At 47.6% G+C, this 66,782-nt stretch overlaps 3 protein-coding genes across 3 annotated transcripts; 2 read left to right on the plus strand and 1 right to left on the minus strand.

The window, feature by feature from the left end:
• The first annotated feature begins 3,956 nt into the window (after nt 1–3,956).
• Nucleotides 3,957–4,892, plus strand: LOC119948777 (vomeronasal type-1 receptor 48-like). Its single transcript, XM_038770272.1, has one exon. The coding sequence runs from the start codon at nt 3,957–3,959 to the stop codon at nt 4,890–4,892; it is 936 nt and encodes a 311-aa protein (XP_038626200.1).
• A 33,164-nt stretch (nt 4,893–38,056) lies between these two features.
• LOC119948778 (vomeronasal type-2 receptor 26-like) lies at nt 38,057–42,985 on the plus strand. The gene is given in 5 exon segments (XM_038770273.1): nt 38,057–38,083; nt 40,244–40,680; nt 41,929–42,223; nt 42,640–42,866; nt 42,868–42,985. Coding segments are annotated over 5 exon segments (1,104 nt in total).
• A 3,561-nt stretch (nt 42,986–46,546) lies between these two features.
• On the minus strand, nt 46,547–60,633 carry LOC119948779 (olfactory receptor 2T8-like). The gene is made up of 5 exons (XM_038770275.1): nt 60,178–60,633; nt 54,695–55,165; nt 49,375–49,389; nt 48,488–48,634; nt 46,547–46,567 (listed from the first exon to the last, which is right to left on the minus strand). Exons 1-5 carry the CDS (start codon nt 60,631–60,633, stop codon nt 46,547–46,549), a joined length of 1,110 nt encoding a protein of 369 aa, XP_038626203.1.
• Nucleotides 60,634–66,782: the final 6,149 nt, after the last annotated feature.

Consider the following 66,782-nt stretch of genomic DNA (forward strand, 5'->3'; position numbering starts at 1 on the left):
TATACAAGTGCTGTGGGGAGGGCAAGGAGGTAGGCGGGGGGGAAGGGGAGGAGGAGAGGAAAAAGGAGGCTCAGTCTGGGAAAGCCTCCTCGAGGAAATGAGCTCTCAGTAGGGCTTTGAAGGGAGGAAGAGAGCCAGTTTAGTGGATGTGTGGAGGGAGGGCACTGCAGGCCAGGGGAATGACGTGGACCAGGTCTCGATGGCGGGACAGGTGAGAACGAGGCACAGTGAGAGGCTAGTGGCAGAGGCGAGGAGGGTGCAGGCTGGTCTATAGAAGGAGAGAAGGGAGGTGAGGTAGGAGGGGGAGAGGTGATGGAGAGCCTTGAAGCCGAGTGTGAGGAGTTTTTCCTTGATTTGTAGGTTGACAGGCAACCACTGGAGATTTTTGAGGAGGGGAGTGACATGCCCAGAGCGTTTCTGTACAAAGATATTCCTTGCAGCAGAGTGAAGTACAGACTGAACTGGGGAGAGACAGGGGGAAGGGAGATCAGAGAGGAGGCTGATGCAGTAATCCAGTCGTAAAAGGATGAGAGATTGAACCAGCAAGGTTCAATGGATGGAGAGCAAAGGGCGGATCTCGGCGATGTTGTGGAGGTGAGATAGGCAGGTTCTGGTGACAGATTGGATGTGTGGTGAATGAGAGCGAGGAGTCGAGGATGACACCAATTTTGCGGGCTTGTGAGATGGGAAGGATGGTAGTGCCATCTACAGTGACGAGAAAGTCAGGGAGAGGACAGGGGTTGGGAGGGAAGATAAGGAGCTCGGTTTTGGGCATGTTGAGTTTTGGATGTCGGGCAGGCATCCAGATGGAGATTTCCTGAAGGCAAGAGGAGATATGAGCCTGGAAGGAGGGAGAGAGAGCAGGGTTGGAGATGTAGATTTGGGTGCCACCAGTGTAGAGATGATAGTTGAAGCCGTGTGAGCGAATGAGTTCACCAAGGGAGTGAGTGTAGATAGAGTTCCAGGCCATGTTTTTGCTGCCAAAATACAACTCCTCCATTTCTTTCTACAAATAAAATAACTTATATGATTTCTATATAGTCCGTGTGTACAGTCGTCATTTAGGTTGGTTAAAGAAGGTGTTTGCAATTAAAAAGTCATTTGAGTCACAGAAATCAATCGGTCTCCAGCTTGATTCCAATTTCCAAGGCTTTACTTTCCAACAGCCTTCATTCCGTTCCATTCCATTATCAACTTTTGCATTCCAGTCCCCAGTGATAATCACCACATCTTGTTCACAGCTTTTATCCATCTTTCTCTGTACTTCATTGTAAAATCTATCTATTTCTTCTTGCTCTGCATCTATTGCTGGGGCCTACATCTGAAATGTTATCATATTGAATGCGTTTCCTCTGAATATGATATCAATCGCTCATTGACGGCATTCTATCCGTTAACTGTCTTAGCAATTTTCTTGGTCACAATTACCGCTTTGCCATTTCTTCTTTTTTTTGGCGTGAGCAGAGTGGTAGATTGTATGCTAGATTGGAAATGCCAAATACCAGTTCATTTTATTTCACTTATTCCTGGGATGTCGATCTTCGATCTGTCCATTTCATTCTTGATTATTTCCAGCTTTCCCTGGTTCATACTATGCACATTACAAGTTCCAGTAATAGAGGTACCTTTAAAGCTTTGGATAATCATTTCTTGCATGGCAACATCAGCAACCAGAGGTCCCGAAAGCTTCATTCCAGCCACATCATAAATACCCATGATACTCTGACATGTTATCTGCCCATCTCTAGTGGCTCGTTGAGTGCCTTCTGACCTGAGAGGCTCATCTTTCAGCACCATATCTGTAGTAATTCTGGTATGTGCATCCATAGAGTTTTCTTGGTAAAAATATGGTAGTGGTTTACCATCGCATTCTTCCATGCAGTGAAAACTCGAGTCTCTGCTGCTTTCTTTAATCAACATTTTGATCACTTGATCATCTGCCTCTGACTCTTTCCCATGCCGCTGCTGCCCAGCACAGGTGAATCAACTTTGTCTGATGCTTCCTTTTACACCTTTCCATTATGGGTAACCCTAGTGAGAGAGTACCTCTCAATGGATAGCTCTAAACTTCACTGGCATACCCAAACACTCCTGCCATGCCAAGGTAAGGCATAGAAGAGATCTATATCCTAAGTATTTGATATTCACCCCACAGCACTAATGTCTATATCCGCAATTTATTTACATCAATGTCTGCCCCGACCCTAGACCATAAGCTCACTGTGGACAGGGACCATGTCTTCCAACTCTACTGCACTGAACTCTCCACACAATAAGCACGCAATATATAACATCAAAGGATGAATAACTATTGCTTCGTCCCAAGTACTTAGTACAGTATTTTGCACACTATAAGTGCTCATCAAACACCATTGATGTACCCCTCACTGTACAGTATTTTCCAAGAAAAGGAGGTGTGTGTGTGCGCGCGTGTGTGTGTGTGTGTGTGTGTGTGTGTGTGTGTGTGTGTTCGTGGGGAGAGAGAAATGGGGTTACTAGTCACAGTGGAATTTCCACAGTCCCACAGTACTTATGTACATACTTGTGATATATTTATTTACTTTAATGTCTGCCCCTGCCCCAGACTGTAAGCTCGATGTGAATAGGGAATGTGTCTGCTATATTGTTATATTGTACTGTCTCAAGCACCTAGTCCAGTGCTCTGCACACAGAAAACGGACAGTAAATGTTATTCCTGTTCCTCCCCTCCCCATCGCCCACCTCCCCCCCTCTTTCCTACCCCCTCCCCCTCCCCACAGCACTTCTATATATTTGTACATATTTATTACTCTATTTATTTTATTTGTACATATTTATTACTCTATTTATTTTATTATTGATGTGTATAAAACTATAATTCTATTTATTCCGATGGTATTGACGCCTGTCTACTTGTTTTGTTTTGTTGTCTGTCTCCCCATTCTAGACTGTGAGCCCATTGTTGGATAGGGACCGTCTCTATATGTTGTTGATTTGTACTTCCCAAGCGCTTAGTACAGTGCTCTGCACTCTATTACAGTGCTAGAGTCTAGTCTAGTACAGTGATCTGTACTAGAGAAGCAACGTGGCTTAGTGGAAAGAGTACTGTCTTGGAAGTCAGAGGTCGTGGGTTCTAATCTTGGCTCCACCACTTGTCAGCTGTGTGACTTTGGGCAAGTCACTTAACTTCTCTGTGTCTCAGGTACCTCAACTGTAAAATGGGGATTAGGATTGTGAGCCCCACGTGGGACAACCTAATTACCTTGTATCCCCCAGCGCTTAGAAGAGTGTTTGGCACATAGTAAGTGCTTAACAAATAAAATCATCATCATCACACAGTAAGCACTCAATAAATATGATTGAACGAATGAATAAATGAATGGAGTTAGAAAGACCTGAGTTCTAATGCCAGTTCCCCGATTTGCCTGCTGTGTGACCTTGGGCAAGTCACTTCACTTTTCTTGGCCTCATTAAAATGGGAATGAAAGCTGTGAGCCCCATGTGGGACAGGGACTGTGTCCAACGTGGTTAGCTTGTATCTACCCCAGCACTTGGTACCGTGCCTGGTACATACTAAAGGCTTAACAAATGCCATAAAAAGAAACACTTAATACAGTGCCTGGCAGATAGTAAGCACTAAAAAATTCCATGTAAAAACCTTTAGTACAGTGCCTGGCACATAGTAAGCACTAACAAATTCAATAAAAAGCACTCAGAACAGCAGCTGGCACATAGTAAGTGCTTACCAAATGCCATAGAAAAATGTCATCATCAGTGGTATTTATCAAATGTCTGCAGTGTGCCAAGTACTGTACAAAATGCTTTAGAGAGTCCAATCGAACAGAGTTGGTAGACACACAATGAGCTGACAGGTCAGAGGAACTTGTTTTCAGTCCCTCTCACTCTCTCCCAAATTCCATTTTCTCCTCAGACCCTGTTGTGTCCTTCCTACCACTTCTCACCCCGTCTTGTCTGAGATGGTCTCCAGAGACCTCATTCAGGGCATCTGCTTTCTCTTCCAGACAGCAGTGGGACTCGTTGGGAGCACCTTCCTGCTCATGGTCCATGTCTTCCTACTCCATGAGCCCAAGTCCATGGACCTAGTCATCAACTACCTGGCCTTAGTACACATCATGATGCTCCTCACCAGGTTGGTCATAGTGACGGTATCAGCTCATGGTCTGCGGCAGCTCCAGACCGACGTCCGGTGTAAGTGGTTTGCATTTTTGTACCGCAGTTCACGTGGTGCCTCCATGGGCACCACCAGCCTCCTGAGCTCAATCCAGGCCATCACGGTGAGCCCCAGACACCCCTCTTGGGCCCGGCTCAAAGCCTTGATGTCCAGGCGCATCTTCCCAGCTTGCATCTCCATCTGGTTCATCAACCTTCTTGTGGAAGCCAACCTCCTCGTGAAGATGGTTTCATTCCCCAGTGCGACCAGCAGAGAGAACAGTTTCCATGACAACTATTGCATGTTGTCCAGGATCAGCACGCCCATCAGCTCTCTGCTCCAGGTGCTGTTCCTGACCCTTATGACAGCCCGTGACATCCTCTCCTCTCCACTGGGGCTCATGGGAAGCTCCAGTGTCTACATGGTCCTCCTCCTCCTACACCATGGCCAGAGGGTCTACCATCTCCATGGCCACTGCCCGATGCCCAGGACCTCACTGGAGACCCGGGCCACCCAAACCATCCTGCTCCTGGTGAGCTGTTTCGTAGTCTTTCATTCTGGAGACTTTGTCCTCTCCCTCTTCCTCGGGACAATGCTGAGAAACAATCTCTTCCTCTTGGTCATTTCACAGTTTGTGGTCAGTAGTTATGCCACCATCAGCCCCTTCGTGCTGCTCAACAGTCACTGCCAGGTCACCAAACTCCTGGATTCCTTTTTAGGGAAAAAAGACCCCATCCCTTAAAAGACTCCATTGCTGTGATGGAGAATTATCCCCTCCCTTGGGAAGTTTCAGCATGAAAGTGGAAATGAATGAAATATCCTGTCCAATTATTACCATAATAAGAATAATAATTATGGTATTTGTTAAGTTTTTACTATATATACCAGGCACTGTTCTAAGCTCTGGGATGGACACAAGTAAATCAGAATGGAGACAGTCCCTGTCAAATTTGGGGCTCACAGTCTCAATCCACATTTTACAGATGAGGTAACTGAGGCACAGAGAAGTGAAGTGAATTGCCCAAGGTCACACAGCAGACAAGTGGTGGAGCCGGGATTAAAACCCATGACCTTCTGACTCCCAGGTCCACTATTAATAGAGGAACATCGTGGCCTCATGACCCGGGGCAAGGGCCTTAAACTTTCTGTGCCTCAGTTTCCTCACCTGTAAAATAGGCCTCAATCCCTGTTCTCCCTCTTACTTAGATTGTGAGCTCTATTGGAGAAAGTCCAGGGCCAGGCATCAGGAGACAAGGGTTTTAATTTCAGCTCTGCCATTGGCCTGCTGCATGACCTCTGACAAGTCACACAACTCTCCTGGACCTCAGTTTCCTCAACTGTAAAATTGGAAGAATGTGCTCTGTGTCTACCTAGCTCACAGGGACGTTGGAAGGAGAATATGAGATCATGGATGCGTTTAGAAAAATTAAAAAGAAAAAGCAGCACTCTAATACCTGAAATGCACCTCTGGAACTGACATAGCAGCGGCAAGCATCTCAAACAGGAACAATTAATTAATTAAATCAATAATGTTCTTTTGTTAGCCCCATGCAACGATCGCAGCTCTGTATATACGCTGGGGTGAGTAATGGATTGTATTTTTTGAGCACTTACTATGTGCAGAGCACTGTACTGAGCACTTGGGAGAAGATAACACAACAATCACATTCTCTGCCCACAGCGAGCTTACAGTCTAGAGGAGAATACATAGACACTGAGTTTTGGACCTAGCTCTAGGCCCTCTAATCTTGTATCTAGAGTGTGGGGAAAGATGAGAAAACAAGCAGCCAGGGAAAGAGAGATTTCAGTGATGGAAAACTCTCTTTTCTGTAACCCCCAGCATGCGAGTGGGTTGGCCTCCTTCTCCCTCTCCCTCCTCATCTCAGTCCCCCTCCCAATCAGTCAATTGTATTTATTGAGTGCCTACTGTGTGTGGAGCCCTGTATCAAGCACTTGGGAGAGTACAACATACCAGAGTTGGTACACATGTTCCCGGCCCACAACAAGCTATCTCGAACGGGGAGACGTTAATAGAAATAAATTACAGATACATAAGGCTTTGAAGTGGGGGAGAGCAATTATCTGTCTGATATGAGGAGAGAGGATGTTCCAGGTCAGAGGTAGGATGTGGGCTATAGGTCGGTGGTGAGATAGACAAGATCGAGGTACAGTAGGAAGGTGAGCATTAGAGGAACGAAGTGTGCAGGCTGGGTTGTAGTAGGAGAGTAGCAAGGTGAGGTAGGAGAAGGCAAGGTGTTCGAGTGCTTTAAAGCAAATGGTGAGGAGTTTTTGTTTGATGCATAGGTGGTTGGACAAACACTGGAGTTTCTTGAGTGGGGATATGTGGTCTGAAGGTTTCTGAAGGAAAATGATCCGGGAAGCAGAATGGAGTATGGACTGCAGGCAGGTAGGTCAGCAAGGAGGCTGATTCAATAATCAAGGTGAGATGGGATAAGTGCTTGCATTAATGTGGAAGCAATTTGGATGAAAAGGAAGGGGCTGATGTTAAGATGTTGTGAAGGTGGGACTGACAAGATTTAATGATGGCTTGAATATGTGGGTGGAACAAGAGAGAGGAGTCAAGGATAATGCCAAGGTTATAGGATTGTGAGACAGGAAGGATGGTGGTGGTGTCAACAGTGATGGGAAAGTTATAGGGAGGACAGGATTTGGGTGGAGAGATAAAAAGTTCAGTTTTAGCCATATTAAGTTTGAGGTGATGGGAGGACATCCAAGTCGAGACGTCTTAAAGGCAGGAGGAAATGTGAGCCCACTGTTGGGTAGGGACCGTCTCTATATGTTGCCAACTTGTACTTCCCAAGCGCTTAGTACAGTGCTCTGCACACAGTAAGCGCTCAATAAATATGATTGAATGAATGAATGTAAGACTTCAGAGACGTAGAGAGATCAAAACTGGAGAGGTAGATTTGGGTGTCATCAGCATAGAGGTGGTAGTTGAAGCCGTATGAGTGAATGAGTTTTCCAAGGGGCTTGGTGTAGATGGAGAATAGAAGGGGACCCAGAACTGAATCTTGAGGGACAAAAACAGTAGGGGATTGGACGCAGAGGAAGATCCCGAAAAAAAAGACTGAGAATGAGCGCTCAGAGAGACAGAAAAAGAAGCAGGAGAGGACATTGTCAGTGAAGCCAAGGTTGGATAATGTTTCTAGGAGAAGAGGGTGGTCGACAGTGTCAAAGGCAGCTGTGAGTTTGAGGAGGAGTAGGTTGGAGTAAAGGCCATTGGATTTAGCAAGAAGGAGATCATTGGTGACCTTCGAGAAGGTGGTTTCTGTGGAGTGAAGGGGACAGAAGCCAGATTGGAGAGGGTCAAGGAGAGAATTGGAGGAGAGGAACTTGAGACAGTGGGTGGAGAGGGATCGCTCAAGGAGTTTGGAGATGAATGGTGGGAGGGACATAGGGCGATAACTGGAGGGAGCCATGGGGTCAAGGGAGGTTTTTATTTGGAAGGAGGAGATATGGGCATGTTTGAGAGCAATGGGGAAGAAGCCACTGAAGAGTGAACAGTTGAAAATGGCAGGTAGGGAGGGAAGAAGGGAGGCCACACACTCCTACTATTCTTATGTTCCATTGGACTAACAGCAGGTCACTTATCACAGTGTTCTATACACAGTAGGTAATAAAATTCTCTGCACACCATTACACCCTGAATACTTTGCTCTGAACCTAGTAGGTAACTTGTTTCTACCCTAGTGCTTAGTACAGTGCCTTGCACAAAGGGAGCACCTACAAATACCATTATCCTTACTATTATTAACATTATTATTATTAATGATGATAGTAATAATGAAAAAATGATTTTATGAGTACAACCCATAACTCTGTCCTGGGCAGTTCATTCCTAAAGTGCGTCCTGTTCAGAGGACTCATGTAGCTATCTGGAATAGCTACAGCCAACGTCCCCACGACATCTGTCTAGTATGTGGAAGTCAAGAGGTTGGAAAAGTCCTGAAGTGGACACAGAATAATCAGGTCGGACACAGTCCTGTCTCACATGAAGCTCCAAGTCTAAGGGAGAGGGAGAACAGACCTTTAATCTCTATCTGATAGATGAGGAAACTGAGGACCAGAGAAGTAAAGCGATGTGCCCAAGATCTCCAGTCCTGATCTCTCTCCCTCTCTTCAGTCTTGTATTTCCCCCTGCTTTCAAGACCTCTCTACTTGGATGTCCTCCTGTCACCTCAAACTCAATACGTCTGAAACAGAACTTCTTATCTTCCCACCCAAACCCTGTCCACCCCATGACTTTCCCATGACTGTAGATAACACCATCATCCTTTCTCTCTCACAAGCATAATAACCTTGGTGTTATCCTTGAATCCTCTCATTCAACCCACATATTCAATCTATCACTAAATACTCTAGGTTCCACCTTCACAACATCATTAGAATCCACCCTTTCTTCTCCATCCAAACGGGTACTATGTTAATCCAAGCATTAATCCTATCCTGCCTTGATTACTGGATCAGCCTCCTCGCTTACCTCTGTCTCTGTCTCTCTCCACTCCAGTCCATACATTATTTGGCTGCCTGGAACATTTTCCTACAAAAATGTTCAGGCCATGATTCCCCACTCCTTAGGAATCTCCAGTGGTTGCCCATCCACCTCCGCATCCAATAGAAACTCCTCACCATTGGCCTCAAAGGACTCAACCACCTTGACCCCTTCTACCTCACCTCGCTACTCTCATGCCCATACACTTCGCTCCCCTAATGATAACCTTCTCACTGTACCTCGATCTCGTCTATCTAACCACTGACCTCTCGCCGATGTCCTGCCTCTGGTCTGAAATGCTGTCCCTCCTCCTAGCCAAAAGACAGTGACTCTCCCCTCCTTCAAAGCCTTGCAGAAGGCTCATCTCTTCCTAAAGGCCTTCCCTGACTAAGGTCTCCTTTCCACTTCTCCTACTCTATTTTGCATTGCCCTGACTTGCTCCCTTCATTCATCCCCCCTCACAGGTCCAAAGCACTTATGTACGGATCTGTAATTTATTTGTGGTAATGTCTGTCTCCCCTTCTAGACTATGCTTGTTGTGGGCAGGAAACGTGTCTCTATATTGTTCTATTGTACTCTCCCAAGTGTTTCATACAGTGCTCTGAACAAAGCAAGTGTTCAAAAATACGATTGAATGAATGAATGAAAGAATAACAACACCTAGTTGCAGTAATGGAGATCACACCTATCAAAACTGTGAGGAAACACTGGGGAGTCAGAGAGAAGTGCTCAAGGAATACACATCTCTTGGAGTTAATCTCTGAACTTCCAGGTACTCTTAAAGATTTCTATAACTTTCCCCACGCTTTAGGTGATATTATTTTCTCCACACTTATCTGATTCCCAGGAAAGAAGACTCTCAGCTGCTCCCTCCCTCGATGCCCCAGGTCTTCGATGCTCACTGTCAGAGCTGGGCCTAAGGGGGCCCAAAGGTTGGGGCCCACCTGCTCCTGGCGTCTTGTAACAGAAGGGCACCGGTGCTTTCTCTTTGTCTCCCAACTCTCTACAGCAGTGCCAGGTTCCTGACAGTGACAGGATAACAGCAGTTCTGCGGGGAGATGAGCTCCTGAAATCCTGTCTTGTAACTGAAGACCTGCCAGCCTCCTGCCTGGTTTCAGATCGCCAAACCAGGTCAGCTTTAGAAGTCTTCCTGGTAAGTGTATCCTTTTATTAGTGGTATCTGATAGAGAAGTAGCATGGTTTAGTGGAAAGAGCCCGAGTTTGGGAGTCATGGGTTCAAATCCCGGCTCTGCCACCAATTATCTATGTGACTTTGGGCAAGTTACTTGACTTCTCTGTGCCTCAATTACCTCATCTGTAAAATGGGGATTAAGACTGTGAGCCCCACATGTGACAACCTGATTTCCTTGTATCTTCCCCAGTGCTTAGAACAGTGCTTGGCACATAGTAAGCACTTAACAAATGCCATTATTATTATTTTCTCATCAACCAATCATATCTATTGAGCACTTACTGTGTGCAGAGCACTATATTCAGCACTTGGGAGAGTACTGCATATATAATAATATTATGATATTTGTTAAGCTCTTACTAGATACCAAGCATTGGATTAAGCACTGGGATAGACACAAGGTAGTCAGGTTAAACCCAGTCCCTGTCCCACACGGGGCTCAGTCTAAATAAGAGGGAGTAGGATTTAATCCCAATTTTACATAGGAGGAACCAGAGGCACAGAGATATGTGCCAGGCACTGTAATATGAACCGGGTCTGAGAAAAGATAATCAGATTGGCTCACAGTCTTAATACCCATTTTACAGATGAACTAACTGAGGAACAGAGAAGTTAAGTGACTTGCCCAAGGTTACACAGCAGTCATGTGGCAGAGGTGGGATTGGAATCCAGGCCTGTGCTCTAACCACTAGGAACACTGCTTCTCATGTGCTTTATTGCAGTTGGTTGATTTCAAGTGCTTAGCATAGTGCTCTGTAAACAGTAAGCATTCAGTAACTACCATTGATTGATTCCAAGTGCTTAGCACAATGCTCTGCATACAGTAAGTGCTCAGTAAATAGCATTGAGTGATTCCAAGCACATAGAGCCCTTAGTACAAGGCTCTGCACAGTAAACATTCAGTAACTACCACTGATTCATTGATACCAAATGCTTAGCATAGTGCTTTGCACATAGTAAGTGCTCAATAAATAGCACTGAGTGATTGCGGTTCTGTTCGGTGCGATCAGAAAGGAATGTCAGGGGCATGGGCTGATGATTGGGGGTCTGAACACAATATGGGGAGAACTGGGATCTTTTCCAAATAGAGTAGGAGGGAAACCATCACTTTTTCCCTCCTGCCCGCATCTCTTTTTCCCAAATCCCAGATCCTGGTAACATCAGCCTCCCATTCCCCCAAGACCCTCCCTAGACCGACCAGACTGAGCAGCCTGCAGTATGGACAATCTGTGTCAGCGATGCCTCCTGAAACCTCCAGCCAGTTGGCTGTCAGCTGAGATTGTGGTGGCGAAGGGACTGGGTTCATTTTTCTGAAACAAACAAAGAAACAAACAAACAAAAAAACCATTTAGTCCATGTTCTCCCATCCTCAAAAACCTCCATGGGTTGCCCATCCCCTTTCACCTCTCAAACAGAAACTCCTTACCATCAGCTTTTAAAGCATTCAGTTTCCTTGCCCCCTCCTATCTTACCTTGATGCTTTCCCACTACAACCCAGCCCACACACTTCTTACCCCTAATGCTCAACATTAACACTGTACTTCTTTCTCATAAATCAAGCCACTGACCCCATGCTCATCACCTTGTCTCCTGAACTCCTTATCTTCCCACCCAAACCCTGTCCTCCCCCTGACTTTCCCATCAGTGTAGATGGCACCACCATCCTTCCTGTCTCACAAGCCTATAACCTTGGCGTTATCCTTGACTCCTCCGTGTCATTCAACTCACATATTCATTCCATCACTAAATCCTGTTGGTCCCACCTGCATAACATCGCTAAAATCCATCCTTTCCTCTCCATTCAAACTATCATATTAATACAGTGTGAAGCAGCGTGACTCAGTGGAAAGAGCACCGGCTTTAGAGGCAGAGGTCATGGGTTCAAATCCCAGCTCCACCAAGTTTCAGCTGTGTGACTTTGGACAAGTCACTTCACTTCTCTGGGCCTCAGTTACCTCATCTGGAAAATGGGGATTAAGACTGTGAGCCCCCCGTGGGATAACCTGATCACCTTGCAACCTCCCCAGAGCTTAAAACAGTGCTTTGCACATAGTAAGCATTTAATAAATGTCATCATTATTATATAATTACTCATCCTATCCTGCCTGGATTACTACATCAGATTCCTTGCTGACCTCCCAGCCTCCTGTCTCTCCCCTCTCCAGTCCATACTTCACTTGGCTGCCGAGATCTTTTTTTCTACAAAAACGTTCAGGACATGTCATCCCACTCCTCAAGAAACTCCAATCGTTGCCCATCCACCTCGACATCAAAAGAAACTGCTCACCATTGGCTTTAAAGCACTCCACCACCTTGCCCCCTCCTACTTCAACTTGCTACTTTCCTTCTACAACCCAGCCCACACACTTCACTCCTCTAGTGCTAACCTTCTCACTGTGCTGTGCTCTCTCCCCTCTCTCACCACTGACCCCTTCACCCATGTCCTGTCTCTGGTCTAGAATGCCCTGCTTCTAAAATTTGACAGACAATTACTCTCCCCCACTTCAAAGCCTTATTGAAGTTACATACGCTCCAAGAGATCTTCCCAGACTAGGCTGCCTTTTCTTCTTCTCCCACCACCTTTTGTCTCACCCTGACTTGCTCCCCTTGTTCTTCCCCCACTCCCAGCCCCACAGCACTTATGTACATATCTGTAATTTATTTATGTATATTAATGTCTATTTCCCCCCTCTCGACAATGAACTCATTGTGGGCAGGGAATGTGTCTATTTATTGTTGTATTGTACTTTCCCAAGCACTTACTGCACACAGTTAGTAGTCAGTAAGTATGATTAAATGCCTAAATGAATGACTGACTTCCCTCTGGTATGGATCTCCTTCCCCCTTCATCAATCATATTTATTGGTTAATTTGTGCAGCTTACGGTACAAAGCACTTGGGAGAGGGTAATATAACAGATTTAGTAAACATGTTCCCTTCCCTCTCAGAGTCGCACCTGCAGAGTTTCCAGTACTCTACCAGTCTTGGCTATGGGAGGGAGAGTCAAGCAGAGACATACCCATTCTGTTCCTATCTTGGGCAGTAGCTAGCAAGAGGAAGGCAATCTACAACAAGTCAAAACTCACCTGTGCTGGGCAGCAGTGACATGGGAAGGAGTCGAGGGTGGAGACTCAAGTTTACTGCGCAGAACGAGACAATGGTAAACCTCTTCCATATTTTTATCAAGAAATCTCTATGGATACACTACCAGAACGATTGCAGATGAAGGTGGAGCGTTCTGGGTGAGATGTGTCGATGACATCGCTTTGGGTCAGAGAAGACTCGACAGCATTAGACAAACATGTGCCCTGTCCACACAAACATACAGTCTCGAGGGGGCAGCTACCTGAGAGCCCACCACTCTCTCCATCGTCAGAGCCTTATTCAAATGACATCTCCTTCAAAAGGTCTTCCCTGACTAAGCCCTCATTTCCCTTACTCCCTCACCCTTCTGTATCATATATCCACCTGGCTCTGTACCCTTAGTACCTACTATTCACACCACAGTACCTATCTCCATATTCATCATTTGTTTATATTTATATCTGTCCCCCACTCCAGACTGTGAGCTCCCTGTGGGCAGGGTATATGTCCACAGTACTAAACTCTCCTCTTGGCTCTGCACATAATAAGCACTCAATGAATGCCATTAATTGTACCCCTCACTGTACAGTGGTTTCCCAAGGAAAGGAGGTGTGTGTGTGTGTGTGTGTGTGTACATGTGTGTGTGTTTGTGTTTGTGTGTTCACTGTTCCTGTGGTCCATGAGGCTACTGGACCCATTGGAATTTCCTCCATATTCCACCTGTGAGGGACTAGGGGCAGCAGAGAAGTATTGATGTCCCGTCTTTAGCCAAAATTCACTTGGTTTCCAGGACCCCAATCCCAGCGCTCCCCCTCCAACTTTTTTTTAATGGTATTTGTTAAATGCTTATTATGTGTCTGGCACTGTACTAAGAAGTCAGGGCCCCCAGCATTCTCTCTGTACTCACCAAGCAGAACACTAATCAGTGGTGTTTATTAAGTGTTTACTGTGTGAACAGCACTGTAACAAGATGATCAGGTTGGACACAGTCTGAGCCACTCATGGGGCTCACCATCTTTATCCCCATTTTACAGATGAGGAAAGTGAGGCACGAAAGGTATAGTGACTGGCCCAATGTCACACAGCAGAAAAGTGGCAGAACTGGATTAGAAGCCATGTCCTCTGACTCCTGGGCCCAGGCTCTATCCACTAATAATAATTATGGTATTTGTTAAGTGCTTCATTAACTCATTCAATCGTATTTATTGAGAGCTTACTGTGTGCAGAGCACTGTACTAAACGCTTGGAAAGTACAATTTGGCAACAGAGACAATTCCTACCCAACAATGGGTTTATGGTCTAGAATGGGGGAAACAGACAACAAAACAAAACAAGTAGACAAGTGCTTAGTATGTGCCAGGCACTGTACTAAGTGCCGGGGTGGGTAAAAGCAAATCAGGTTGGATGCAGTCCCTGTGAACTCCTTTGAGCTCACAGTCTCAATCCTCATTTTACAGATGAGGTAACTGAGGCACAGAGAAGTGAAGTGACTTGCACAAGGACACACAGCAGATAAAGCTGGGATTAGGACCCATGATCTTCTGACTTCTGACATCTGTTTCTACATGCTGCTACACTACTTCTGGAATCACTGCCCAGTCCACACCCACCTGGAGCAGGGGCAGGGACTGGGCAAGGGCATTGCTAAGATGGAGGGGTCAGCAGCTTCTGTAGTGGCAGACAAATTCTTGATAGGAATGTCTTTCCTGTTATGACTGATTGCTATGGGGCCAAGAGCCAGGAAGCAGGTAAGTAGGAAAGATTCCTGTAGGGAATCCTGCATGGAGAAAGAGATTGCTTGGGATTGGGAGTAGGGGCAGACCTGCCTACCCCTGTGATGTCATGCTTTGGTACCTTTGGGAATCATACACCTGAGAGTCAGAGGCAGCATGGCCTAGTGGAAAGAGTCTGGGCCTGGGAGTCAGAAGGACTTGTAATCGAATCCCAGCTCTGTCACTTGTCTGCTGTGTGACCTTGGGCAAGTCACTTGATTGTGCCTCAATTGCCTCATCTGGGAAGCAGCATGACATAGTGGAGAGAGCACAGGTTTGGGAGTTAGAAGGATCTGAGTTCCAATTCCTGCTCCACCACTTATTTGCTGGGTGACCTTGGACAAGTCACTTCACTTCTCCATGTCTCAGTTCCCACATCAGTAAAATGGGGATTAAAGCTGTGAGTCCCAAGTGGGACAGGGGCTTTGTCCAACCTGATTAGCTTGTATTCATTCATTCATTTAATCGTATTTATTGAGCGCTTACTGTGTGCAGAGCACTGTACTAAGCGCTTGGGAAGTACAATTTGGCAACATATAGAGACAGTCCCTATCCAACAACGGGCTCACCTTCTAGTGTATGTACCCCAGAAATGAGAACCATGGTTAGGGATTGTCTCTATTTGTTGCCGAATTGTACTTTCAAAGTGCTTAGTACAATGCTCTGCACACAGTAAGTGCTCAATAAATGCAATTGAATGAATGAATGAATGAATGGGACATAGTAAGCACTTAGCAAAAACCGTTTATTTAAAAAAAAACTCAGTACAGTACCTGGCACATTGTAGGTTCTTAAATACCATGAAAAACCCAATGTCATTTATCCAGTGCTTACAGTGAGCAAAGCACTGCACTAAATGCTCGGGAGAGTACAATCCAACAGAGTTGGTAAAACCGATCTTTGCTGAAACGAGCTGACAGTCCAGAGAAACTGGTGGCCATTGTCTCCCTTAAACTTCCATTTTTCCCTCAAACCCTCTTGAGGGAAACCCTTCCCAGCTCTCCTCGCTCCATATCGTCTGAGATGGTCTCCAGGGACATCATCCAGGGCATCTGCAGCGGCACTGGTTGGGAACTCCCTCCTCCTCATGGTTCATGTCTTCCTGATCCCCCTGGGCCACGAGCCTAAGCCCACAGACTTAATTTTTACCCTCCTAGCCCTCATCCACACCGTGATGCTCCTCACCAGGGTGGTCACGGACACAGTGTCAGCCCTCTGCCTGTGACAGCTCCAGACCAACGTCGGGTGTAAATTGTTCGCATTTGTGTACCGCACTACACGTAGCTGTTGTCTTTGGTGTACTGTGCTACGCATGGAGGCTCCATGGACACCATCAGCCTCCAGGGTGTGTTTCAGGTCATCACCATTGGCCCTTGTCACCCCTCCGGGGCCTGGCTCAAAGCCCAGATGTCCAAGTGAGTCTTACTGGCCTGGTGTCACCATCTGGTTCATCAACCTGATGGTAGAGGTCAACCTCTTCGTGAAGATCATTTCATCTCCCAATGTGACCAGCAGAGAGAATAGGTTCCACGGCAACTGCTGTGTTGTGTTCTGGATCAGCACATCCATCAGTGCTCTGATCCAGGGGCTCTTCCTGACCCTGATGATGGTCCATGAAGTCCTCTCCCTGTGGTTCACGGGAAGCTCCAGTTGCTACCTGGTCCTCCTCCTCCTCTGGTCCTCCTCCTCCTCCTCCACCATAGCTGGTGGGTCCACCATCTTCACACCCACTGCCCAACCCCCAGGACCTCGCCAGAGACCCGGGCTACCCAAACCATCCTGTTCCTGGTGAACTGCTTCATGGCATTTTACTCTGGAGACTTTGTCCTTTCCCTCTTCCTTGGGACAACCCAGGGAAATGATGCCTTTCTCTTGGCAGTTTCAAACTCTGTGGTCAGTGGTTACCTGACCATCAGCCCTTTCGTGCTGCTCAACTGTGACCACCAGATCAACAAACTCCTGGGTTCATTTCTAGGGAAAAAAAGATCGCCATTCTTAAAAGGACTCCATTGCTGTGAAGAATTATCCCCTCTCTTGGGAAGAGGCTTAAACTTTCTGTGTCTCAGTTTCCTCATCTGTAAAATGGGGATGCAATACCTATGCTCCCTCCAACTTGAATTGTGAGCCCCATGTGGGACAGGGACCTTACCTGATCTGATTATGCCAGCACATAGAACAATGCTTGACAAAGTGCTTATTCAGTCATATTTATTTAGCCCTTGCAATGTGCAGAACACCGTCCTAAGCAGTTGGGAGAGTATGATACAACAGAATTAGCAGATATGTTCCCTTACAATAACAAGCTTACTGTGTATTGGGAAAATTAACAAATACTGCAATCATTACTATTATTGTTCAGTTATCTTTCAATCAATCAATGGGATTTATTGAGTGCTTACTGTGCGCAGAGCAGTGTACTAAGCATATGGGAGAATCTGACATAGCAAAATTGGTAGACAAATTCCCTGCCCTCAAGGAAGACTGACTGACTGAGTTAGCCCTGTCACTTTTCAAACCAATCAATTAATCTTATTTATGGAGCACTTACTGCTATCACTGAGTATTTAGCTGAGTATTATTAAATACTGAGTATTTAGCGCATTGGAGAGGATAACACAACAATATCACAGACACATTCCCTGCCCACAATGAGCTTACAGTGTAGAGGAGAATACACAGAACTCAGTGACAGATGGTTTTCCTTACTGAAACCCCCATCATAGGAGGGGGGCAGTCTCCCTCTCTCTCTCCCGTCCCCGCTCACTCTCCCTCCCAACCAATCATTCCTATTTATTGAGTGCTTACTGGGTGTCGAGCTCTGTACTAAGCACCTGGAAACGTGCTCCTCCCTCCACTCTCCCCTTGCTCACTGTGGGCAGGGGAGTGTCTGTTGACTCTGTGTCTGTGTCTGTTGACAGTATTGTACTCTCCCAAGCACTTAGTACAGTGATCTGCACACAGTAAGCACTCAATAAATACGACTGAATGGATATAAATGAATGAATGAATGAATTGAGTACAGCACAACAGAGTTGGTAGACATGTTCTGTGCCCACAACGACCTTACAGACTAGAGGGGGAGACAGAAATCAGTAGACATAAACCAATTACAGATATGTATATAAGTGCTTTCTGGTTCAGAGAGAGGGTGAATAAAGGGAGCAAATCCAGGTGCAAGGGTGACACAAAAGGGAGAGAGAAAAGAGGAAGTGAGTGTTTAGACTGGGAAGACCTCTTGGTGGGGATGTGTTTTCAATAAGGCCATGAAGCAGGGGGAGAGTGATTGTCTGGTTGGATGTAAAGAGGGAGAGAGTTCCAGACCACAGGCAGGGCATGGGCGAGAAGTTGGTGGCAAAATAGATGAGATCAAGGTACAGTGAGGAGGTTGGCATTAGAGGAGCAAACTGTTCAGGTTGGGTTGTAGAAAGGAAGCAGCAAGGGAAGGTAAGAGGGGACAAGGTGATTGAGTGTTTTAAAGCTGATGGTGAGTAGCGTCTGTTTGATGGAGAGGTGGATAGGCAACCACTGGAGGTTCTTGAGGAGTGAGGAAATATCAACCGAATGGTTATGTGGAAAAACGATCTGGGCAGCAGAAAGATGTGTGGACTGAAGTAGGGAGAGACAGAAGGCAGGGAGGTCAGTAAAGAGGCCAGTGCAGTAATGAGGGTGAAAAGACTCAGTGCCCAAGACTGAACTCTTTATCTACCCTCCAAAACCCTGCCCTCTACCTGACTTTCCCATCACTGGAGATGACACTACCATCCTTCCTGTCTCACAAGCCTGCAACCTTAGTGTCATCCGCGACTCGGCTCTCTCGTTCACCCCTCACATCCAATCTGTCACCAAAACTTGCTGGTCTCACCTCCGCAACATCACCAAGACCTGCCCTTTCCTCTCCATCAAAACCGCTACCTTGCTGGTTCAATCTCTCATCTTATCCCAACTGGATTACTGCATCAGCCTCCTCTCTGATCTCCCATCCTCCCGACTCTCCCCACTTCAGTCTATACTTCATGCTGCAGACCGGATCATCTCTGTGCAGAAACGCTCTGGGCATGTTACTCCCCTCCTCAAAGATCTCCAGTGGTTACCTATCAACCTTCAAATCAAGAAAAACTCCTCACTCTCGGCTTCAAGGCTCTCCAGCATCTTGCCCCCCACACCTCACCTCCTTTCTCTCCTTGTACAGCCCAGCCCACACACTCTGCTCCTCTGCTGCTAACCTCCTCACTGTGCCTCGTTCTTGCCTGTTCTGCTGTCGACCCCTGGCCCACGTCCTTCCCCTGGCCTGGAATGCCCTCCCTCCACACATCCACCAAACTAGCTCTCTTCCTCCCTTCAAAGTCCTACTGAGAGCTCACCTCCTCCAGGAGGCCTTCCCAGTCCGAGCCCCCTCTTTCCTCTCCTCCTCCCCTCCCCATCGCTACCCCCGCTCTACCCTCTTCCCCTCCCCACAGCACTTGTATATATTTGTACATATTTATTACTCTATTTTACTTGTACATATTTACTACTCTATTTTATTAATGCTGTGCATATAGCTATAATTCTATTCATTCTAACGGTTTCGACACCTGTCTACATATGTTCTTTTGTTGTCTGTCTCCCTCTTCTAGACTGTGAGCCCATTGTTGGGTAGGGACTGTCTCCATATGTTGCTGACTTGTACTTCCCAAGCGCTTAGTACAGTGCTTTGCACACAGTAAGTGCTCAAGAAATATGATGGAATGAAAGAATGAATGTCCTTCACTGGCAAGTATTCCTGGTACTTCCTAAATTGCCTCCTTTACCCAAAATTCATTTCACTTCATAACGTATTTCCCACTAAATTGTCAACCTTTTGAGGGCAGGAATTGTGTCTCTCTAATCTGTGGTACTCTCCCAAGTGCTTTGCATATTGCTCCACACACAGTAATCCCTCAGTAAATGCCATCGGTGGACAAATTAATGTGCTGTTGGAAAGAATAATAATCATGGCATTCGTTAAGGGCTACTCTGTGCCAAGCCCTGTACTAAGAACTGGAGCAGATACAAGAGAATCAGGTCCCACCTGGGGCTCACAGTCTAAGTAGGAGGGAGTACAAGTGTTAAATCCCCACTTTGCAGATGAGAGAACAGAGTCAGAGTCCCCTGAACAGAAAGAGCTCTCATTCCTAGAAGAATCACTGCCCTCAGGATATGCAAGTGAGTCCATCCAGCTAAGACGTTTTTACATCTGTCTCATCCCTTAAGGGAGACCTGGATCAGAAGAATTAGGAGCAGGTCATTGGTTGGGGTTGCGGGGGTGGGGTGCGTGGGGAGAAAATGCATCTCTCACCAGTTCAAGCCCAGAGGTTGCTCTGAAATTCCTTCCCTTGGCAACAAGCCAAATCGGTCCCTTGACTCCTTAGAGAAACAGAGTGGCCTAGTGGGTAGAGCATGGGCCTGAGAGTGAGATGTCCTGAGTCGTAATCCCTGCTCTGCCACTTATCCTCTATGTGACCAGGGCAAACCACTTCACTTCTCTGTGCCTCAGTTTCCTCATCTATCAAATAGTAATTAAGAATATGAGCCCATTATGGGACATGGACTGTGCCCAACCTGATGATCTTGGATTTACCCCTGTCAATGGTATCTTATGTAACTATGAAAATCATGATACATATACATATATATATGTACACATATGCACACACACACACACACACATACATATATATATATATATATATATATGTATATATACAGCGTGGCTTAGTGGAAAGAGCATGGGCTTAGGAGTCAGAGGTTGTGGGTTCTAATCCCTGTTCTGCCACTTGACAGCTGTGTGGCTTTGGGCAAGTAATTTAACTTCTCTGAGCCTCAGTTACCTCATCTGTAAAATGGGTATTGACTGTAAGCCCCACCTGGGTGTCACCCGTCGTCCGGAGACGGGTTCGTTCAGTGGTCAGCGAGGCAAGAGAAAGAGAGAGAGGCTGGGGATGGAAAGCCTGAGTTTTATATAAAATTTATTCCGCGAGGCGAATTGAATTTATGTAATTGTTTAGGCTCAATGGATTGAACTTCCCTTTCGGGAGGAATATAATCAATTAGCAATATTAGAGCTTCCCTACACGGGAGGAACACAATCATTTGTTAATCGCGCGTGGGTGAGGCGGCTAGCTCTCTCCCATGTGCACTTCCCTCTCGGGAAGAATCCACTTACTTTCCCACATGGGAAGAATTCATTACATTACCCGCCCACGCGGTGGGCGGCTAGCTCTCACAATGTGCTCTCCCTACATGGGAGAAATCCACTCATGATTCCCATCAACAGCAGGGTACCTGGGTCCCACCCACGAGACACTCACCCGTCCCGCGGCCCTTGCCTCAGTGTGTTGGCCTCAGTGTATAGAGTGGGCATCTGGCCTTCGGGGCAGGGAGAGACACGTGGGCTGCTGCTGCTTCTGCTGCTGCTGCTGCTGCTGCTACTGCGGCTGCTCCTGCTGCTGCGTGTCCTGTTGTTCTGACCCCGAAGGTCAGAGGCGACAGGTATTTATTGCCTGTGCCCCTAGGCCATTCCAGCTTCCGGCCTCAGTCTATCCAATCTCTGCCCTCCCCCTTCTTCCATACCTAATTTAATTGGCACGGGGGCGAGGGACACCTTCTGTATTCCCAGTTTGGGCTGTCAATCTAGCAGATTTGGTCGTGGGGGCGGTATCCCACCCTCACTTCCGAGTTCCACCTGCTGGCTCAGGTGGTCACGAGATAACTTTTGACCTTGAGATGGCCGGTACCCAAGGGTCACCTCGGGACACTGGGACAACCTGATTATTTTGTATCTATCCCAGTGCTTAGAACAGTGTTTGGCACATGTGCTTAGAACAGTACTTGGCACATAGTAAGTGCTTAACCAATTCCATTATTATTATTATACCAATATCACTAATCATATATACCAGTACATATAGTAGGCACTTAACAAGTACCATGATCATATATATCTTCATATATCATTGCCCTTCATGCAGTGATATATGATAGTGACATATAGTGACAGTGACATATTATTGATATATGAATATATATACAATATATCTGAATAAGTAGAGGGATAGATGAGATAGATCGATAGATAGATCGATCGATAGATAGAGAGGATTAGTGATGCTAACAAAGTAAAACGAGAGGAGAACAAACAGCAGATAAAAAATCTGGCATGAAATGAATTAGATGACACAGACAAAATTGCCAAATATCTGTCTGAACAGTCTTAGGCTGGGTAAGCAGAGAGGGGAGTAGAGATTCCTGCCCAGTTCTGAACCAGGAGAGGACAGTTTCAGAGACTCCCTGGTGACTGAGGACTTAGTCAGGGAAGTCCTCTTGGAGGAGATGTGCCTTCAATAAGGCTTTGAAAACAGGGAGAGTAATTGTCTGTCAGATAGGAAGAGGGAGAGCATTCCAGGGCAGAGGCAGGATGTGGATGAGAGGTCTACGGCAATGTGTAGGTTGACATTATCGGAGAAACGTGTGCAGGCTGAGTTGGACTAAAAGAGTAGTGAGGTGATGTAGGAGGGGGTAAGGAATTGAGTGCTTTAAAGCCGATGGTGTGGAGTTTCCGTTTGTTGCGGAGGTGCATGGGCAACCACTGGAGGTTCTTGAGGATGGGGGAAACGTGGATTGAACTTTTCGTAGGAAAACGATCTGGGCAGCAGAGTGCAGTATGGAGTTGAATGGAGAGAGGCAGGAGGTAGGGAGGTCAGCAAGGATTCTGATTTGATAATCAAGGGAGGATAAGGTGAGTGGCTGGTTTAACATGGTAGCAGTTTGGATGAACAGGAAAAGGTGGATTTTAATAACGGCAATTAATAATTATTATGGTATTTTTAAGTGCTTATTATGTGCCGGGAACTGTACTAAGCTCTGGGGTAGATAATCGGGTTGGACATACTTCCTATACCACATGGGGCTCACAGTTTTAATCCCCATTTTTTAGATGAGGGAACTGAGGCAAAGAGAAGTGAAGTGACTGCCCAAGGTTACAGAGCAGACAAGTGGCAGAGCCAGGATTAGAACCTGGATTAACAATGTTATATCCATAGCTCCACTGATGGATCAGTCAAATGACTGATTGATTGCTCTTGAAAGTGCTTAGTGCAGTACTCCCCACACAGTTACTGCTCAATAGATCCCACTGATGAGGAAGAATGTTCCAAGCTCTGATTGAAGTCACAGTCTACTACCCCTTTGTAGTGATTTCTATATCCTTTCTTGTCTTCCCCCATGCCCCCGAGTCCCAGGGAGGAAAGCCTGAATGCTCTGCCCGTTTCCCCCTTCCTCCTCCTTGCACAGACACCCCGCTCCGTGTGTAGCAAGAGCTGCCAGCCAGGATTCAGGAAAACAGCTCAGGAAGGGAAAGCCGCCTGCAACTAAGACTGCCTGCCCTGTGCCAAGGAAGAGATCAGCAGTCAGACTGGTAAAGTGTCAACGAAGAATTCTGCTTCCCAGTCAAACAGTGGGGAGCCGGGCAGGGCATTCCAGGAGAGTTTTCTGGGAGCAGGAAATAATAAGGATAACAACGACAATGATTGTGATACTTTGTCAAGTGTTTACTAGGTGTCTAGAGAAGTGGCATGGCCTAGTAGATAGAGCATGGGCCTGAATGTCAGAAGGACCTGGGTTCTAATCCTGAGCTCCTCTACTTGTCTACTTGGGCAGGTCCCTTCACTTCTCTTGGCCTCAGTTCCCTCATTTTCCAAATAGGGATTAAATACTCGTTCTCCCTCCCATTTAGATTGTGAGCCCCATTCGGGACCTAATGAGCTTGTAACTACCCCAGAGCTTAGCTCAGTGCTTGGCACCTTGTAACACTTTAACCAATACCACAATTATTCTTACCTGAGCCTCGGTATCCGACAAAGGCACCAAGATGCTTGGACAATGTTTTTTATGGTTTCTGTGAGTACTTACTATGTGACAGGTAGTGTATTAAGAGGTAGGGTAGACAGAAGCTAATCAGTTGGACACAGTCCATGTACCAAATGGGGCTCCCATTCTTCATCCCCATTTTGCAGATGAGGTTAACTGGGGTGAAGAGAAGTGAAGTGACTTGCACAAGTTCACAAAGCAGAAAACTGACAGAGATGCGTTTAGAACCCAGGTCCTTCTGACTCCCAGGCCCAGGCTCTGTACACTAGGCCAGGCTAGAGGTGGAGGGTGTGGGATGGTTGGGACCCCAGCCTCCTCTATCCTCTACCCTAATGCCCTAATGTCTCCTTGGGGTTGGACTCAGTCCTGATCCACAGCCTTTGCAACAGGGGAGGCTTCTCTCATTCCCCTGTCAATCAATCAACCTATGCTGTCAATTGAGCATCTATCGTGTGGGGAGCAGTGTAGTAAACAGTTGGGAGAATACAGTATGGCAGAGTGGATAGACACGTTTCCGTCATTTGAAAGCAGCTTCTCAATACTTGTGAGTCTCCTGGTTGCCCTTCTCTGCATTCCTTTGCACCTGTATTGTGAACTTCCCTTACCCAGGGAGCGGAACTTCATGTCTCAGCCCAGGTGAGATGGGAAATCCCATTTATCCCTTTCAGATATGGTGAAGTGAATGAAGTGTCCCCAAGATGAATTCCCAAATCCTCAAAGAGATCAGTGTATCCCAAAAGCGGTGGTCTTCCTTTCCTAGGAGAAGTCTTTGGGAATGGTTCGGCTATCCTTAGCCCTCTGTTTCTCTCTCCTCACCGCCCTGGTTTGGTGGGTATTAATCCACCACCGCAGCACCCCCATAGTGAAAGCTAACAACTGCAGTCTCAGTTACATACTCCTCACAGCCCTCCTTCTCTGCTTCCTGTCCTCCTTGACCTTCATCGGTCTCCCCGGCATGGCCACTTGCCTCCTCCGACAGATGGCCTTTGGAGTCGTCTTTTCCGTGGCCATTTCCTCTGTGTTGGCCAAGATGGTCAACGTGGTCCTAGCTTTCAGGGCAACTGGGTGCGGGAGCAGAATGAAGACATGGCTGGGGTCCAGGATGCCTTCCTCCATCGTTGGCATCCAGGATGCCTTCCTCCATCGTTGGCATCCAAGTGGGCATCTGCACGGTCTGGCTGGGGACCTCCCCTCCATTCCCTGACGTGGACTTGGCATCCGAGGCCGGGGTCATCATTGTCCAGTGTACTGAGGGCTCCACCACTGCCTTCTACTGCTTCCTGGGCTACATGGGGCTCCTGGCCCTGTTTAGCCTCACAGTGGCCTTTCAGACCCGGAAGCTGCCAGACAGCTTCTATGATGCCGAGTTCATCGCATTCAGCATGCCGGTGTTCTGCAGTGTCTGGGTCTCCTTCCTGCCCACCTACCTGAGCACCAAGGGGAAGGCCATGGTGACCAGGGAGGTCTTCTCCATCCTAGCTTCTGGCACGGGCTCCTCGGCTGCATCTCTGGGCCCAAGGTCTATGTGATCCTGCTGAGGCTGGACTGGACAGGAATACCAGAGGGCAGCTCCTGGGGTAGCAGGGGAATCCTTAAATCGGGCAAGGTCAAGCGAGTCTCCCGAGGTCAGGCTCGGGGAGATGGGCTCTCAATGACACGGGTTCTAATGCAGCCCTGTCTCACCTACACACGACTCCGCGGGAAACCCCTAGAGGGCACCATTTCACCTGAGGTGATATCCTGCTTTGCCTCCCAAATCCTCCACTTTCCTTCCTCCCCTTCAGCCCCCGACCTTACATCCATGGTCGCTCCCGAGGGCCTGAGTTCTGCTGAGCAGAAAGTCAGTCTCCATCCCCAGGAGGAGACCTAGGGCAGTGCCTCCAACAGGCAGAGGGAGAAAGAGGCAGATCCTGGCAGGTCTGCCCTTAGTCTGCAGGAGAGCCCTAGTTGGGTGGGATGGGGCACATCAGTCCTGAATCAGTCCCCACTCTTGGCCTCATCCTTCCAGCTCTTCCCACCTTCCTCGTTCAACCAATCAGTCAGTTCAACGATCATTGATTGAGCAGTTATGGTGTGCAAAGCACTTTACTAAGCAGCTGAAGGAGTATGATATAACAATATGACGGATACATTCCCTTCCCACAACGAGCTAATAGTCTAGAGGGGGAGGCAGAAATTCATTTAAATAAATCATGACTATGGACATAAGTTCTGTATGTCTCTCTTCTTTATACTCTCTCCACCCACTACTGCAGCCTGCAGTCCACTCCTCTCCGCTTCTTTACTGGGTTCCCCACTTCCCTCAGGCCCTGACCTGATCTATTAATCAATCAATCGTAAGGACTGTGCACTTGCTGTATTCAGAGCACAGTAGCGAGCACTTGGAAGTGGAGCTTCCTGTCCCAGTCCTCTCTTTCCCACAACTCCTAGCCAGAGCCCAGAGGTCCTAAGGCAAAGTTCCATCAATGCAAGCAGTGGGCATTGGACTCAGAACCCTGGGGCCGGGGCTGGGGTCCTAACTCCCCCCTCACTTCCCACTGGGGGAGCCCACACCATAAAAAGCAGTGTGACCTAATCAGAAGCATTGTGTTTCCAGCGGAAAGTGCACAGGCCTGGGAGCCACAAATTTGGGTTCTAATCCTGGCTCCACCCCTTGCCCATCATGTGAATTTGGGCAAGCCACTTAACTTCTTTGGGTCTCGTTTTCCTCACCTGTATTATGGGGATTAAGATTGTGAGCCCTAGATGGGACAGGGACTGGGCCCCACTGATGATCTTGTTTAAATCTCAGCCCTTAGAACAGTTTCTGAGACAGAGTAAGCACCTAGGAGCTACAAAGACAAAATAAAGAGAACCAGGGCCTATAGAGACACGTTTCCCCTCTGCCACATAGGTGCCTCCCTGCCTCAGTCTCCCCACCTTTCACAACCCTGGACACCGGGACCAGACTACATATCCACCGCCCCCTCCCTGGCTGCCTATTCTCCTGTTTCTGTGCCCTTGTGGAGCCCAGGTTTGTCGTGGCCCTTTTTCCCATGTAGTTTGTCCCTGAGACTCTGGATCTACCACCCGGCTGCCTTCCCTGGGTGAGCAAAGTCTGCCCTGGACCCCCTCATCCGGGACAGGGAGAACAGGGGGGTAGAAGGGCAGAGGACAACAATACCACGACTCTCCAGAACTTAAAAAAAGTCAGAAAATAAGTCATGTCATTTATTATCTTTTAGTTTGGTGGGGAAATCAGGGAGTGGTTGTCCTGGGATTGTGGGGAAGTGGAAGTTCCCTGTCAAAAAACTCAAAACTGAAGGTCCTCTAGACTCTAAGCTTATTCGGGACAGGGAATGTGTATACCTACTCTGTGGACTGTACTCGCCTGAGCACTGAGTACAGTGTTCTGCACAAATTAAGCGCTCACTAAATATGATTGATAGATTTTAGTTGAAGAGAAACTTAGCACTGAAGCAGAGAGAGGACAATTATTATTACATAATTTCTTAAGTGCTTACTTTGGCTCACTGTTCAAAGCACTGAGGAAGATGCAAGTTCATCAGGTTCAATGCAATCCTGTATCACAGTCTACATAGGAGGGAAAACAGGCTGTGAATCCCCATTTTACAGATGAGGAAACTGAAGCACAGAGAGGTGAAGTGACTTGTCCAAGGTCACACGGCAGGCATCTGGCAGAGTTGGGATTAGAGCCCAGGTCCTCAGAGTCCTAGGCTCCTGCTTTTTTTGACTAGGCCATGCTGCACCTCAGGGCAATCAAATCAGATAAGATTTAGTCGAATTTAATGAGTGCTGACCATGTCCAGAGCATTGAACTAAGCATTTGGGAAAGTGTAATACAGTACTACTGGACAATCTGGGGCAAAGATCATGTATATCTAACCTACTGTACTGTATTTCTCCAAGGGCTTAGTACAGTGCTTGATAAATGCTATTAATTGCATCCTTGAAAGATGTAAGCCAATAACGTCCTAGGTTCAGAGGATGTATCAATCCGAGGTATTTATTGAGCACTTCCCATATGCAGAGCACTGTTCACTGACCTCTTGGGAAAGTGCAATACAACAGAATTAATAGATACATTCCCTCCTCATAATGGGCTTACAGTCCAGAGGGGGAGATAGACGTTAATGTGAATAAATGTCTAGTGTCTAATTTAAAGATATGTACATGAATGCTGTGGGGCAGTGGGGTGGGCTGAATATTAAATGCTCAAAGTGTAATATTGGTCTACACACCAATAACAAGCGTGACAACTGATAATGTTCAGGAATCAGAGGACTTATCAGAGTGAGACTGGTCACTTCACTTGATAACCAGAGTGTCTAAGCTGATAATGTCTATGGATCACCAGAGGTACTGGGGTGTAGGACCGATCAAAACATCAATCCTTAATCTAATCCCTGTTCTACCACTTTTCAGTGGTGCGACCTTGGGTGGTTTACTTCACTGCTCTGTGCCTCAGTTACCTCATCCATAAAATGGGCATTCAGTACCTGCTGTTCCTCCCCTCTTGGACTGTGAGCCCCATGTGGAATATGGACCCTATCCAAACTGATTAGTTGGTCTGCCTCAGCACTTGATGAAGTGCCTGACACATAGTAAGCGTATAATAGATACCTTTAAAATATCACTGTGATCCAAAACTCGCAGACAGAAAGGGAGCAATAAGAATGGGGTTGGAACTGAAAACATGACTTAATACATGAGATGTGCCGAGGAAAGTTGAGGAGAGTAATGAGTTCAGAAGGTAGGAACTTTTTCAAGCCGGTTTCAGGCAGTTAGCATTATAGGCCCAAATAGAAAGAGCAATGTGGTCTGGTGGCTAGAGCACAGGCCTGGCAGTGAGAAGACCTAGGTACTAATCCATGCTCTTCCACGTCTATTGAATGACCTTGGGCAAGTCACTTCACTGTTCTGTGCCTCAGTTTCCTTATCTGTAAAATGGAGATTCAATGCCTTTTCTCCCTTAGTTTGAATGGGATCTCCGTGTGGGACAGGGACTTTGTCTGACCCATTAAACCTTTTCTGCTTACATCTCTGCCCCTGCTCTCTCTCCCTCCCTCCAGGCCCATGTCTCCTCCTGCCTTCAGGACATCTCCATCTGGATGTTTGCCTACCATCTAAAACTCAATATGTTCAAGACTGAACTCCTTATCTTCCCTCCCAAACCCTGCCCTCTCCCTGACTTTCCCATCACTGGAGATGGCACTACCATCCTTCCCATCTCACAAGCCCACAACTTTGGTGTCATCCTTGACTCCGCTTTCTCGTTCACCCCTCACATCCAATCCGTCAGCAAAACATGCCGGTCTCACCTCCACAACATCGCCAAGATACGCCCTTTCCTTTCCATCCAAACTGCTACCTTGCTGGTTCAATAGCTCATCTTATCCTGTCTGGATTACTGCATCAGACTCTGATCTCCCATCCTCCTGTCTCTCCCCATTTCAGTCTATACTTCACGCTGCTGCCCGGATCTTCTTTGTGCAGAAACGTTCTGGGCATATTACTCCCCTCCTCAAACATCTCCAGTCGCTGCCTGTCAACCTACGCATCAAACAAAAACTCCGTACTCTCGACTTCAAGGCTCTCCATCACCTCGCCCCCTCCTACCTCACCTACCTTCTCTCCTTCTACAGACCAGTCCGTACCCTCCACTCATCTGCCGCTAACCCCCTCACTGTACCTCATTCCCGCCATCAACCCATGGCCCATGTCCTCCCCCTGGCCTGGAATGCCCTCCCTCCACACATCCGCCAAGCTAGCTCTCTTCCTCCCTTCAAAGCCCTACTGAGAGCTCACCTCCTCCCACAGGCCTTCCCAGACAGAGCCCTCTTTTTCCTCTCCTCCTCCCCATCCCCCCTCCATACCTCCTTCCCCTCCCCACAGCACCTGTATATATTTTTGTACAGATTTATTACTCTATTTATTTTACTTGTACATATTTACTATTCTATTTATTTTGTTAATGATGTGCATTTAGCTTTAATTCTATTTATTCTGACGACTTGATACCTGTCCACATGTTTTGTTTTGTTGTCTGTCTCCCCCTTCCAGACTGAGAGCCCGTTTTTAGGTAGGGACCGTCTCTATACGTTGCCAACTTGTACTTCCCAAGCGCTTATTACAGTGCTCTGCACGCAGTAAGCACTCAATAAATATGATTGAATGAATGAAAGAAATTCACTGCTGAGAAGGTGAATCCCAATGTCGTGTGGCTGTTCACCAGAAGAGGATAATTCTCCTTTGTGTTCATTATAACACTGAGCATGATTGTCTGCTGCCCTTAGAGGAGGATATGGAGAGTGACCAGAACCACGACCCTCTTGGCTGCCCTCACCTCGGGCATCACACCAGGGGACCGTCCAGGCACGTGGAGGTGTTGGACCTACCGGTGGTGTCTGTGCAAGATGAACACCATGTAGCCACTGGCTCATGAGAACCACAAAGATGAAGCTGTGGAAGGAGAACACCACGGTGAAGAAAGAGTGATGGCCTCTTTGTCACTAACTTTAGTGCAATATTTGAGGTCCAATATAATGTGAACACTACTGCCGTTCTGAGGGAATGTTGTGTTCATCAGCGTATGGAACTCCCTCAGTATACTGAGGACTCAGGACAGGAGGCAGGAGTGGATGATGCCCCTGAGTAACCTGGCTTTGATCCAGGCCCTCCTGGGGGTCTCGAGGCTGATGATGACAGCCTGGAACATGCTCGGGAGGGAGGTCCTGCAGATAGTGAGGCCCCGGGTCACCTGGTACAGCTACATGAGGATTTTGCATCCGACATCATCCAGAAAGTTTATCAGGCCCCAAGCAACAGGGTCTCCATGAGATCAAAGGTGAGGAGGATGATGGTGTTGGCTAAGGCCAGCTGGGGAAGGACTAAAGCAGACGGGCTCAGTTTGTGAGTGGCAGAGACCATGTGGACATAAAATAAGAGGAGAAATACATTTACCAAGACACTGATGATGATCTGGGACAGAATCATGATCCCAAAAGAAAGCCAGGTAACATTCATTGTCTTGAAACGGGAGCTAGAATAAGAGAAGACTTCCTCCTGAGGAGCATCCTGGGAAGGAGGGAGGGAGAGAGAGAGAGAGAGAGAGAGAGAGAGAGAGAGAGAGAGAGAGAGAGAGAAAGAGAGAAAAGGAGAGAGACGTAGGAGGAGGGAGCACACGAGCACACTTTGCAATTTACAATTATTAAGTTTTTATGCCTTGTATCACTTCTCTCAAACCGTTTTTTAAATTGTATTTGTTAAACGTTTAATGTGTCAGACACCGGCCTAAACCAATGAGTTTGAAATGAAAGGTAATGAAGAAAATGATTCTGTTAAGGTCCAGAGTCTAGTGGACCCATCAATCAATCGGTGATATTTATGCATTTATTTATTCATTTCATTGGTATTTGTTATGTGCTTACTAAGTTCTAAGCCCTGGAGTAGAATCAAATCAATCAGGGAGGATAAAGCCCCCATCCCACATGCGGCTCAGAGTCTAAGGTGGAGGGAGAACTAGAAGCAGCATGGCTTAGTGAAAAGAGTTTGGGGCCGGAAGTTAGAGGACCTGGGTTCTAATTCTGGAGCCACCATTTATTTGCTGTATAAACTCGGGCAAGTCATTTCACTTCTCTGATCCTCAGTTACTTCATCTGTAAAATGGGGATTATTATTCTTAGTAATAATAATTATTATTCTTATTAACAGTAATACAGTAATGAAAATACAATAATAACAGTAATAATAATAATAATAATAATTGTACTTGTTAAGTGCTTATTGTGTGCCAAGCACTGTTTTATCTGGGGGGGATACAAGCAAATCAGGTTGGACACAGTCTCTGTCCCACGTGGTCTCACAGTCTCAATCCCCATTTTACAGATGAGGCAACTGAGGCACAGAGAAGTGAAGTGACTTGCCCAAGGTCACGCAGCATATAAATGACAGAGCCGGAATTAGAACCCATGACCTTATGACTCCCAGGCCCATGCTCTATCCACTACATCATTCATTCATTCATTCATTCAATCAGTCGTATTTATTGAGCACTTACTGTGTGCACTTGGAAAGTACAATTCAGCAACAAATAGAGACAATCCTTGTGCACAACAGGCTCATTGTCTAGAAGGGGGAGACAGACAGCAAAACGAAACAAGCAGACAGGCATCAATAGCATCAAAATAGATAAATAGAATCATAGAAATATACAAAATATACACATCATTAATAAAGCAAATAGAATAATAAATATGTACAAATATGCACAAGTGATTTGGAGAGGGGAAGGGGGTAGGGAAGAGGGAGGGAGACGGGGCGATGGGGAGGGAAGATGATCTGGGACAGAATCATGATCCCAAAAGAAAGCCAGGTAGCATTCATTGTCTTGAAATGGGAGCTAGAATAAGAGAAGACTTACTCCTGAGGAGCATCCTGGGAAGGAGGGAGAGAGAGAGAGAGAGAGAGAGAGAGAGAGAGAGAGAGAGAGAGAGAGAGAGAGAGAGAGAGAGAGAGAGAGAGAGAGAGAGAGAGAGAGAGAGAGAAAAGGAGAGAGATGTAGGAGGAGGGAGCACACGAGCACACTTTGCAATTTACAATTATTAAGTTTTTATGCCTTGTATCACTTCTCTCGAACCTACACTCACTCCCTTGGTGACCTCATTCGCTCCCACGGCTTCAACTATCATCTCTACGCTGATGACACCCAGATCTACATCTCTGCCCCTGCTCTTTCCCCCTCTCTCCAGGCTCGCATCTCCTCCTGCCTTCAGGACATCTCCATCTGGATGTCTGCCCGCAACCTAAAACTCAACATGTCCAAGACTGAACTCCATGTCTTCCCTCCCAAACCCTGCCCTCTCCCCGACTTTCCCATCTCTGTTGACGGTACTACCATCCTTCCCGTCTCACAAGCCCGCAACCTTGCTGTCATCCTCGACTCCACTCTCTCGTTCACCCCTCATATCCAAGCCATCACCAAAACCCACCGGTCTCAGCTCCTTAACATAGCCAAGATCCGCCCTTTCCCCTCCATCCAAACAGCTACCCTGCTCATTCAAGGTCTCATCCTGTCCCGTCTGGACTACTGCATCAGCCTTCTATCTGATCTCCCATCCTCGTGTCTCTCCCCACTTCAATCCATAATTCATGCTGCTGCTCGGATTGTCTTTGTCCAGAAACGCTCTGGGCGTGTTACTCCCCTCCTCAAAAATCTCCAGTGGCTACCAATCAATCTGCGCATCAGGCAGAAACTCCTCACCCTCGGCTTCAAGGCTCTCCATCACCTCGCCCCCTCCTACCTCACCTCCCTTCTCTCCTTCTACAGCCCATCCCGCACCCTCCGCTCCTCTGCCACTAATCTCTTCACCGTGTCTCGTTCTCTCCTTTCCCACCATCGACCCCCGGCCCACGTCATCCCCCGGGCCTGGAATGCCCTCCCTCTGCCCATCCACCAAGCTAGCTCTCTTCCTCCCTTCAAGGCACTACTGAGAGCTCACCTCCTCCAGGAGGCCTTCCCAGACTGAGCCCCTTCCTTCCTCTCCCCCTCCCTCTCTATCCCCCCGCCTTACCTCCTTCCCTTCCCCACAGCACCTGTATATATGTATATATGTTTGTACATATTTATTACTCTATTTATTTATCTTACTCGTACATATCTATTCTATTCTATTTATTTTATTTTGTTAGTATGTTTGGTTTTGTTCTCTGTCTTCCCCTTCTAGACTGTGAGCCCGCTGTTGGGTAGGGACTGTCTCTATGTGTTGTCGACTTGTAATTCCCAAGCGCTTAGTACAGTGCTCTGCACACAGTAAGCGCTCAATAAATGCAATTGATTGATTGATTGATTGAGGGAAGGAGGAGCAGAGGAAAAGGGGAGGTTCAGTCTAGGAAGGCCTTCTGGAGGAGGTGAGCTCACTGTAATAAGCCCTTGGAAAGTCCAATTCTGCAACAGAGACAATTAAGTGGCTCCGGGTGCATCCTTGGGGTTACTCCACGTTCTGTCTGGTCCCTGGCCAGGCAGGCCTCTTCCCTGCGGTCCCCTGCCCTGCCCTCTGCTCCCCCCGGAGGGGCGTAGGCACCTACGGGTTCTTGGTGCTGTGCACGATGTGTGGCTGGAAGTGGAAGTAGTGGAAGGACTGGGGGATGCTGGCCAGGTGGAGGTACTTGGGGCCATTGGTGTAGGCCTGGAGCTCAGGCCAGCAGCACGGCAGCTCTTGGCTACTCAGGCAGCACTTCACCTTTCCTCAGGCGGGGTCCAGCTCCAGGCTGGGATGCTGCAGCAGGAAGGCCCGAAGCTTGCCAGGCAGGGAGGGCTCGGCCATGGGTCTGGTTCGATGGTTCTTGAGCTGTCCTTGGGCCCGGCCCACATGGATGTCGGGGCTAAGTATGGTCACCCTGAAGTAGAAGCTCCCATGTTGCTTCTCTGTGAGTGCCATATGGGATAGGTACTGTGTCCAATATGATTAGCTCGCATCTATCCCAGCGCTTAGTACAGTGTCTGGCATATAGTAAGCCCTTACCAAATGCCACAGTCATTATTATTATCATTACTAGTCCAGGGTCTCTCAATTCCCGGGGTCAAGTTCTTTCCCCCAGATTGACAGCAGGGTTTGACTGAAGCCACTCTAATCAATTAACAAATACCTTTAAAAACACAGGTACTAAGTGCTTAGTGGGTGCAGAACACTGTGCTAAGTGTTTGGGAGAATACAATAGACTACAAGACAATAACATGTAAAAACAATAAATTACAAGTACCTTGTGGGAACGTGTCTGCTAATTCTGTTGTACTCTCCCATGTACTTAGTACACTGCTCAGTAAGCACTCAATAAATGCTATCGATTGAATGACTGATTTAGAGTTTAGAAACTTCAGATGGAAGGTGATGCAGTTTGCTCTAAAGGACTGAGGAAGAGGGAGATGGACGAGTGATAGAGAAATGTTCTGAGTTTCAGTTAAAGTCAGAAATTCCCTCTGAGCAGAGTAACTCTGAACCCTGGAATCCAATCGATGGACAGATGGCTCGATCCTACTTACCCATCTCTGACATTCCAGGCAATGAAAAGGGATCTTGCCTGCAGCCACTCTTGGGGAAAGCAAGACTGAGGCAGCCTTTTTCAGTGGCCTTCCTCCTTTCTTCCCTGTCTCACGGGGTGATTAAGATGTGTGTAGCTGAGTGGATCATTTAACATTTATTCCCTCTGACACGCTACTTTAGGACATATCTGGCTCCCTTCCCTGATCTCTAAATCCTTGGACTAGAATGAGCCTAGTAGTCTCCCCTCCATTATCTCTTTCTAACTGAACCCTGTGAGACAGCCCTGGAGAGATCTACCCATGTCAATTCCGAGTCCTGCAAGTTGAAAGGGGATTCCAACTCCATTCCAATGCCTAGCTCTGTCAGGAGGCAAGCCTATGCCTTTAATGCATGCTTGACTCTCTCTCTCTCTCTCTCTCTCTCTCTCTCTCTCCCTCCCTCCCTCTCTCTTTTATGGCGTTTGTTAAATGCTTACTAGGTGTCAGGCACTATACTAAATGTTGGGGTTACATACAAGCTAATCTAATTGGACACAGTCCCTGTCCCACATGGGGCTCACAGTCTTAATCCCTATTTTACAGATGAGGGAACTGATGCACAGAGGAGTTAAATGACTTGCCCAAGGTCACACAGCAGAATGAAGTGGAGCTGGGATGAGAACTCAGGTCCTCCTGAGTCCTAAGCCCTGTGTTTATCCACTAAGCCATGCTGTGCTTTAGGCAATGACCAATCAATCTGCACATCAGGCAGAAACTCCTCACCCTCGGCTTCAAGGCTCTCCATCACCTCGCCCCCTCCTACTTCACCTCCCTTCTCTCCTTCTACAGCCCAGCCCGCACCCTCCACTCCTCTGCCACTAATCTCCTCACCGTGCCTCGTTCTCGCCTGTCCCGCCATCGACCCCTGGCCCACGTCATCCCCCTGGCCTGGAATGCCCTCCCTCCACACATCCACCAAGCTAGCTCTCTTCCTCCCTTCAAGGCCCTACTGAGTGCTCACCTCTTCCAGGAGGCCTTCCCAGACTGAGCCCCTTCCTTCCTCTCCCCCTCGTCCCCCTCTCCATCCCCCCGATCTTACCTCCTTCCCTTCCCCACAGCACCTGTATATATGTGTATATGTTTGTACATATTTATTACTCTATTTATTTATTTATTTTACTTGTACATATCTATTCTATTTATTTTATTTTGTTAGTATGTTTGGTTCTGTTCTCTGTCTCCCCCTCTTGGACTGTGAGACCACTGTTGGGTAGGGACTGTCTCTATATGTTGCCAACTTGTACTTCCCAAGCGCTTAGTACAGTGCTCTGCACACAGTAAGAGCTCAATAAATACGATTGATTGATTGATTGGAATGCCCTCCCTCTGCCCATCCACCAAGCTAGCTCTCTTCCTCCCTTCAAGGCCCTACTGAGAGCTCACCTCCTCCAGGAGGCCTTCCCAGACTGAGCCCCCTCCTTCCTCTCCCCCTCCCTCTCCATCCCCCCGCCTTACCTCCTTCCCTTCCCCACAGCACCTGTATATATGTATATATGTTTGTACATATTTATTACTCTATTTATTCATTTTACTTGTACATATCTATTCTATTTATTTTATTTTGTTAATATGTTTGGTTTTGTTCACTGTCTCCTCCTTCTAGACTGTGAGCCCACTGTTGGGTAGGGACTGTCTCTATATGTTGCCAACTTGTACTTCCCAAGCGCTTAGTACAGTGCTCTGCACACAGTAAACGCTCAATAAATACGATTGATTGATTGATTGATTGATTGACCATCCTTCTTGTAGTTTGTATGTTAAGCCACATTCCGTTTCGAGTCGAAGTCACCTCTTGAGGGTGGAGCTATGGACAAGTCTTCCCTTTTGTGGTTTGTATGTTGTGCCATGCTACATGTCCAGATGAGGACACCTCTTGAGCATGGTGCTATAGGCTACAGTCCTTGATTTATGTGTCATGTTAAAGTCACTTATTGATGGTGGAGCTATGCGAGACCTTTGTCCTATTTTCTCTACTGCATTTGCTCTCACTCTCATAACAACCCCTTAGTATGCTTGTTAGCTGTTTATTTCTACCTTAGCCTATTTCCACCCCTCCTCACATACCTCTACCATTTCCCATCCTAGCCTAGCTTCCCTATCTTGTTTCATTGTCCATCACTCACTCAGTGAGTTAATCAATCACTTAATTGTATTAATTGACTTCTTACTGTGTGCTGAGCACTGTGGGAATAAGACAGAAGGTGACAAAGCAGGCAGGTGGGCACCTAGCAGAGGCCAGTGTCCTAATCAATTTGGGCATGGTTGTCATTGAACCTGAAGACTCAGTAACCTTGCCGTCCATCTTTCTCTATGGGAGAAACCAATCGTCGCCAGTGACTCCCATGTGACCGATCCCAGGGGGTGGGACCCAGCATTCCCTGGGCTAGAAGGGCCCATGACCGCAAGGAGAAGAAGGTTCTACGGCCATTTTAGAAGGGCCCATGACCGCATGGAAAAGAAGGTTCTACCGCCATTTTAGAGGCATTTCCCCACTATCATTCCCCTCAGGGTGGTCTTCATGTCTCAATTCCTCAGGCTATAGATGAGAAGGTTTAGGGTGGGGGGCACCATGGTGTAGCACATGAACACTAGTCGATCCAGGGTCGAGGGGGAATCAGAAACAGTCTTGAGATGAGCAAGGTACCATTTGCTACAAATAAAGTCAAGATGGTGGAGTGGAGCAGGCAGGTGGAGAAGACTTGGGCCCTGCCCTCAGTGAGCATCCTCAGCAGGTCCCAGAAGATGTGGACATAAGACACAAGGAGGGATACGAAGCATCTCGGAACCAAAGTGACACTCACTGCCAGAACACAGACCTCTGCCTGGGTCTCTCCCGGGGACAAGAGTTTGAGCAACTGACGGAGATCACAGAAGAGCTGGTGGATGACACGAGGACTACAGAAGTATTAGTAGAAAGTGACAGCCATATGCATCAGGGTGGAGAGTCCACTGATAAGTCAGGATGCGGCCACCATCTTCTTACAGGCCACCGGTCCATGATGATGTCATAGAGCAGGGGGCAGCAGGTGACCATGTAGTGGTCATAGGACATCGCCATGAGGAAGGCCAGGTCTGCAGGACCAATTATCATGAAGGAAAACACTTGCGAAATGCAGCCCAGGCAAGAGATGGATTGACCATTGCTCAGGGCATTAAAGATGGATTTGGGGACAGGGACAGAGATGAAGCAGAGGTTGAGGACAGATAGGCACCTGAGGAAGAAGTACATGGGGGTGTGGAGGTACCAGGTAGTGGGTGGTAATGACAATGATGAGGTCATTTGAGACCTCTTCTGAAAGATTCAAAGATAATAATACCAAGGTACTTGTCCAGGTTTTCCAAAAATTGCACAGCCAAACCAGATATGCTTCCTGGCACCATGGACATTACGGTCTCCAGTGTGTTGGTGGGACAAAGACTGCAACAATTGTCCTTCAGTTAATAAATCCTACACAAGATCTAAAATGGGATATTAGGAATGGCAGACTGGGAGTTCCCTGTTTGAATGACTGAGTCAAAAAGTAGAATTGTCAGAGTAGTGGTAGTAGTAGAATAATAGTACTAATAGTAGTATAAACTCATCCTCTAGATTGTAAACTCATTCTCTAGACTGTAAGCTCGTTGTGGGAGGGAATGTACCTGTTTATTGCCTTGTACTCTCCCAAGAACTTAGTACAGTGCTCTGCACACAGTATGTGCTCAATAAATATGATTGAATAGTAGTGGTATTAGTAATAGTAGTAGTAGTAGTAGTCGTTGCAGAGCAGTAGTTGTAGTAATAACAATGCTTGTTAAGTGCTTTCTATGTGCCAAGCACTGTTCTAAGCACTGGGGTAGATACAGGATATTTGGGTTGGACAAAGTCTCTGTCCCACATAGGGCTCATAGTCTTATTCTCCATTTTACAAATCAGGTAACTGAGGTACAGAGAAGTGAAGTGACTTAAACATGGTCACACAGCGGACAAGAGGTGGGGCAGAATTAGAACCCACATCATCTGACTCCCAAGCCCGTGCTCTCACCGCTAGGCCACGCTGCTTCCAGTAGTAGTAGTATTTATAAAGTGCATCCCGTGAAGAAAACTATGCTAACACTGGGTACACAGGTGAGATATGCAATCTAAAAATTAAAAAGTCTAGAACTTGAACTCTTCATTCCTCTGAAGCTCACCCTTTATCTGCACCTCCTTCTCAAAGCTCCTGGTTCCTGTTTCTCCTGCCTCGAACTCTCTTCCCACACAAATCTGCTCAGAGCCTTCCTTAAGTCACCCTTTTTAATGTTATTTGATAAGCATTTACCTTGTGTCAAACATCGTTCTAAATGTTGAGGGAGTTACAAGTTAATTATTTGTAGTAGGTTCTCTGACGAACAGGCTCATGCTCTCTCCACTAGGCCACCCTTATCTGTCCCCGACACTGGAGATTCTCCAGAGAGCACAAGAGTTTGTTGGCAAAGGGACACGCAGCCTGAGGACATTTTGTTGTTATGTGTTTGAAGAAGTGCCTGGCTCCTTTCAGAGACCTGGTTCCTCTGAGATCCCAGTGTCCTAGGCTCCTTCTGGATTCTTTACACATCATTGAATCAATGGTATTTATAGAGAGCTAAATATGTGGAGATTACTATACTAAGCATGTGGGAGAGTCCAATACAATAGACTAGGTAAACACGTTCCCTGCCCACAATGAATCCATGGAGTTTATTGAGTGCTTACTGTGTGCAGAGCACTGTATTAAGCACTGGGGAGAGTACAATATAACAGAGTTAGTAGGTCCGTTACATGCCCACAATCAATCCGTAGTATTTATCGAACCTTATGGCACTAAGCACCTGGGAGAATCCAGTACAACATAGTTGATAGACATGTTCCCTACACATTATCAACCAGCGATATTAATTGATTGCTTCTTGTGTGCTGAGCACAGTACTAAGCATTTGGGTGAGAACTATACAACAGAGTTGGTAGACACATTCCCTCCCCACAAGGAGTTTACGGTCTAGAGGAATTAGTCAATGAATGGTATTTATTGAAAGTTTACTCTGTGCAGAGCACTGTAGCAAATGTTCGGGAGAGTACATTGTAACAGAGTTGGGAGACACGTTTCCAACACTTGTTTGTCCAGTTGTCATGTGTATGCAGGTGCAGCAAACAAGGCCGTTATTTCTCAGTGATTGTGATCAAACCCTCTCTGGGAACAAGGCGGGGCCAGGAAAGAGATGAGGAAGAGGACTCTTAGGGCACTTATGCCTCCAAAAACGGAGACCATCAGGTGGAACCAGTAACTCTTGCATCAGGAAAAAGCACCCCTATAAATCTCCCCCGTCGTCCGGCCCCACTGCTGTCCTGGAGTGAGGACCGCCTCCATCCAGGTGCTGCACCACTGTGTGGAATGAATCCTCAGGGGAGCCTGAAACGCTGAACAGCTCTCTCATCTCAACCTGTCAGCCTCTGGATCAGCCTGTCCCTCCAGTGAGTAGTTTTTTCTTTGTGTTTTAGGGCTGTGGCCAGGAGGCCTAGTCTTCTGTGGACCACCCCATTCTTCCACTGGCCTTGGTATTTGTTGTGGAGGAGATCAACAAGGATCCCAGCCTGTTACCCAATATTTCTCTGGGCTTCCACCTCTTCAACATCCACTTCCTGGGGCCGATGGTGTCCAAGAGCTCCTTGGCTCTGATCTCGGGGAGATACAGGATGGTTCCCAACTACAGATATAAGGCAGAGCAGCAGGACAAACTGCTGACTGTCACAGGAGGAATGTCATCAACACTGTCCATGACTAGCTCTTGGCTTCTGGGACTTTATAAGCTCCCCCAAGTGAGGAATCCTGACGACAAGGGTGTCCAGTGCAGGATAGTCAACTGTCCCTGCACCTTAGAGAGAAATCATTCCAGTGGCTACTATCAGCATGGAGAAGTGGTGATCGGAGGACTCTTCTCTCTGGATGTGATTATGAGTCACTTTCGTTCCTTCGAGAACTTCATGGAACGGTCATTTTTCTTTTCCGAGTCCACAGAGGAAGTGTTTATGTTTCCCAGGATGTAGGACAGCAAGGATAGGAGGGGGAGGTGGCACCATTGGATGGGGGAGAAAGGACGGGCAGCCGGCACGAGTGCTGGGACACGGATAGCATTGACGTCTATGGGCAAGGACCAGGGAGCAGACTCCGGATACAGCTGTTCAGGGAACTTCCACCAGTCAGTGGTGTTTATTAAGGCCTTAATGTGTAGCAGAGCACTGAAATGAGCACTCGGAAGACTACGATGTAATTAAAGTAGTGGACACTTTCCCTGCCCTAAGCATTTAATACTAACCGCTTAGTTTAGTGCTCTGCAAACAGTAAGTCCTCAATAAATACCACTGATTGATTGATTGATTACTACGTGTAAGTGATGGAAGAATACAATATATCAGAGTTTGGGAAAGCATTCTGTTCCTGCAAGGACCTCATAGTCCAGAGGACTCAACGAGTCCAGAGAATTTGGTGGAGTCAAAAGGAGATTTCAGAACTATGAATTCTCTCCTTTGCTTTCTCCACTCCTCTAGACTGTAACCTAGTTGTGTGCAGGGAACACGTCTACCAACTCAATTGTATTGTTCTTTTCTGGGCACTTAGTACAATGTTCTGCACACAGTGAGTGCTCAATGATTATCACTGATTGGTTGATCCCTAAGTCAGTATCTATTGCTGTTATGTGATCTGTTGATATTCCTCCTGCTGCTTTCCCTGACTATATTTCCACCCAACTTCACTTTTTGCATCAGGCAGCCATGAGACCACACCCACAACCACTTCCATCTGGATTGGTATATATTGCCCTCTCTCAAGTGCTTAGTACAGTGCGCTGCACACAGAAAGTGCTCTGAGTGATTGACTCATCCAACTAGGAGTCTCCTTGTGGCTTTCCCTGAGAGAGATATGGGGAAGGTTTGAACTAACTTCCCACTTCGCCTGTAGTGCCAGGGGACTTTCTCCTTCCCATCCCTGTCTCACTGCCACTCAACAGTTCAACACCCTTTATTTTTTCCAATGGTATTTGTTAAGCTCTTCCAGGTGCCAGGCACTGTACGAAGCTCCGGGTAGATATGAGCCTATCTGGTTGGACATAGTCACTGTCCCACATGGGGCTCACAGTCTCCATCCCCATTTCACATATGAGATAACTGAGTCCCAGAGGTCCTCCAACTATGAGGCCTGAACTCTTTCCACTACACCCCGACATTTTAATGCTATCTCTCATCCTTCCCATTTACAGATACTTCGCCAAACACTACCAGCATCTCGTGGCCCTGGTGTTTGCTGTGGAGAAGATCAACAAGGACCCCACCCTGTTACCCAATATTTTTCTGGGCTTCCACCTTAACATACACTTCCTGGGGCCGATGGTGGCCGAGAGCTTCATGACTCTGCTCTCGGGGAGATACGGGGTGGTTTTCAACTACAGCTATGAGTCAGAGCATCAGGACAAACTGCTGACTGGCATAGAAGGGATGTCATCAATAGTGTCTATGACCGGCTCTTGGCTTCTGGGACTCTATAAGCTCCCCCAAGTGAGGAATCCTGACGACAAGGGGCAGACAAGCATTAGTGTGTTATTCTCATTGTTGTTGTTTCATTTTATTTGTTAAGCACTTACCATGTGCCAGCCACTGCACTGAGCACTATCACATGTACATTCTGAGGCCAGAAAGTTCCCTCAAGGAGTCAAAGTCAATGAAATGGACTGGTGTTTTTGCCCAGAATGGTATAGACAGTCTCCCTGAAGACTGTAAGCCCTTTGTTAGCACAAGCCTGTGTCCAGCTCTGTTGTACTCCTCCAAGAGTGCTGTGCAGGGCTCTACACCTAGTTAGCACACAGTAAATACCATGGATTGATCAATTGATTTGGGAACACGGGATAATGATGTCTGTCTGTCTGCATGCCCATTCCAGAATACCCTCTTCCTTGGCTCTGTCTCTTCCATAGATCCCCCATGGCCCTGACTGCCCCTCTCTCAGAGATAAGGCCCGGTTCTCATCTCTCTATCCGATTTCTGTTTGTTTCTCAGATCAGCCCTCAGTGATGTTCCGTCACATTAAACATTTTAATTGGGTCTGGATCGGCCTCCTGGTTACCAGTAACATTCGAGGAGAGATGTTTGCTACAGTCCTAACAGGGGAGATGGCCAAGAATGGCATCGGTGTGGCTTACATTAAAAGAGTTGACGAATTCTTTACTGAAAGTACACTCCAGACTGAGTGTGACCACAGACAAATTGATACATCGTCGGCAAATGTGGTTGCTGCCTATGGAGATACATTCTCTTTACTGACAATTGTATATTGCATGGACAAAAGCCCTATTCTCAGGAAAGTCTGGGTCACCATATACGATGGGATTTGATAAACAATGCCCCTTTCAGAGATAACACCTGTTTCCAAGGCTCCTTGTCATTTTCAGTCCATAGGAAGGAGATTCCAGATTTCATTCATTCATTCATTCAATCGTATTTATTGAGCGCTTACTGTGTGGAGAGCACTGTTCTAAGCACTTGGGAAGTACAAGTTTGCAACATATAGAGACAGCCCCTACCCAACAGCGGGATCATAGTCTAGTAGATTTCGAACGGACCCTGAACCCTTGGAAAATCCACAGAATGTGTTTCTATGGTCTACCTGGCTGTGGGCCTTTGATTGTCCAGATCCACTTAGATCTGCTGCCCTGAGACGAAAACAGTACATTGGAGAATATACCCTTGGACTTCTGGGACATAAACCTATCTCTTCAGAGTTACAATGTGTGCAGCGCTGTGTACACCATAGCTCACGTCCTACCCCAAGAGACCTGTGCTGCGAAGGACATGGAGACATCGGGAGATGGACCAGGTCAGGTCTCTCATCCATGACAGGTAATTCTCCCCTCCCTCCATCCATTAGGCCACGCTGCTTCTTCCGTGACTTCAGTCGCTGATGTCTCCCTCTCTTTCCAGCTCCACTCGTCCCTGAAGAAAGCTGGGATCCACTCTGGTGTCGGTGAGCATGTCCATTTTGATGACCATAGCTGGGTGACCAGTAGGTTTGACATCCTGAACTATCAGATTTTACAGAACAGCAGCAAAGCCTATGTCAAAGTGGAAGAGTTCATGACCCTGGCCCCAACTGGCCAAGATTTCATCATCAGTGAGGTGAGGATAACGTGGGATGGGAGCTTTTCTCAGGTAAAGAAGGTGGGGTAGCAGGAGAAGGAGGAGAAAACGAAGGAGAAGGAGGAGGAGGATACGATCTGTATCTTCTGACAAACGGCCTTTTAATTGGTCCTCTCTGTGGCCGTTTCTGCCATATTGGCTAAGACCATCAGTATGGTCCTGGCCTTCAGGGACACCGGGCCTGGGGGGCAGAATGAGGCCATGCCTGGGGCTCAGGGCACCTTCCTCCACTGTCTGTGTCTGCTCCCTCGTCCAAGTGGGCATCTGTAAAGTTGGGCTGGGAACCTCCCCCTCATTCCCTATATGGACGTGGCACCTGAGGCCGGGATCATTGTCGTCCAGTGAAACGAGGGCTCTGCCATCACCTTCTAGTGTGTCCTGAGGTCATGGGGCTCCTGGCCCCGGTCAGCCTCATGGTGGCCTTCCTGGCCAGGAAACTGATGGACAATTTCAAAGAGGCCAATTCATGCTTATGTCCACTCCACCCTCAGTCCCTCAGCCCTTCTGTCAGTCAGTCAGTCAATTGTATTTACTGAGTACTTACTGCGTACAGAGCCCTATACTAAACCTTTGGAAGAGTATAATATAACATTAATTAATTCATTAATTCATTCATTTAATCATATTTATTGAGCGCTTACTGTGTGCAGAGCACTGTACTAAGCGCTTGGGAAGTACAAGTTGGCAACATATAGAGAGGGTCCCTACCCAAAAGCGGGCTCACAGTCTAGAAGGGGGAGACAGACAACAAGACAGAACATATTAACAAAATAAAATAAATAGAATAAATATGTACAAATAAAATAAATAAATAGAGTAATAAATGCGTACAAACATATATACATATATACAGGTGCTGTGGGGAGGGGAAGGAGGTAAAGCGGGGGGTGGAGAGTGGAGGAGGGGGAGAGGAAGGAGGGGCTCAGTCTGGGAAAGCCTCCTGGAGGAGGTGAGCTCTCAGTAGGGCTTTGAAGGGAGGAAGAGAGCTAGCTTGGTGGATATGCGGAGGGAGGGCAATCCAGGCCAGGGGGATGACGTGGGCCGGGGGTCGACGGCGGGACAGGTGAGAACGAGGCACAGTGAGGAAATTAGTGGCAGAGGAGAGGAGGGTGCGGGCTGGGCTGTAGAAGAAGAGAAGGGAGGCGAGGTAGGAGGGGGCGAGGTGATGGAGAGCCTTGAAGCCGAAGGTGAGGAGTTTTTGCCTGATAACAGGCAATATAACAGACACATTCCCATCCCACAGCATCCATATCCGTAACTGATTTTAATGTCTGTCTCCCCCTATGGCCTGGAAGCTCCTTGTGGACAGGGAATGGGTCTTTCAACTCTGTTATATTGTATCCTGTCCAGTGTTTGGTACAGTGCACTGCGCATAGTAAGCGCTCAGTAAATGCCACTGTTTGATTGGTTGATTGAGAAGGTGTCATTGGATGAGATCCCAGATTGTCATCTTGTACTCCAAGGCGGTAGGGCTGTAGAAATGGATGAAATGAAATCATGAGATTTCTTCCCTTTTGCCTTTAAAGCCCTCAATCGGCTCGCCCCTTCCTATCTGATCTGACTTATGTCCTTCTCCAGTCCAACCTGTACAGTCCACTGCTGTAGCATCAGTTTATGCACTGTACCTCGGCCTCATCAATCTCGCAGACTATCCCCACCCACACGCCCTCCCTCTAGCCTGGAACTTGTTCCCATTCCATATAAACCAGAACACCACTCTCCCTACATTTAAAGCCTTAATGAAGTCACATCTCCTCCTAGAAGCCTTCCATGATTAAGCTCTCTTTTCCCCAGCACACTCTTCCTTCTGCCATCTATGCAATTGGATCTGTGCCCTTTGTACATTTAATATTTGTCTTACAGCACTTTTGACATATCCATGCTTTATATATCAAAATTTATTTTTTATGTTATTACCTGTCTCTCCTTCAAGAAAGTAAGCAGCATGGCTCAGTGGAAAGGGCACGGGCTTTGGAGTCAGTGGTCATGAGTTCAAATCCTGGCTTGCCACTTGTCAGCTGTGTGACTTTGGGCAAGTCATTTCACTTCTCTGGGCCTCAGTTACCTCATCTGTAAAATGAGGATGAAGACTGTGAGCCCCCTGTGGGACAACCTGATCATCTTGTAACCTCCCCAGAGCTTAGAATAGTGCTTTGCACATAGTAAGCACTTAATAAATGCCAACATTATTATTGTGTGTAGGGAACATGTCCACCAACTCTGTTTCACTTTACACTCCCAAGCACCTAATACAGTGTTCTGCACACAGTAAGCACTCAATATATGGCTTTGATGGATTGATTGATTGATTGTTCTCTCACGTGTTCAAGACAGTATTCTGCACATGGTAACCACTTAATAAATCCTATTGACGGTGAAGACAGTTCTTATTGAACAGTCTGATTGAACTCATGGTCTCCTGCCCTCTGCAGAAACACATTGCCCTGGGATTTCTATATCGTTTCCTGTCTTCCCACTATGCCTCTGAGTCCCAGGGAGGACAGCCCCAATGTCCTGCCCATTTCCTTCTTCCCCTCCTGGCACAGATACCCTGCTCCATGTGTAGTGAGAGCTGCTGGCCAGGAGTCAGGAAAACAGCTCAGGAAGGGAAAGCCACCTGCTGCTAAGACTGTGTGCCCTGTGCCAAGGGAGATATCAGCAATCAGACCGGTATGTGTCCACCGAAAATCATGCTTCCCAGTCAAACAGCTGTGGGCCGGGCACGGCATTCTGGGAGAGCTTTCTGAGAGTGAGAAATAATAATGATAATAACAACAATGACTGTGATGTTTGTTAAGCGTTTTCTAGGTGTCTAGAGAAGCGACATGGCCTAGTGCATCAAAAGGCCCTGGATTCTAATTTCAGCTCTGCTACTTGTCTGTTTTTGACCTTGGACCAGTCACTTCACTTCTGTGTGCTTCATTTCCTTCTTCTGCAAAATGAGGATTCAATAACTATCCTCCTTCCTACTTATGCTGTTAGCTCCACTGCAGGCTTGATGATCTTTTAGCTACTCCAGCACCTAGTGCAGTGCTTGTCAAATAGTAAGCACTTAACAAATACTACAATTACTATTATCTGGGCCTCAGTCTCTGAAAGAGGTCCAAAATGTTTTGGAGGGATTTTTATGATTCCTGTTAAGTGGTTAGTAAGTGTGGGGCACTATGCTAAGCTCCAGGGTCGATATGAGCTAATAGGTTTGGCTGCAGTCCATATAAATAATAATAATAATAATACTTATGGTATTTGTTCATTGTGTACTCTGTGCCAGGAATTGTTCTAAGTTCTGGGGTGGATACAAGCAAATTGGATGGACACAGTCCCTGTCCCACTTTGGGCTCACAGTCTCAATTCCCATTTACAGATAACTGAAGCAAAGAGAATAGAAGTGAATTGTCCAACATTATACAGCAGACATGTGGCAGAACCAGGATAAGTTCTCATGACCTTCTGACTCCCAGGACCATGCTGTATCCAATAGGTCATGTGGCACTACATGGGCTCACAGTCTTCATCCCCATTTGACAAATGAGGTAGCTGAGTCAAAGGGAAGTGAAGTGACTTGCCTAAATTTACCCAGCAGGCAAGTGATGGAGCTGAGATTAGAACCCAGGTCCTTCTGACTCCCAGGCCCCGGATCCATCCACTAGGTGGGAGGCATAGGGCAGTTGGAACCCTCAGCCTCCTCTGTGCCCTATTGTCTCCTCAGAGTTGGATTATGTGCCTGGCCCATGGCCTTTGCAATTTGGGAGGCATCCCTCCTTCGTCTGTCATCAATCAATCAATCAGTTATTAAGTAAGCACCTACCATGTGCAGAGCACTGTTTTAAGTGTTTGAGAGAGTACACTACAGTAGAGCTGGTAGGTATTTTCCCGGCCCACAATCAACAAATCAATCAATCAACGGTATTGAGTGCTTACTGTGTGCAGAGCACTGTACTGAGTGCTTGGGAGAGTATGATATAATAGGTGGTAAGTACGTTCCCTGCCCTCAAAGAGCTTTAAGTCTAGAGCAGGAGACAGACATTAAAATAAATTATGGTTATGGACAGAAGGACTGTGGAGCTGAGTGGGGTGGAGTTGAATAAATGGTACAAGTCCCAGTGCTAAAATAACTGGGCAGACTGAACCAAACTTATCGTTTCAATCAATCAATTGTATTCATTGGGTGCTGACTATGTGCAGAGCACTGGACTAAGGCCATGGGAGAGTACGATACAACAGAGTTGGTAGACACATTCCAGTCCTTTCAGAGCAGCTTCTCGAACCATCTGAGTCTCCTGGTTGCTCTTCACTGCATTCCTTTGCACCTGTATTTTGAACTTCCCTCGCCCAGCGATCGGAACTTCATGTCTCGCCCAAGGTGAGGTGGGAAATCACATTTATTCCTTTCAGATATGGATCAATGCACCAGGTGCCCCAAAGATAAATTTCCAAAGTGTCAAAGAGATCAGGGTATCCTGAAAGCCATGGTCTTCCTTTCCTACGAGGAACCTTTGGGAATGGTTCTGGTGTCCTTAGTCCTCTGTTTTCTCTCCTCACCAACCTGGTTTTTGAGGTCTATATCCATCATCGGGATACCCCCCTAGTGAAAGCTAACAAACGCAGTCTCAGTTGCACTCTCCTCACGGCCCTCCTGCTCTGCTTCCTGTCCTCCTTGACTTTTATCAGTCGCCCCGGCCCGGCCACCTGCCTACTGCAACAGATGGCCTTTGGAATCACCTTCTCTGTCACCATTTCTGCCATGTTGGCCAAGACAGTCACCGTGATCCTGGCCTTCAGGGCCACCGGGCCCGGGAGCAGGGGCTGGGGCTCAGAGCACCTTCATTCATTCATTCATTCATTCATTCCATCGTATTTATTGAGTGCTTACTGTGTGCAGAGCACTGTACTAAGCGCTTGGGAAGTACAAGTTGGCAACATATAGAGATGGTCCCTACGCAACAGTGGGCCCACAGTCTAGAACAGGTCTAGAAGGATCAGAGGTCATGGGTTCAAATCCCAGCTCTGCCAATTTTCAGATGTGTGACTTTGGGCAAGTCACTTCACTTCTCTATGCCTCAGTTCCCTCATCTGTAAAATGGGGATTTAGACTGTGAGACCCCTGGGACAACCTGATCATTTGGAACCTCCCCAGCGCTTAGAACAGTGACTTGCACGTAGTAAGCGCTTAATAAATACCATTATTATTATTATTATTCACTTCTCTGTGCCTCGGTTAACCTCATCTGGAAAATGGGGATTGAGACCGTGAGCCCCACGGGGGACGTGGACTGTGTCCAACCTGATTAGCTTCTATCTACCCCAGTGCTTAGTAGAGTGTTTAGCACAGTCTAAGCCCTTAGCAAGTACCATAATTATTACTATTAGTATTAGGCCTTCTAGACTGTGAGGCCGTTGTTGGGTAGGACTGTATCTATTGCCGAATTGGACTTTCCAAGCGCTTATTCCAGTGCTCTGCACACAGGAAGTGCTCAATAAATACGATTGGATGAATGAAATGAATGAAATCTGACAGCCACGCACTTTCCCTCAGGCCACAGAGTCTGACCAGGGGCTGGAGAGGAGGCCAAGATGGCAGCTTTCTGGCCTGTCGGCTCTCCCTTTGGCGTCGCCCTGACTTGTTTCCTTTATTCATCGCCCCCCCCCCCCCAAACCTTCCAGCCCCACACCGCTTAGGTCCCCACATCTGTCATCTGGAAAGAACACGGGCTTTGGAGTCAGAGGTCATGGGTTCAAATCCCAGCTCCACCACTTGTCAGCTGTGTGACTTCCATTTTCTGTACCTGCTCCCTCGTCCAAGTGGGCATCTTCACAGTCTGGCTGGGAACCTCGCCTCCGTTCTCCAATGTGGGCATGGCATCCGAGGCCGGGATCATCGTCGTCCAGTGTAACGAGGGCTCTGCCACTACCTTCTACTGCATCCCGGACTACATGGGACTCCTGGCCCTGGTCAGCCTCACGGTGGCCTTCCTGGCCAGAAAGTTGCCAGACAGCTTCAACGAGGCCAGGTTCATTACATTCAGCATGCTGGTGTCCTGCAGCCTCTGGGTCTCTTTTCTGCCCACCTACCTGAGCACCAAAAGTAAGGCCATAGTGGCCGTGGAGGTATTCTCCATCCTGGTCTCCAGTGCCGGGATCCTTGGATGCAACTTCAGGCCCAAAGTCTACGTGATCCTGCTGAAGCCAGACAAGAACACCAGAGGGTGGCTCCTGGGGTGGCAGGGGAATCCTTAAACCGGGCATGATCAGATGAGATCCCCGAAGCCAAGCTTGGGGAGGTGGGCACTAAAACGTGAGGCAGTGCCTCTCCACCTACACGGGACTCCATGAGCAACCCCTAGAATGCAGTTTCACCTGAGGTGATTTCCTGCATCAGCTACCAAATCCTCCATGTTCCTACTTTCCCCTCGGCCTCCAATTTCCTGTTCGTGGTCAGTCACCAGGGCCTGAGCTCATTTGAGCTGAGCACCACTCTGCTTCCCCATGAGAAGGCTGAAGGCAGCGCCTCCCACAGGTGAAGGGAGAAAGAAGCAGACCCCTAAATGTCCAGCCTGTGTCTCCCGGAGAGCCCTAGTGGAGTGGGATAGGGCATAACAATCCTGAATAAGACCCACTCTGGGTCTTTGATTCTGTCCCTTCCAGGCCTGTCCTCTTCCCACCTCCCTCATCCAATCAATCAGTCAATCAATAGTATCTATTGAGCACTTATGGTGTGCAGAGCACTATACTAAGCACCTGGGAGAATATGATGTAGCAATATTAAAGGCACATTCCCTGCCCACAATGAGTTTACAGTCTAGTGGGGGGCCAATAAATTACCAATAAATTACAGCTTTGAAATTCCATTCCCACTCTCTTTCACTAGTTCATTTGGCCTTCCATTAGCCATAGATTGTAAACATCACTTCTCCCATTTCGTGTATCATCTTTGTCTCTTTCACCAAAGGAATGTGCCAAATTAAATTATTAGAGCAAGCATTCACTTGTATTTATTGAATGCTTACTCTGTGCAGAGCACTATACTAAGTGGTTGGGAAAGTACAATATAATAGACTTGGTAGAGGCAATACCTGCTCACAGGGAGTTTACAGCATTCAGGGGGAGATAGAAACTAAAATCAATTACAGATAGAAAATGTAATAGAGTATAAGGATATGTAGATGATTATTTTGGGACTGGAATGACTATCAAAGTGAATTGATTTTTTTCATAGATTTACATGTTATAAATTAGGATTTGTTCTAGAACCCATTGAAAAAGAATATAAAATTCCATTTTGACCCATGTTTTCTATGACTGACATTAAATGATCACTTAATCTTTGTTAAAATAGCTCACAATATGAGAAGTTCCATTACTGAGACGCAGCATGACCTCGTGGAAAGAGCATGGGCTTTGGAGTCAGAGGTCCTGGGTTCTAATCCTGACTCTGCCACCTTGTCTGCTGTGTAACCTTTGGCACACAAGATAATAATGACAACAATAATAATAATTATTATTATTATTGTTGTATTTGTAAGTGTTTACTTTGTGCCAGGCACTGTTCTAAGCTCTGGAGTGAATACAAGCAAATTGGATTGGACACAGTCCTTATCCCACATGGGGCTCATATTAGCCTCAATCACCATTTTACAGATAACTGAGGGCTGGAAAAGTGAAATAAGTTGCCTAACGTCACACAGCAGACACGTGGGAGAGCCGGGATTAGAATCCATGTCCTTCTGACTCCCAAAATCTGTGCTTTAGCCATTATGCCATGCTGTTTCTCACTTCACTTCTCTGGGCCTCAGTTTCCTCATCTGTGAAATGGAGATTTTTCAATGTGAGGTCATGTGGGAGATGGATTGTGTACAACCTGATTGGTTTGCTTGAACCCCAGCGCTTAGTGCAATGCCCGGCACGTAGTAATTGTTCAAGAAATATCATTAAAAAGAGAATGAGAGGGAATGGAGGGTTGGGAAGGTTAAGGTTAATATAACAATAATGGTATTCCCCAGGACCTTACTATATGCCAAGCTCTTTACTAAGCACTGGGACAGATACAAGATCATCAGATTGGACATAGTTTAAGTAGGAAGGAGGACAGGTATTGCATTCCCATTTTACAGATGAGGGAAATGAGGCACAGAGAAGTGAAGTGAGTTGCTCCAGGACACACAGCAGGCAAATAGTGGAGGCAGAATTAGAACTCATGTCCTCTGCCTCCCAGGCTCAGGCTCTTCACCAGGCCATGCTGCTTCACCCAAGGGGATCCCTCCATACTCCTATTACCCCAGAAAGAGAGAGGGTCATTTTGTCCCGGCAATCAATATGCCCGATAAAATCTTCCCTAGGGTGAACTTCATGTTGGGGAGAGACAGGAAGAGGCACAGACAGAGAAAGAAACAGAGGAAGAGGGTTGGGAGAGACAGAGGGAAATAGACTGAGAGATCGGGGAAGGATAGGGAGGTGGAGGAGACAAGCCAGAGGCAGATGGACAGGAAGACCAAGATATTAGGAAACAGAGATGGGCGATAGACTGTAAGCTCTCTGTGGATAGGGCAAGTGTCTACTCATTCTGTTACATTGTACTCTTCCAATTGCTTAGTACTCTGCACACAGTAAAGACTCGGTAAATATTAATAAATGAATAAATACCATTGATGATCCTTTTCTCCAACCTAAGCAAAATCACGACAGGATAGATGGTCAAAAGACCCTAGCCGAATGCACTTGGATATGAAACCTTTAACAGCTTGATACTCACTACACCCCCAGGCCCAAAGCACCTATATATACTAATCAATGAATCAACAGATCATGCAATTATATTTATTGAATGCTTACTGTACACAGAGCACTATACTAAGTGCTGAGGTAGATACAAGATAATAAGGTTGGGCACAATCCATGTCTTAATCTCCATTTTACAGATGAAGTAACTGAGGACCACAGATGTTTAGTGACATGTCTAAGGTCGTACAGCAGAAGAGTGGCAGAGGCAGGATTATAACCCAGGTCCTCTGACTCCCATCCTGTACTCTATCCATCAGGCCACGCAATTCCCGCTTCTGGCAGTTTGTATATACATATATATATATATATATGAACCGTGCTCAATGGTTAGAACAGTGTTTGGCACATAGTAAGCGCTTAACAATACCATTATTATTATTCATTCAATCGTATTTATTGAGCGCTTACTGCGTGAAGAGCATGTAAGCCCATGGAAGTTGATTTCGATTATGTTGCAACAGTCTCACCTTACCCTCATTTGCAGATCAATGAGACAACCAACTTTCTCACCTTCCTTCTCTCCTTTTCCATGCCCACTCTGATCCTCGGAGACTTCAACATCCACATGGGTGTCCCTGGTGACTCCTCTACTGCCCGCCTTCTATCTCTCCTTGACGTGCCAACCTCCTGCTCCACCCCACCTCGCCCACTCACCAACTTGGTCACAACCTCGACCTCATCATCTCCTACTGCTGCACTATCTCCACCCTCACCAACTCTGAAATCCCTCTCTCTGAACATAACCTTCTCACCTGCCTCCTCACTCACTCACCTCCCCTGTAAATCTATATACTACCTCACAGAGACCTCCAGTCTCTCAACCCCATCCATCTTTCTGAGTGCCTCACACCCCACCTCGCCTCCCTTTCCTCTATACCCAATCTTGATGACCAGATTACTGCTCTCAACTCTACCTTCTCTACTCAACTCAACTCGCTCGGTCCCCTTTCCCTTCGCTGCTCTCGCACCACTAATCTGCGGCCTTGGATCACTGCCACTGTCCACCTCCTTACGCTGGAGCTGCTGAGCGCTGCTGGCGAAAGTCTAAACACCAAGCCAACCTTGTTCACTTCAAGTTTATTCTTTCCTGCCTTTACTCTGCCCTCTCCTCTGCCAGGCAAACCTATTTCTCCTCCATTATTGACACCCATGCCCATCATCCCCTTCAGCTCTTCTGTACATTTAACTCCCTTCTCAGGCGCCCTGTTCCTCCCCCTCCTCCATCCCTCACCCCCAACTATATGGTCTCCTACTTCATTAATAAAATTAACTCCATTAGGTCTGAGCTTAGTAGGGGGTCTTGAACATTGTAAGTGTTTAACAAATACTATTTCTTTTAAAAAAGAGACTGTCACTTGCTATAAAAAGAAAACTGTTCTTTTACCACTGAAATATCAATTGAGATCCGTGATAATGATAATAATAATATTTGTAGTGCTTACTACATGTCATGCACTGTTCTAAGCATTGGAGAAGATGCAAGATAATCAGATTCCTATCCCACATAGGACTCACAATCTAAGTAGGTGGGAAAACAGGTATTGAATCCCCATTTTACAGATGAGGTAACTGAGGCACAGAGAAGTAAACTGACCTGTCCAAGACCACTCAGGACATAAGTAGTGGAGCTAGAATTAAAATCCAGGTTCTCTGACTCCCAAGCCCGTGCTCTTTTTATTAGGCCACGCTGATTCCCAAGAAGCAAAACAGGAAACTCCAGAGGACCTCAGTAATAATAAAAACAATAAGAAGAATTGTGGCATTTGTTAAGCTCTTACCATGCATCAAGCCCTGTACTAAACGCTGGGGTAGATAGAAGGTAATCAGGTTGGATATAGTCCCAGTCCCTTATGGGGCTCACAATCTTAATCTCCGTTTTATAGTTGAGGTAACTGAGATACAGAGAAGTTAAGTGACTTGACCAAGGTCACACAGCAGAGTGTTAGGGAGTAGGGATTAGAACCCACATTTCTCTGACTCCCAGGCCCAGGCCCTATTCCCTAGGACACACTGCTTCCCTTTCGACTCTCAGTGTTAATTCCTGAACCTGCAATCAACGAGACCCCTCTTTAAAGCCTCCAGGACCTCCCTGTTCTTCAGGCTGTAGATGAGGGAGTTCAGCACGGGTGTGAGGATAGCATAGAAGACTGAAACCATCTTGTCATAGTCGGTTGAGTAGTATGAACTGGGCCTCATGTAGATATAAATGGCGGCCCCATAGAAGAGGTCGACAATGCTGAGATGCGAGGAGCAGGTGGTGAAGGCCTTCTTCTTGGCTTCTACCGACCTCATATGGAGTATAATCCCCAGAATGAGGCCGTAAGAGCCCAGGATGATGGAGAAGGAGATTAGCAGCCTCAGGACACAGCAGACGTACATGTTGGACTCAAAGACCGTAGTGTCGTCGCAGGCCAAGCACACCAGAGCAGGGGTCTTGCTGAAAAAATAGTTGACTTCCTGGGCATGGCAGAAGCGGTAGCTCACGGTGACCCTCGCCGGCACCAACCCATCCATCACCCGGCGCGGCCCCTGCCACTTCCGGTAGGATCCTCATCTCAGAGCGCCGCCAGGAGTGCCGCCATAGGTGCCCGGGATCCCGATCCTGAGAGGCCAGCCCCCCATCAAACCGCGCGGCCCTGCTGCTCCCGGAAGGATCCTCTCCTCCAGAGGGCCGCCGCGAGGGCCGGAGCTCCCCCACCCTCCCTCCCTCCGGTCCCCGAGCAGCCTGCTACCTGGAGCTCATTTCCCGCAGCTGGGTTCCTGGCCGTCACCCGCCCTGACATCTGCATCCCTGCCCGAGGACACCGAGTCCACTGGGCTGGGCCCCCACCCCGACATCATCATAGACTCACCCTTAGAAGCCACCTCCACTCTGTCCAAGTAGCCAACTGGGATCGTGGGACATTGTGTACCCCTATTTCCATCCCCCCCCACCCCATAAGCGACCTTCATTGAGGAGCCCTCCCACTCCCCCCTTCCCGGTCCGGACCTGACTGATTCCCCCCCGCTCCCCTCCTCGGGGAAAAGGGCTCCTGGTATCACCGAGTTACTTTAACAACAACCCCATTCGCACCTAGTCAGCCCACCCATGCTATTTGGCTGTTCACTCCTTTCCCCAGGCATCTCCTCTGCCATGACACCGCTGAACAGTTCCGCCCTACCCCAGAACTGCCATCAATAGGACTCCATCCTTCACCACCACAGAGACATTTTTTGCCAAGAGCCCCGGGATTCTCCTTGCCATTAGCCTCTTTGATTTGATTTGACTGGCCCATGGACGATTCATCCTTTTGCTTTGGGCATCATCTGCCTATTTTATGGTCACTTCTGCATGTTAATTGTTAACTGTTCTCTGTGATGTCATCATCTTCTTATTTTATCCTTCCCGTCGAATGTTAATTGTTACAGGCTCTAAATGATGTCAATGCCTGCTTATTTTACTGTCATCACATGTTAATCGCTAACTGCTCTCTGTGATATCACCATCTGCTCATTTTTGCCATCACATATTAATTGTTAGCTGCTCTCTGTGATGTCATCATCTGCTTATCTCATTATCGCCATTGCATGTTAATTGTTAACTACTCTCTGTGATGTCATCACCTACTTATTTTATTTATGCTTCTGCATTATTGGTACTACATGTTAATTGTTAACTACCTGCTATGCAGTAATTTACTTTGCTGATCACCATGAACTATCAATTCCCCTTCTCCCAACTGCCCTTCCCATTCCTTACCTCCCCCTTCCCCTCTCCTACCCAGCTCTTTCCCTTTCTTTCCCTTACTCCCACCCCAACACCTCCGTCCTCCCCAGAATCCCTCTTTACCAGCATCAAGCCTCAACTTCTCCCTCCCAACCCCCTCGCTCCCCTCTTCCCTGCCCCCACCCCATTCCAGTTCTCCTTTCTCATCACCACCCCTCTTCCCCCTCTCCCCACCCAGGCCCCGCCACCTCATCCGAATCCAAACCCTCCCCACCACTCTCACCCTTCCCCCTCCCTCCCTCCCTCCACAGCTGCTGCCAAGTGTGGCCTTTGGAACCCCACTCCGTTATAGGTAAGATCCCTTTCATACTGGACCTACTCCTTTCCAGCTCTATCTTCCTCCTTGCCCTAACCGAAACATGGTTCACTCCAGATGACACGGTCTCTTCTGCTGCTCTCTCCACGGAGGCCTCTTCTTCTCCCACTCCCCCAAACTCACCGGAAAAGGAGGAGGTGTCGGTTTCCTTCTCGCTCCCCAATGTCACTTTCGCACTATCCCTCCTCCCCCTTCACTTTCCTTCCCCTCCTTTGAAGCTCACATTATTTGCGTCTACCACCCCCTCCAGATTCTTGTAGCCATCATCTACCGCTCCCCCCCAGGCCCCACCTCCAACTTCTTTAACGATTTTGACCCCTGTCTCACCTTCCTTCTCTCCTTTTCCATGCCCACTCTGATCCTGGGAGACCTCAATATCCACATGGATGTCCCTGGTGACTCATCTGCCACTGCCTTCTATCTCTCCTTGACGCTACCAACCTCTTGCTCCACCCCACCTCGCCCACTCACCAACTTGGTCACACCCTCTACCTCATCATCTCCTACCGCTGCACTATCTCCACCCTCACCAACTCTGAAATCCCTCTCTGTGATCATAGCCCTCTCACCTGCCTCCTCACTCACACTCCTCTCCCCTGTAAATCTATATTACTTCCTCACAGAGACCTCCGCTCTCTCGACCCCACCCATCTTTCAGAGTGCCTCACACCCCACCTCGCCCCCATCCTCCCAACCCAATCTTGATGACCAGATTACTGCTCTCAACTCCACCTTCTCTACTCAACTCAACTCGCTCGCTTCTCTTTCCCTTCCCTGCCCTCACACCACTAACCCACAGCCTTGGATCACTGCCACTGTCTGCCTCCTTCGCTCTTATGCTCGAGCTGCTGAACGCTGCTGGTGAAAGTCTAAACACCAGGCCAACCTTGTTCACTTCACGTTTATCTTTTCCTGCCTTAACTCTGCCCTCTCCTCTGCCAGGCAATACTATTTCTCCTCCCTTATTGACACCCATGCCCATCATCCCCGTCAGCTCTTCCATACATTTAACTCCCTTCCCAGGCACCCTGTTCCTCCCCCTCCTCCATCCCTCACCCCAAACGATCTGGCCTCCTACTTCATTAGTAAAATTAACTCCATCAGGTCTGAGCTCCCCAGTCACTCCTCCCCCTTCTCCACCCCCCCGCTCTAAACCCTCTCCAATACTTCCCAGCAGTATCTTCAGATGAGATCGCCTCCCTCTTCTCAAGTGCCACTCCATCCACCTGTGCACCCACCACTCATCTTATGAAATCTCTCGCACCTTCCCTCCTCCCCTCCTTAACTTCCATCTTCAACTGCTCACTCTCCACTGCTTCCTCCCCCTCTGCCTTCAAACATGCCCACATCTCCCCATCCCCCCAAAACCCTCACTTGACCCCACCCCACCTCCCCTTCTAGTTATCTAGTTATAGCAGTCTTCAACTGCTCACTCTCCACTGGTTCCTCCCCCTCTGCCTTCAAACATGCCCACATCTCCCCATCCCCCCAAAACGCTCTCTTGATCCCACCCCACCTCCCGTTCTAGTTATCGCCCTATCTCCCTATTTCCAAACTCCTAGAATGAGGCGTATACACTCGCTGGCGTCAAATAGGAATTTGACTATTCAACGTCAACTCTCTCCTTGACCCCCTCAAATCTGGCTTCCGTCCCCTACACTCCACCGAATCTGCCCTCTCAAAGGTCACCAATGACCGCCTTGTTGCCAGATCCAACGGCTCCTACTCTATCCGAATCCTCCACGACCTCTCAGCTGCCTTCGACACTGTGGACCACCCCCTTCTCCTCAACACGCTGTCCAACCTTGGCTTCTCAGACACCGTCCTCTCCTGATTCTCCTCTTATCTCTCCGGCCATTCATTCTCAGTTACCTTTTCGGGCTCCTCCTCCCCCTCCCATCCCCTGACTGTAGGGGTTCCTCAAGGGTCAGTTCTTGGTCCCCTTCTGTTCTCTATCTACACTCACACCCTTAGTGAACTCATTCGCTCCCATGGCTTCAACTATCACCTCTACGCTGGTGACACCCAAATCAACATCTCTGCCCCTGCTCTCTCTCTCTCCCTCCAGGATCGTGTCTCCTCCTGCCTTCAGGACATCTCCATCTGGATGTCTGCCCACCATCTAAAACTCAATATGTCCAAGACTGAACTCCTTATCTTCCCTCCCAAACCCTGCCCTCTCCCTGACTTTCCCATCACTGTAGACTGCACTATCATCCTTCCCGTCTCACAAGCCCACAACCATGGTGTCATCCTCGATTCTGCTCTCTCGTTCACCCCACACATCCAGTCCGTCAAGAAAACCTGCCGGTCTCACCTCCACAACAACGCCAAGATCTGTCCTTTCCTCTCCATCCAAACTGTTCCCTTGCTGGTTCAATCTCTCTTCCTATCCCGATTGGATTACTGTATCAGCCCCCTCTCTGATCTCCAATCCTCCTGTCTCTCCCGACTTCAGTCTATACTTCACTCTGCTGCCCGGATCATCTTTATGCAGAAACGCTCTGGGCATGTTACTCCCCTACTCAAAAATCTTCAGTGGTTGCCTGTCAACCTACGAATCAAGCAGACTCCTCACTCTCAGCTTCAAGGCTTTCCATTACCTCGCACCCTTCTACCTCACCTCCCTTCTCTCCTACAGTTCAGCCCGCACCCTCCGCTCCTCTTCTGCTAACCTCCTCACTGTACCTTGTTCTCGCCTGTCCGGCCAACGACCCGTGGCCCACGTCCTTCCCCTGTCATGATAATAAGAACAATAATAATATTGGCATTTGTTAAGCGTTTACTGTGTGCAAATCACTGTTCTAAACTCTGGGGAGGTTATAAGGTGATCAAGTTGTTCCACGGGTGGCTCACAGTCCTAATCCCCATTTTACAGATGAGGTAACTGAGGCACAGAGAAGTTAAGTGACTTGCCCAAAGTCACACAGCTGACAATTGGTGGAATGGGATTTGAACACATGACCTCTGACTCCAAAGCCCGTGCTCTTTCCACTGAGCCATGCCCTCCCTCCACACATCTGTCAAGCTACATCTCTTCCTCCCTTTAAAGCCCTACTGAGAGCTCACTTCCTCCAGGAGGCCTTCCCAGACTGAGCCCCCTTTATCCCCTCCTCCTCCCCATCCCCCCGGTCCTACATCCTTCCCCTCCCCACAGCACTTGTATATATATTTGTACAGATTTATTGCTCTGTTTTACTTGTACATATTTACTATTCTATTTATTTTGTTAATTATGTGCATATAGTTTTAATTATATTTGTTCTGACGATTTTGACACCTGTCTACATGTTTTGTTTTGTTGTCTGTCTCCCCCTTCTAGACTGTTGAGCCAATTTTTGGGTAGGGACCGTCTCTATATGTTGCCGACTTGTACTTTCCAAGCGCTTAGTACAGTGCTGTGCACACTGTAAGCGCTCAATAAATACGATTGAATGAATGAATGAATGAGTAAATCACCCCGAGCAACCAGGAGACCACCTCCAGGAGGAGGCGAAGCCTGGGGCTCATGAAAACGGTATAGCCTAAAGGGTGGCAAATGGCCAAGAACTGATTGTAGGCCATGGCGGCTAGCAAGAAACACTTGCTCTCTACCAGAGTGAGGAAAATGAAGATTTGGATGGCACATCCGTTGAGGGAGATGGAATTCCTATCATACCAGAAGTCGCCAGCCATTTGGGGAATGGTGGTGACGACCAGCATAAAGTCCATGAGCGAAAGCTGATCGAGCAGGAAGTATATGGGGGTGTGGAGGTGGAGATCTCTGTGTATCAGGAGAATTAGGGTTGCATTGCCCAACAACGAGGTGATGGAGGTCATCATAACCAAGGCAAAGAAGACTTGGTGAGCCCGGCTGTGGTTTAACAGCCTAAGAAGAACGAAGTCTGTACCCATTGTGTCGTTCTTCTTCTCCATGGCTCTGTCCCAGTGGGAAGTTATATCTGGAAAGAAACAAACCAACAATAAAAAAAATCAGTGGAAAACGAAGATTAGTAGCAGGGGAAGATGAGATTCCCGCTGTTGGGTAGGGACCGTCTCGATATGTTGCCAACTTGTACTTTCCAAGTGCTTAATACAGTGCTCTGCACACAGTAAGCGCTCAATAGATACGATTGAATGAATGAATGAGATTGAGTCCATTTGCTTCCTATTGGGAAGCTGAATCTTGAGAGCATAGAGAATCCAAAATTATAACATTTGTGGTATTTGCTAGGCACTTACCTTTTTTATGATTTTATTAAGTGCTCACTATGAAGTGCTCACTAGAGAAGCAGCGTGGCTCAGTGGAAAGAGCATGGGCTTTGGAATCAGAGGTCATGGGTTCAAATCCTGCCTCCACCAGTTGTCAGCTGTGTGACTTTGGACAAGTCACTTAGCTTCTCTGGGCTTCAGTTCCCTCTTCTGTAAAGTGGGGGTTAAGACTGTGAGCCCCCCGTGGGACAACCTGATCAACTTGTAACCTCTCCATCGCTTAGAACAGTGCTTTCCACATAGTAAGTGCTTATTAAATGCTGCTATTATTATTATTATTAGCCAGGAACTGTTCTAGGCACTGGGGTAGATACAAGCTAATCAGGGTGGACACAATCTATGTTCCACATGGGGCTCACAGCCTTCATCCCCAATTTACAGATGAGGGACTGCTCTACAGAGGAAGTAAAGGGACTTGCTCAAGGTCACACAGCAGACAGGTGGTGGAGCTGGGATTAGAAAACAGGTCTTTTGGACTCCCAGGTCTGGGCTCTACCCACTAGGCCAAGCGCTGGGATAGATACATACACCCAGATAGGACCTAGTTCCTGTCCCACGTGGGGTTTCCAAGAATTTAGTACAGTCCTCTGCAAACAGTAACTACTCAATAAATGCCATTTATTGATTGATTCACGATTTCAAGGGAGGGAGAATAGATATTCAATCTCCATCTTTACATACGATGAGACTGAGAAGCTGTGTGGCCTACTGAATGCAGCACAGGCCTGGGAGTCAGTCCTGGATCTGTCATTTGTCTGCAGTGTGACCTTGGGCAAGTTGCTTAACTTCTCTGTGCCTCAGTTCCCTCATTTGAAAAATGGGGATTAAGACTGTAAGCCCTATGTGGGACAGGGAAAGCGTCCAACTCAATTTGTTTGTATCTACTCCAACGTTTGATACAGTGCCTGGCACATAGTAAGCACCTAACAGATACCTCAAGCATCAGTATCATCATCATAGGGAAATGAAGTGACTTGCCCAGGGTCACATAGTAGACAAGTGGCAGAACCTGGGTTAGAACACAGAACCTATGTTCTGGCCAGTGGGTCACAAGGGTCTCAGGATACTCCGATGGGCAATTACGATAAGAATGAGAGTGATGCCATTGCTCCTCATGGCAGTGACATGGTCAGGGTGATCATTATCATAGTTAGCTATTATTATCATCGTATTTATTAAAGGGTTATTTATGGGCCAGGCACAGGGTAGCATTACAATTCTCAGAATGGGCATAATCCCTCAACTGGTCATTCAATCAATGGTATTCACTGAGCGCATACTATGGGCAGAGCACTCTACTAAATGCTTGGGAAATTGCAATAGAGTTAGTAGACATAAACCCTGCCTTCGTGGAGCTTACAGTCGAGTAGGGGAAATAGGCGGTAAAAGAAATTACAGAGGATAAGGATGAGAAACCGTGTGGTCTAGTGGATAGAACCCAGGCCTGGGAGTCAGAAGGACCTGGGTTCTAATCACAGCTCTGCCTTTTGTCTGTATGTCCTTGGGTAAGTCACCTGACTTCTCTGGGCCTCAGTTATTGCATCTGTAAAATGGGATTAAGACTGTGTGCCCCAAATGGGATGTGGACTGTATCTAACCTGATTAGCTTGGTTGAGACTAAGCACTTAGTATAGTGCTCTGCCAATAGTAAGTACTCAAAAATACCATTGATGGATTGATTAACAAATACCATAAAAATATAGTACATGGAACACAAATATGTACATAAGTGCTTTGGGGTGGGGTGAAATGCAGAAGGGAGGAAGAATAGGGTGAGAAGATGAGAAGTCAGTCAAGGAATGCTTACTGTAGGAGATACCTCAATAATACCACTCATAATTTTTAAAGTAATAATTATTAGATGATTTTAGTAGCGGGAGAGTAGTCTATATTTCACCGTGGGCTAAAGCTCTAGTGGGAATCAATCAATTAAACAGTAGTACTGATTGAACACTTACAGTGCACAGGGCACTGTAGTAACTGTTTGTGAAAATACACAAGAAAATGGTGTAATAAGAAGAATGATCATTGTGGCATTTGCATAGTGCTTATTATGTTCCAAGTGCTGTACTAAGGTTAATCAGGTCAGATATATTCCCTGTCCCAGATGGGGCTCAGAAATAAAGTTGGAGAGAGAACAGGTGTAACCTAGTGGTTAAAGCATAGGCCTGAGAGTCAGAAGAACCTGAGTTCTAATCCTGCCTATATCACTTGTCGGCTGTGTGATCTTGGGAAAGTCACTTAACCTTTCTGTGCCTCAGTTACCTCATCTGTAAAATGGGGATTGATTGAGAGCCCCATATGAGAAATGGACTGTGTCCAACCTAGTTAGCTCGTATCTACCGCAGTGCTCAGTACAGTGCCTGGCACAGAATAAATGCTTAACAAATACCATTTTAAAAAGTGGCAAAACAGGGATTAAAACCCAGGTTCTTCTGACTTCCAGGCCCATGCTCTATTCACTAGGCCAGGTTGGTCCTCCATGTGCCAAACACTCTACTAAGCACTGGGGTGGTGTGCCAAGGTGACCCAAGGCACCGGCCATCTTGAGGTCAAATGCCACCTCTGACACAATTCCTCTGGCCAGAGGGGAGCGGGGTGGAAGGATAGGTGTCCCTCACCTCCGTGCTGACCAAATAAGGTATGGAGGCAGGAAGGGGCGGAGATGGAGCAACAGAGGACAGAAACAGGAAGGGCCCACGCCACAGGTGATATAAATACCTGTGGCCTCTGACCTTCTGGGCAGAACATCGAGACGGGCACCAGCAGCAGGAGCAGCCGCAGCAGCAGCAGTAGCAGTGGCGGCCCACGTGTCTCTCTCCCTCTACCCAGAACGCCAGACGGCTGCTCTACAACCAGAACCAACACACTGAGGCAAGGGCTGCGGATTGGGTGAGTGTCTCGTGGGTGGAACCCAGGTATCCCGCTGCTGATGGGAATTATGAGTGGATTCCTCCCATGTAGGGAGAGCACATTGTGAGAGCTAGCCGCCCACCACGTGCGCGGGTAATGTAATGAATTCTTCCCATGTGGGAAAGTAAGTGGATTCTTCCCTAGTGGGAAGTGCATATGGGTGAGGGTTAACCAACTCACCCACGTGCGATTAACGGATGATTGTGTTCCTCCCGTGTAGGGAAGCTCTAATATTGCTCATTGATTATATTCCTCCCGAAAGGGAGGCTCAATTACAAGTGAATTCTCCCGGCGTGGGTGACCACGTGGCGGAGGCCGGCCGGCCGCCCGCCACGTGCGTGGGAAATCAGGTGAATTCCTCCCGTGTAGGGAAGCTCTAATATCGCTAATTAATTATATTCCTCCCGAAAGGGAAGCTCAATCCATTGCGCACTTCGCGGAATAAATTTTACATAAAACTTAGGCTTTCCGTCCCCGGCCTCTCTCTCTCTCTCTCTCGCCTCGCTGATCACTGAACGAACCCGTCCCCGGACGACGGGTGACATAAATGGCGACGAGGATGGTATCGGCGATAGGCGACAGAGAGCCGAGAGGGCTTTTTGAATTCCTCGCGGATCAGGGATGGAAAACCCCAAGATGGGACAGCCAATGGGTGCAGAATCACTGGGAGGACCCGGCCAATCTGGTGAGGGAATTTTGTGATTGGCGGGTGGCTACCCAAATCAGGAAAAGGAAAGGAAAGACCGCCCTCCTCGGTCTCCTAGCAACGGCGCTGCAGGCCGCCGCCCAGGACCGCCGGCGGTGGCGGCAGGAGCGGGCCGCCCTAAAGGCAAAACTAAAGGAAAGTGAGACGAAATGCCTCTTACTGCAGACAGCGGCCGAGGTAAAAATGCAGCAGGCGATACTTTTAGAGCAGAAATTGGCACCCCGGGTGGCTAAGGAGTTAGAAGCACAGAGGAAACTTCCCGTAACTGAGCAGGAGATCAAGCGGGTCATATACTCGGAGCTGGGTGGGAAGAATCCCTCTGGGGAGGAGAAGCGGGATCCCGATCCCTTACCGAAACTGGAACAGCCCCCTTCCCCGCGGGATTGGGAGCTGCCCCCGCAGAACTCTGAGGGGCAGCCCAAGCCCCTCTATCCTATTATCAAGGAAAAGTGGAATCCTGAGGGAAAGGTCACCACCCAAACTACTCACTTCACAGCCACTGAACTCAGGCAGCTCTCTAAGGAGTTTTCCCGGGACCCCGGGGAGCCGGTGATAGGCTGGCTGGCCAGGGTATGGAAGGGAGCGGTAGCCCAGGTGGACCTCAGCCCAGATGAAAGCAGCCGCCTCGAATTGGGCCCAGGGGTGGATGTGACCCACACTCACACTCCAGGTCGTACCCTCTGGACCCTCGCGGTACACTGGGCTCGGACAGTCCCCCGGAGTGAACAGGGAAGGGCCGGCACCCTCCCCTGGACCGACCCAGCTACATTAAACCAGCATCTCCTGGTGTTTGGAATTGAACAACTCCTGGATGAGAGGGAGAAAACTCAGGAACCAAGCCCCTGGTCCCTCACTGCCCAAGAGGGCCTACTTCGTGCAATAGTAATGGGTGCACCCCCAGGGCCGGAGCGCAGGCTGGCCCACCGTTTGAGGGATAGGGCCACTGGGGTACAAACCTGGAGCACTTTGGCCAACGTGGTCAACAGTGACTGGCCCCTATTCCAGTCCCCTAAGATGCCGATTACCCAGCGTGTAGCAGCCATGATTAGGAAAGGCCTGGGGTTCAGGAGGGCAAAGCCGGTTCCAACGAATAGCAAAAGGGATACCCACCGACCCCCACAGCGGGTCGGCTCAGGAAGGTTGGGCCCAGGAGAACGGGTGATCATATGGAGGGAGTTAAGAGAGCGGGTATTTCCTATGGACGAGCTGGATGGGCTGCCCACACAAATCCTGAAGCTGCTCACTCAGGAAGGTAGACCAACGGCCCCAACCACCACGGAGCAGGGAAATTAGAAGGGGGATCCGGCGGGCCCGGCCGTTGGGCGGCGGCCGCGGCCCTCTTGCAACCCGGGTGCCGCCCCGCCCCCCCCCGCCATATGACCGTCCCAGTAAATGATCGTCGGAAAGTCTTACCGGTAGACACCAGGGCCCGGGTATCTATGATGAGGAAGGATGTTTGGCAAGGAGGCCAACCATCAATTACAAGAAATTTGCAAGCTAAAGCATGGGGGTAGGAAACATAACCACTTTGCCTCCAGGGCGACAGCTATCAGATGGGAGATCAAAAGGGAATTCCTTTGAGGGAAGGCACCTCCCTCTAGCAAAGGGTTGCCTCCCTCCTAGTGAATGGCTGCCTTTCTCAGCCTAAGGCACTTCCCCATTGAAACTACAATGGCGGTCATTAGGAATGAATTGGGAGTGAACTTGCCATCGTTCTCCCAGCCTAGGAACAACTGGAGGGGTGGTGATTTAATCATATATGAAAGGCCATTGCCTTATATTTCTCTAACTTAGTAAACGGTAAAAGCAGATCAAATACAAAAGTCATCTTGATATATTTGAAATGATAAATGAATCTGACTGGGCAAACCTGTGCAGCTAATCCCAATGAGGGCTGCCCACTAACTTTGGTAGAGGCTTGGAGATCCTCCAAGACCTAGACCCTTCTCTTTTGCAGACATCACGCCTGGGAGAGGGGGAATGACGACACATCACTCTGTGAAACTGCTTGGCCTGCTCGTCACTTAACGTGTTAAAGATTAGAACACACAAAGTCCAGATTTAGTTGCTGCATATTACAAATTATATGTATTAGAACTGGGGTTTGTTCATCTTTGCTTGTTTAATTGGTTCAGATGGTCTTTAATATAAAATCTCCATGTTTCAGGGTTGACAATGCAAGTTCTGCATGCTG

This window comes from Tachyglossus aculeatus, chromosome X3, assembly GCF_015852505.1.
Source record: "Tachyglossus aculeatus isolate mTacAcu1 chromosome X3, mTacAcu1.pri, whole genome shotgun sequence".
In the NCBI taxonomy this organism is placed as follows: domain Eukaryota; kingdom Metazoa; phylum Chordata; class Mammalia; order Monotremata; family Tachyglossidae; genus Tachyglossus; species Tachyglossus aculeatus.

What these genes read in the sequence shown, in the direction of transcription:
- LOC119948779 (XM_038770275.1), bottom strand. Translation starts at nt 60,633, where the DNA reads ATGGAGAAGAAGAACGACACAATGGGTACAGACTTCGTTCTTCTTAGG. An exon ending in TGGTCTCCTGGTTGCTCGGG is followed by an intron (nt 55,166 to 60,177) that starts GTGATTTACTCA and finishes CGGAAGTGGCAG; the next exon opens with GGGCCGCGCCGGGTGATGGA. An exon ending in GGAAGCAGAGCAGGAGGGCC is followed by an intron (nt 46,568 to 48,487) that starts GTGAGGAGAGTG and finishes CCCGGCCCACAG; the next exon opens with CTGTTTGACTGGGAAGCATG.
- LOC119948777 (XM_038770272.1), top strand. Translation starts at nt 3,957, where the DNA reads ATGGTCTCCAGAGACCTCATTCAGGGCATCTGCTTTCTCTTCCAGACA.